The sequence below is a fragment of the Hippoglossus hippoglossus genome, chromosome 20 (genome assembly GCF_009819705.1).
Source record: "Hippoglossus hippoglossus isolate fHipHip1 chromosome 20, fHipHip1.pri, whole genome shotgun sequence".
In the NCBI taxonomy this organism is placed as follows: domain Eukaryota; kingdom Metazoa; phylum Chordata; class Actinopteri; order Pleuronectiformes; family Pleuronectidae; genus Hippoglossus; species Hippoglossus hippoglossus.
The window spans coordinates 16,290,696-16,360,083 of record NC_047170.1 but is presented as its reverse complement, the minus strand read 5'-3'; the positions used below and the strand labels follow the sequence as shown (position 1 = coordinate 16,360,083).

At 43.4% G+C, this 69,388-nt stretch overlaps 5 protein-coding genes across 15 annotated transcripts; 2 read left to right on the top strand and 3 right to left on the bottom strand.

The window, feature by feature from the left end:
* Positions 1-17,639: 17,639 nt before the first annotated feature.
* Positions 17,640-25,693, bottom strand: cdk13 (cyclin-dependent kinase 13). Of its 2 annotated transcripts, none has more exons than XM_034571921.1 (14): positions 23,573-25,693; positions 22,618-23,178; positions 22,341-22,499; positions 22,117-22,256; positions 21,856-22,026; positions 21,574-21,763; positions 21,398-21,454; positions 21,207-21,308; positions 21,014-21,091; positions 20,687-20,803; positions 20,472-20,603; positions 20,189-20,385; positions 19,478-19,975; positions 17,640-19,102 (listed from the first exon to the last, which is right to left on the bottom strand). In XM_034571921.1, the coding sequence occupies exons 1-14, from the start codon at positions 24,706-24,708 to the stop codon at positions 18,423-18,425; spliced, it is 4,218 nt and encodes a 1,405-aa protein (XP_034427812.1). In that variant the 5' UTR covers positions 24,709-25,693; the 3' UTR covers positions 17,640-18,422. The 2 variants fall into 2 exon arrangements, with proteins under 2 accessions (XP_034427812.1, XP_034427813.1); XM_034571922.1 differs by having other exon boundaries at positions 22,341-22,487; positions 23,573-25,617.
* A 2,023-nt stretch (positions 25,694-27,716) lies between these two features.
* Positions 27,717-33,461, bottom strand: ralaa (v-ral simian leukemia viral oncogene homolog Aa (ras related)). Its single transcript, XM_034571931.1, has 5 exons — positions 33,023-33,461; positions 30,706-30,945; positions 30,399-30,607; positions 29,900-30,074; positions 27,717-29,803 (listed from the first exon to the last, which is right to left on the bottom strand). The coding sequence occupies exons 2-5, from the start codon at positions 30,817-30,819 to the stop codon at positions 29,681-29,683; spliced, it is 621 nt and encodes a 206-aa protein (XP_034427822.1). The 5' UTR covers positions 30,820-30,945; positions 33,023-33,461; the 3' UTR covers positions 27,717-29,680.
* Positions 32,310-39,351, top strand: zgc:111976 (uncharacterized protein LOC553663 homolog). Of its 8 annotated transcripts, none has more exons than XM_034571925.1 (18): positions 32,310-32,970; positions 33,404-33,425; positions 33,572-33,663; positions 35,045-35,120; positions 35,205-35,259; positions 35,744-35,870; positions 35,950-35,978; positions 36,078-36,149; positions 36,235-36,309; positions 36,516-36,592; positions 36,672-36,731; positions 36,840-36,975; positions 37,090-37,214; positions 37,323-37,444; positions 37,695-37,893; positions 38,004-38,099; positions 38,211-38,313; positions 38,515-39,351. In XM_034571925.1, exons 3-18 carry the CDS (start codon positions 33,574-33,576, stop codon positions 38,873-38,875), a joined length of 1,803 nt encoding a protein of 600 aa, XP_034427816.1. In that variant the 5' UTR covers positions 32,310-32,970; positions 33,404-33,425; positions 33,572-33,573; the 3' UTR covers positions 38,876-39,351. The 8 variants fall into 8 exon arrangements, with proteins under 8 accessions (XP_034427816.1, XP_034427818.1, XP_034427815.1 ...); XM_034571924.1 differs by having other exon boundaries at positions 32,311-32,966; positions 33,379-33,425; XM_034571927.1 differs by having other exon boundaries at positions 32,310-33,425; positions 36,855-36,975.
* A 1,629-nt stretch (positions 39,352-40,980) lies between these two features.
* LOC117753605 (F-box/LRR-repeat protein 7-like) lies at positions 40,981-63,191 on the top strand. The gene is made up of 4 exons (XM_034571775.1): positions 40,981-41,401; positions 46,129-46,218; positions 60,013-60,630; positions 61,537-63,191. The coding sequence occupies exons 1-4, from the start codon at positions 41,365-41,367 to the stop codon at positions 62,271-62,273; spliced, it is 1,482 nt and encodes a 493-aa protein (XP_034427666.1). The 5' UTR covers positions 40,981-41,364; the 3' UTR covers positions 62,274-63,191.
* A 1,270-nt stretch (positions 63,192-64,461) lies between these two features.
* On the bottom strand, positions 64,462-68,230 carry LOC117753606 (TNFAIP3-interacting protein 1-like). Of its 3 annotated transcripts, none has more exons than XM_034571778.1 (10): positions 68,132-68,230; positions 67,210-67,295; positions 67,044-67,119; positions 66,736-66,810; positions 66,573-66,638; positions 65,932-66,066; positions 65,712-65,843; positions 65,517-65,594; positions 64,877-65,004; positions 64,462-64,750 (listed from the first exon to the last, which is right to left on the bottom strand). In XM_034571778.1, the coding sequence occupies exons 1-10, from the start codon at positions 68,132-68,134 to the stop codon at positions 64,648-64,650; spliced, it is 882 nt and encodes a 293-aa protein (XP_034427669.1). In that variant the 5' UTR covers positions 68,135-68,230; the 3' UTR covers positions 64,462-64,647. The 3 variants fall into 3 exon arrangements, with proteins under 3 accessions (XP_034427669.1, XP_034427667.1, XP_034427670.1); XM_034571776.1 differs by having other exon boundaries at positions 64,462-64,767; positions 64,879-65,004; XM_034571779.1 differs by having other exon boundaries at positions 64,462-64,767; positions 64,879-65,004; positions 65,712-65,845; positions 65,961-66,066.
* Positions 68,231-69,388: the final 1,158 nt, after the last annotated feature.

Here is a 69,388-nt window from a genome sequence, read left to right as displayed (position 1 = left end):
GTTTATTTCAGGTTACAGCTTTCTCCCTCCTCCTGTTTTACTGCAGTTTTACCTGTTACAGTACATTGCGTCCCCGTGCGTTCTGTAGGAATGTGCATCAAGGACACACACACACATCCTACTTTGCTTTAAATTGCTGCAAGTGATAAAAAACTCCACAGGCTAAGTTATCCTTCTGAATATGGAGCATTGTATTTAATACACCACTGAGGTTTTATTATTATCTGTAACATCCCAGGCCATGAACTCACAATGCACCACAGTTTAATATCAGCGAGAATCAGACTGCTGTGAATATATTTAACAAAGATTTTTCAAAGCTTCGTAACAAACAAAAATCATAAATCACAGAAAATGAACTCTATAACAGAGAAGAAATCAGAATAATGATAATCAAAGCTTCCACTTTTTTTCAAAATGACACAATTAAAATAGACTGCACATGTATTTTTTGGGCCACCGATTAGAACAACGTTTTTACATCATAAGTTTTCACAATGAGTGTCTATGTAAAATGTTTCTGCTGAAAATATAGACCAGCTCACATTTTAACCTTCATCCGAGCACGGAACATTTCCCAGCGTTATTTCTGCAGTCGCACACGGCTCCTGTCTCAGTGCCACCACGGTCTTATCTGCCAGATTTTGCTTCTGTGGCAATTTACTGCGTCGTTTTTCATAGGTCACATTTAATCGAAAGTGTGTTATGTATCGTGAATATTGATAACTGTGTTCAAACGGTTTATTGCTCTCATAAACATTATTGACCACATGTCTAATGTTTAATATAACGTTCAGAAACAATCGGAGGGTTGTCCTTGATGTGTAACTGAAAAGTTGGAACATACTTCCACACTTGTTTTAGATCAATTGAATATTGGAATTTGTGAAGTACACTTAAACAAGTCAGTTTAACGGTCAAAGGTCAAGATCGCTGTGACATCACAAAACACATTTTTTGCCGTGTAATCTGGTACAAATATTCATTTGAACTCAAAGATGAACTAATTTGATTTTCGCTGACCAAGGTCAAAGGATAAGGTCATGATGACCTCACCATCTTGACAAAGTAATAGATCAGGAACACTTGTCTGGAACAAACATTCACTTGGACTCAAGGAAGAAAGACCTGATTAGAATGTTGTGGTCGAAGGTCAAGGTCACTGTGACCTCACAAAACCCTTATCTGGCTCATGATTATCTCATCTTAAGATGCTTTGAGAGAATCTATTTGAATTTAGTGCAAATGTTCAGTTAAACTCACAGATTGAATTATTAGATTTGAGTGGTCAAAGGTCAAGGTCACGTTAAGCTGTTGGCCAAATGTTTCCATGTGATTTTTAGGGTTTAAATATTAGTCTCATGAACATTTATTGATTTCTAAACAGAAACAGACAGAAACTCAAAAATAAGCTAATAGAAAAAGAACATTTTCATATCTCATTGAGTTTTCAATTGCAAACTATTGTAATCTTTCGAATTGTATTCGAATGAAAAGCTCCGTGGATTAATCTAAAATAATTCTTCTGAGATTCATATCTGTTTCCACAACGGTTCACAGAGCCCAGTGGCTCATGCTGGAACATTTCGTAGACACCATGTTTGCGAGAGGAGCACAGTGCATTTGGCGTAATTAGGGTTTTGTTTGGCAAGGTCTCCAAAGCTTGTTGCCTCTGTAGATAATCCTAACAGGCTACACAGTGTATTTGTCTGAGCTATGGGAGAACTGTGAACTCAAGCCTGAGCTTGTAAGCTGCCGCGGAAGAAAATGAATGAACACCCGCATTCACAACAAAGCAGAGTTTAAGAGAGAGAGAGGCGACGGGAGAAAACCGAGACAGAGAGGTGGCGCTCAAGTGATGACACAAAGCGTGGCTCCGTGCTGCTGCAGAGAAATTACTTCAGTGAATGTTTGTGCTGAAAGTTTTGTGTCGGCGCTGCTTTTGTCCAGAGCGCACGGTGATGCAGTGTTTAGCGCTGATTGAAAGAAGGTTGAACCTGATGGTCGTCCACTTCTGTGTTGTGTGTTCTCCCTGCGTCTCTATCAGTTTCCTTCGGGTACTCCAGCATCCTCCTGCAGGTTCGGATCATTTGAGACTCTACAAAAACAACATATTGTCGTCTAGAAAGACATAACACCCAGGAACTTAAAACTTCTTTTTATACCTAGTTTTCATTTATTAATACATTTTCTATTGGGCTGCGAGGCCAAGCGAACAGGATATTGGCTGTAGCTTTATACTTAACAGGAAAATGTGGTATTCATATTCTACTAAACGTATTTTCCAACATGTCAAATGTCCATTTTTATGTCAAGAACTCAAAATGCATGTTGGATTTATAAAGTGAATGATGTGAAATATCAATAATACATCTTACCTCTGAAAATGTGTTGATATTCATCGAGCCCGTAGCAGCTCGGAGGCAGCCGTACCCCGAGAAGGTGACTGGAATTCAGATGAACCCATTGATTTTCTATTTGAATTGTTGATGAATCTGAGCGTGGGGCTCATTAAAAACAACGGCGTGATGCAGATGCAAAGCTTAGCACCGGCCAACCCGCGTCCCTGACCTCCAAGGACCACTGCGTTTAATAGGGAACTGCCTCTCGTTACTTATCCTTTATCTGCTGTCTCATTATACCCCTCTGTTTTTTGAATTTTTCTATTACTGTTTTTGCAATGCAAATCTGCTGCTTAAATCAGCAGATCTGTGTGTATACAAAGGGAGGGGGGGGACTCCTCCTATTAGTGAGAGTGTAAAAACAGGGAAAGAATCTAAAAAAGACTATTTCCATCATCGTAAATGCTGCTTTCTACACCAAAGTATGATTTCCTGTATGTGAAGGAGAGAGAGAGAGAGAGAGACTTCCCTATAATCTTTGCAGTGCAGCATCAGGTCTGCACTAAACTAATGTGCATGCGCTGATATGCCTTCCTGGATGGTGGATGATAGCTCATGTGTCAGGGCTGCAGGCCTATCGCTCGCTGCGCTCCCCCCGCAGTGTGAGCCAATATGTTCAGTAGACATAGATGTGGGCATTGCCTAATGGAATCCAGTCAGTACGGCTGATACCATCACCAAGTCACACTGCCAAGCCTCGATAACGCCGGCCCCTCTCCCTCTCCGGAGCCGTGGCAAGTGTCTTGGAGAGCCCTGCAGGATGTTACATATTAATACTTCTCGACATTTGCTGGGTGATAAGCAGCCCGGGTATAAATATTTCTTTTTTATGAAACCACTTCAGCACAGCTTCCTCACAGAGAAGACAATCTCTGGCTCTTCTCCCCTCACAGACTCATATCTGAGAACAAATGCTCTATCCTCGGTAACCTGTGCTTCTTAAAGATGTATCACCACGGCGACGGAAGATAATGCAAAATGGAAGGTCTGTCAGAAGAATAGCAGGATTCATAGGGTCACTGTGTTGTATTGTGTGACACGAGAGGGATAGTTTGATATCTTGGGAAATATTCTTATTCGCAGAGTTAGTAAGATTGATACCACCCTAAAGATGAACGACATGATGGCTCCTCAATAGTGAAGCTAAAGCATCCCCCTGGTGGCTGGCTGCGGTATAGCTCCTAACCACAACCTCCTCCGTGTTAGTAGACATGGACCAAACTAAAAACCTCAAAGTAAATGTCAAATATATTTTTCTGAAAGATGGATTCTGTCATTTTTCCGTAGTTCTTATCGCGCTGATGCTCGTTCTGGTTTTCATTTGTTATTTGATGATGTAAAAACAAGGCAACACATGATTGACAGCTGAAACTGACTTGCGATTGGTTAGATCGACCCTGGCGAGAGGAAGTGGATGATTTCCAGACACAGTTGATGCCACCATTTTCCAGCTCCTCAGCGCCATAAGCCCTTTTAAATGTTGAGCTTTAAGTGCAGGTAGGCTTATTGTTTTACTTCGACATAACCTGGCGAGCCGCCGCCCCCTCTCTGCAGGCTAAGCCGAGCTGCTGACTCAGGCTACTTATTCGCTGAGAGAGAGACATTAGACTTTTATCAGTCTCCTCATCCAACTCCTCGCAAGAAAGTCAGTTGAGTGTAATTCCCAAAATGTCAAACTATCCCTTTAATGGGGAGAGAAGATGCTTATACAGCGAGTATGAGCCACATCGCCACCAGGCATGAGCGCGCACGTGTGTGTGTGTGTGTGTGTACACCTGTGTGTGTGTGTGTGTGGGTGCCACTGAGCCTTGAAATCCAAATGTGAAATGCGGCAACAAATTCAATCCACACGGACTCCCCCTCGCACTCCCCCTGTGCCCGAGTGAAAAATTCATGTTCTATTACCCCATCAAATTTGAATTGCAGTTTATAAGATCACATTTGAAATTCCAGGTCACAGCTCATGCATTTCCAAAATACTGTCGGCAACATCGCCGGGGTCTATTCCTGGAGTCTGGGCCGGGCTGCAGAAACGAGCTCCTTCACGTGGAGGTGAAGTCGACTGACAAACTAAGTTATCACAGTTTTTAAATGTGAAATAATGACACGGAGCTGCTGTGTATGGAGATGTACTTAGACGTGTGCATGAGCCGCCGCGGCCAATGCATGAGTTATGAGATTGCCTGATCACTTGTCATGGGCTGGCATAAGTGAATGAGGCATGTGTCATATCTGGTTTAGGCAGCCTGATGCGGTGTGTTGTGGTGGATGGTTCCCAGCTACTCCTCAGCCCCTCGTCGGTGCTGAGCGGTTCCTCCCCTCCGGCTGTTAGCTCGACGGGGGGGAAGTTTCCCGCCGGATACCATGGCGACGGCTGGCATCCGCGCGCTCTGCACCGCGGCAAATGGAGGTCATCTGAAGAGACGGCACCCCTTACCTCTCAACCGTTATCGTCGCCGCTGCCATGGCTACGCCAGCTGGTACGCTCTCTCAGCCCTCAGCCGTCCCAGCATGCAGTTCACCCCCTCAGTCGGCTGCAGCCAGGCATCCACGCCGACCTACATATGCTCATGCTGAGGAATTCAGGTGCCAAGAGATGAGCGCAGCACGTGCTCCCGTCTCTCACACGTTCGAGTCCTTGGGGTTTTGCATCCCCAGCAGCTCAGTGTGAAAAAAAAAAGAAGAGGAACATAAGAAGCTGCAGCAACAACCCTGAGCAGGATCTGTCTTTGCAAGTAGCCCTCAGAGATTCCATATCTCTGATGTATGTGCATCCACCGGATATCTCAAGATTAAGTTTCTTCTCCTGATCAAAATCCACAAAGTTACTGGAAGGATTCGAGGAGTTTTTCTGTTTGTGTTTTTTGTTTAATCCATTCTTGGATTTTCTCAGGTCGTCCAGTGTATCATCAATAATATGATCAAGATTGAAATGAATCTGTTTGTATCTGTTCAGCATTAGTTCGAAGCAGGATCTGCATCTTCTCAATATCCAAAATTGACCGTAACATTATTATTTCAAATGATTTATCTTACTATAGAAGTGAAGCCTCCTCCATGTTAGCAAATGTGACATGGACCAAACCAAAAAGTCCAAGTGCACGTTTAATTTAGTTCAAATATGGTATTTAAGGTACTTCCCTTATGCAAGATATATTTACAAACAGTTGGGGGAAGCGTTGACACGTCACCCATCTTTATTTACAGTCACTGAGAAACCAAATCAAAATGTGTACATGATGAACTGTATATTGAAGTTATGACAGGTTTTATTGTGTATTTCCAATTTATTGCTTAATAAGCCAAAAATAATTTATTCTTTTGAGTATCAAGATACATGCAGATGCAAACATAACAAAATAAACTGATTCACATGCAGACCCTTCTCAGAAAAAGACCCGATCTTCAACACTGTTCCCAGTTGATGACAGCGAGGACAACACATGATGAATTGACGGTGACAATGGAGCCAAATGGCATCGAGGAGGCTTCACATCGGGAGCATAAATAACAAACTGAATCTAATATTAAATTCGTTGTAAATGGGACAACAGCGGCGGTGACAGTGTAATCAATCCACATTTCTGCTCTGATCAATTGTGAAACGACTCCGACAAAAGAGCACAAGTGGAGAAAGAAGTTGATTTCTCCTCTGCTGCGAAAACCCATCATCCTTCCACTCTCCAACGTCTACTTCCTCTTTCCCCCTTCCTCTTCCTCCAGATCACTTAGGGTCCATTTTTTCCAACTTCAGTATATTACAGTTGTGTTGCGACAACACGTGCTGGCTTCACGTTTCACAGTTATTTGCTGTGGTATCGCCACAGCGGAGAGTCGGCCCCCGCAATTTCTTTCGTCGTGACAGATTTCATCCTCCGAGTATCCATCTTTCTTACCAGCTTGGGCCACATTGCTTCTGAAATGGGAAGAAAAGGTCAGGGCGTTAATGCACAAAGTGACAGCAGATACATCACCTAAATCTATGGTGACTTTTGGCAATACATCCCACACATGGACACTCAATTCTCATCAGGAGAAAACAGGAGTGATGGGAGACATTCCAGAATCTGGGAAAAGAACAAAAGTTTCTTGGCTTGAATTAACGGCTTTGATTAAATCCAATCTCTGCTCCTCAAATTTACATTTTGAGTAAAAGTTTTTTTAATGATGAAGAAAATCCCTTCATGCCCTTAATATGGCCTGAATGGAACTTTACACCTTTGCTTCTTTAGTATCGGCAGAATTATGAATATGAAAAGTAGCCCCTCAGCTCTTCAGACACAGAAACCTCTGCTGCTGTTCTAGCGACTGTGACACAAGTGATAGCACAGAATAGCAGTAACTTATATTAAGTTACATAACGGTATAACATAAGTTTTCAGCTTGACTACTTTATCCAATAACCATCAATGTTTCGCTGATGTTAAATAAACATTTGTCCCATCGCCAGTTCTGATTTAGCTACGTTGGAGAGTTTACAGTGAAACAAGAGGCATCAGATGTATGTTAGGGTGAAACAACGTAAAGCCCCCAAGCTGTAAATTTAAGGGTTTCTTAGGTTTGTGTTGTTTGAAACCTCAGTTTGTCATGTTGTGATTTTTGGATTCTGATTTCAGGACGTTGAACTTCATGTTGAATGCTCCAGTGTGATTGTCCTGATGCGTCTCACCTGTGCTCAGTTGTCCCTCCCTCCCTCCTTCGTCTATTTAGTCTCTGTGCTCCCTCTGCTCGTCTTCGTCAGTTCATCTCGTTCCTTCCTTGTTCTCTGATGTTTTCTCTCCTCTGGCTTCTTTGGTCCTGTTTTTCAGTTTTTCCCTGTTTGCTACCTGAGTTGTGTTTTGTTTGGACCCCTGCTTTACTTTGTACCTGCAGTTTAGGCCTTTATCTCCATTTGGGTCCTGTTGACACTAAACAGACTTCAAGAAAAGAAAAGAAAAACTTTGTTCACTCTAACAAGGTTAAAAACCTGATATTTATCAGAGGGGATCTTTAATGTTTTTGAATGAGATGAATGGAGAAGAGAGAATTTAATACAACCTGTAAAAGCCTTTGAATTAGTCTTAAAATTGAAGATATAAAAAACAGATGATGACAAATGCATTTTATAATAGAAGCACATCACAAGAATGAATTTGAATCATTAGGAGACACAACTTGGTGCATTTTCTTAAATAATGCATTTTCATTTTAGCTCTTACGGATTTCTCTCAGATGTAAACGTCCACATCACTGATAGACAATTAGAAACGTTCGTACTGGACTGTTGGTGTTTCTGTCCTTGATGAGATCATTTCCTGCAGGACTGGAGTTTTCTTTCCTCTTCATTTTAAACCCCTTCATCCTGATATACGAGTGCTTTCATCACAACAACAATCTTCACGGTAAATATTTAGAAATAAGAGTTTCTGACTGCAGCTAAGAGGGAATGCACTTTGACTTGATTCCACACACTCAGGCTTTTCTTTTTGCATTTATCTCTTTTCTTTAACTGGGTTGTGACTGACAGATGAATATTTATCTCCGGAGCAAAAATTAGGGACTGGAAGAAAGATGCATTTGTGCCGTCGCTGTGTTCCTAAAAGTGCACGTTAATTTGAAGAAATGTTCAAATGCCCAGACTGACAATTCTGCGGCTTTGCAAAATGTGATTGATGGCAGTTCTTGGTGTTTATAGTGATAGTGAATGAGGCATAGAAGCAGACCTGACTGGTGTAGCAGCACTGATTTGAAAATACTGCAGCAGTAAAGTCTGCATATATAAAAAGCAATCATAATAATTAACAAAATAATCCATCAGACAATTCTGCATCTTCCCACAACACTATAGAGTTTATGTTTATCAGCTTTTGCTTTTATTCCCCTTATTTCCAGCCCCGACAGGAAGCTGTGCTCGGTGAAAGATCTCTGATTAACCAAATAGCTGCCAAGCATCAAGCAGCACAGACACAGTTAGTCACCAGCTGGTGGACATGTTGAGGCATTTAACAGACACATATTTCTCTCAAGAGCTGGAGAGCAAAACAACTCTTGAATATTGGAGTTGAATATTTGGATATTTGGTTTGACAACTCCAATATCAGGTGGATGTATGAAGGGGGAACTGTTCACTGGCCCAAAGTGGACAAATAACTAAATTAAAGCAAGTAAATAATGTCAATATAAAGTACATATACTTAAAAATGTAAAATCATAATTTTAGTGTAGATGTTACATAAACAATGAAAGAAAGATGGAAAAGCAAAAACTTAAAAACAGGAAAACCCTCAACTCAATGTCCGCTTTAGCTTTATTGAGGATTTCAGGGCCGTCACATGATCGTAAACATGCTTCGTCACTCAGCCACATATGAAGACTACATTACAGCTCAATGCTCTTTCGTACCTTGTCACACAAACATTTCCAAGGTGACTCACGAGGAGCAGCATCACATCACAGATAGAAATAAAAAACAAAATAAGAACACAGTGGTAATCATGTTAGATTTGTCCTGGAACAGACCAAGGCCGTATCTGATTATGGTTTTATAGACTCCGGCGTGGCTTCATCCTGCCCATCTGCTTATTTGAAGACAACATACACTGAACGGTCCAAGGGCAGATTATGAACTAATTGTGTGGTTTGTCGTGTGTAATGTTAATGCTCATTAGTGTGGATTCCCCGTCACAGATTCCCGTACATTTCCTGTAGATTCCAGGCTGTTGGGGCCATTAGTAAGGACGGTGGTTGTTTTTCTTCACACTCTCTGTCTCCCTCGATCACTCTTTGTCCTTGTGGGTGATTAGAATGCGCCCTGGTTGTCTGTCTGCTCGCTCATTAATCACACTGCGAGAGACCAGGCTGAACACTAAGCATACAGTTTGTCCTCGTCTCAGCACTCCACACACAAAGTGCTATTACAGCACAAAACCACACAGGGTCATGAAGGACTCGCCGGCAGGGCTACAGGTCGACTTGTGCTCGTTACAGTAAACCTACCAAAGCTCGAGGTGTAGCATCCAGGAGACTGGAGGCAGCACATAGTTCTGCAAAGGAATCCTGTATATTTCCATTATTATACAATGTTTTAAAAGTTCCTATAAGAATATAAACGGCTGTGAGATATAGAAAAGAGTAGAAATTATGATATTTGTCTTTAGATAGAATATTTTTTCGTGAAGCCAGTGAGATGGACTGTAAATCTCTTGGCAGTAAATAATAAGAATGACGAGTTTTTGAGCAAATTCCTAAGACACATCATAAAAATCAGTAAACAACAATATCAACATATCATTGTTAGCCTCCGAGTTTTACCCGTGAGTGGAAGATACTACGACTGTCGGACAGCTACAATATCTCGCACTTGTTTAATTATACCAATTATGCCATAATTTTATAGCATCAAAGAGGCAGCTTTTGTAATAAAGGCAGACATTGATTTCCCCTCTAGCCTCAGCTCTACCAATAACTTTTGACAGTTCCAAAGACAAAGGAGGACATTTGTGATTCAGAGGAGAATATTCAGTTAACAGCCAACACAGAAACTCATCGAAAAGCTGACACTATGCCCGATGTACTTAATTCAAATGAAAAACTCCAAAAGCACCCGGAAGAAACATTCCAGACGTTCTGTAACTTCAAGGATATGATTAAAAAAACAACAAGGACGCTGTGATAAGCAATCCTCCTCTTTTATCATCCTCCTTTCTCTAATTATTCTGCTTTACATGGGCGTCCACCTTCAAAGACCAACCCGAGGGCAGTCGTTTACCAGCAACCTGAACTCATAAGCCATTATCGCTGCATGATTCACAGGCAAACATAATGAGGTTGGAGCAGTCGTTTCTCTAATGGCGCACAAACAAACACTCTCTTTCACATTTTGTTTCCTGGATTTAGCAGCTGAGTGAGAGAGAGAGAGTGTGTTTTGCATCTTAAGCAACAAATGTGCGCTTTTTTCTTTACAAATCCAAAGAAATTGCAATATGTCTACACAACATTGATCGTCTCGCTAACAAATGTGTCCTGGAGGAAAAGAAAGTTTGATTTCTGCTGAGAAGATTTTTCATTTCAACTTACTCGACATGTGTTCACAGCCTCCAGCTATGTCCCCCCCCCCCTCCAAAAACCCAAAACACTACAACAAATTAAAAAACTAGAATGATAAACGAGTGGATGCCTCCACCAGGACCCAACAGTCGCCTTCAATGCAATCAAGCTGCACCAACTTACACAAAGTTTTTAAATGTTGCTGACGTTAAATATTCCCTGAGAAAACATGAAAAGAATTCTTGCATCCGCCCTTCTCCCATTCAAGATTCATGGAAAAACAATAGGACACATATCTAGTGGAAATTATAAAAGGAAATACAAAGTTGTGTTGCATTATGGGAAGTGTAGATTGGGTATTTTTATTTGATTCATTTTAGAAAATCTATTTAACAATTAAACCTTATTATCATGCAGGGTTATTATAAAACTCCAATGCATTTCTGCATAAATCTTTCTTCAGGCAGTAAACAGTAATTAGATATACATATACTGCATTAATGGAATTGATCTCGAAGATAATAAGTAAGAACATTTCCAAAACTACACATAATCAGACCTCAAACAAAATAAGTTTTTATCTTTTCTGCAGTCTAGTTTGTTAAACCTTGTTAAACCTCTGTTCAGTGGATTTCACACTTTCCTCATTGAGACCTCAAATATGTATATTTATCCCATCTGATATGAAATGTTGTTTTATTCCCACCTTCTTTTTCTCATGTTCTAGCTGTTGATTGAATTTACATTAGCTCTATTATCACCTTGACACATACGATTAAAACATATGTATGTGTTTTATTTATTTCCTTCCAGCAGCATGATGGAATATTCCCTGAACAGTTTGCTGGTGTATTTCACGTTTCCTTTTTCGTGGTAAACAGCATCGCACAAGCACTTTTTATTTCTTTATTCCGACAGGTTCAAGAGTCTGTGGGGTGAGTTTTCCCTGCAGGTAGATCTGAGCCCCTGGGTGCGAGCTGTATGTTTTCTCCTCTGACAGGTTGTTTGCCGGGGAAGATGTCAGCGGTTCGTCTGTGGCATATTCACTTTGAAACAACGCTTACGATTCAACGTGGGAACAGTATGTTTCAACTGGAGCTGCTGGAAAAAACAAGCCGCAGAACAAGATGTGAGCTGAACGCGAGCTGGATGAATCTCTGCCACATCCTCCAAGAGCCGTGTCAAGGCAGAGAGAAGTGCTGAGCTCTGACCGTGCAGTATTTGGCTACGGCTTAATCTACACAACAAGCAATGAATCATAAACAAGATGTCTTATTGACTTATCGACCTTTACGCACGTCAAAGTGGTTGCCAGTTCTGCATCCACCTACCCCCCCAGCCCCCCTTTATGCCGTTTCAATTTGAGCCACAATAATTCTCTCCGCATTGCAACTCTCACATTTCACGCTTGATTCCCTGTTTCTCTCCACATTTATGGAAAAGCAGTTATGTTTTTTTTTTGCCGTGCAATTTACGCTAATGGCCGTGGAGATTGTTTTTGCTACGCCTTGGACGGCCGTAATGTGGAGGAAGTTGCTTTATAAAAACATTTGCACCCTGTGTCACAGATCATCTAGTTCTGCCTCTCCTTGGAGACGTGAGGCACAAAGCAAAGGATTAATTGACACGACAACATTCCACTGTCCACTGTATGAACATTATTCACCATAATCCTTAATAATGATGATTGAAAACAAGGACTTTTTTAAAAACTGTTACTGTTGCTTCTCTCCGTCCTCAGCAGCCTCGTATTGATCTGGAGCCTCCTACAGTAAATACAGTCGCAGATACAAGTATTACAACAAATCATCTGCAGATACAACAGCTCCTCAACAAGTGGCAGAATAAAAACTATGATTGACTCCTTCTGTTCACTGGGATGTCGAGATGACGGAATAACAGACATCAGAATATCTACGTTTGATTGAGGTCACAGTTTTACTCTGTGGGATATGACCAGTAGCTTATTGTGTTGTTGTTGTTGTGTAGCTGACATATTGAGCATCAACACTTCTTCTCGGACACAGCCGCCATTTTTCACGCAGTGATCACGATGTAGAGCCGTGGTATCAAAGTCCCGCCCATACACACGCTCAACCAATCGCAAGTCAGCCTCAGCCATCAATCATGAAGTTTCTCCGTGTTTTTCTCACATCAAACTAACTAAATAAACCCAAGTTTACTAGAAACACTCGAACAAACATCATTCTGATAAGAACTAACTAAAATGACAGAAGCCGTCCTAAAGAAATTTGTTTGATGTGAACTTTGACTTTTTATTTTGGTCCATGTCCCATCCGCTAACATGGATGAGACCGGGTTTATACTGCAGCCAGCCACTAGGGGGCGATCAAGATGATTTAGCTTCACTTTCAGGGAGGCGTCATGTCGTCCATCTTTATGTGCAAATATTTTACGCAATATATGACAAAATAATGTGAAAATGGATTCCAGGAGTTAAACGTTTGAGAAAAAAATTTTAATTTCCAAGATTAAAGTGAAAGATTTGTGCAAAATCTCTCAGAAAAAATCTCTTAATTATATTGACTTTCTTTGTACCATTTCACAGGAGCAGATACTATGGTGATTCTGGGCTAAAATCACAAGCTTCTCCTAATCTACAAATCTGATTGTAATTACATCTTTTCCTTGTAAATTTATGACTTGAATCTCAGAAATTCAGAGTTTTTCTCTCCCTGGAATCAAACCCTCTGTCCCTGGGCCCTAATATGCTGCTGAACATAAATGAACAGACTGCGTTTAACAACATCCCACACAGAAGATCAACAAGACCGTCCTGCTCGTTCATTAATATTCCTCACATGCTCCCGTGAAGCGCAAACAGCTCTCCAGTGCAAACATGCAAACGCTGGGTCCAAGCACAACTATTTGCTCTTTACAAGTTTGATGCGGACAAACTTTATTTTTGAATTAATGCTCTGATGTTCTAATTCTAAAACAAGCCTGCAAGCTGTGGTGCTTGGTGCCGATTCGTTTTTTATAATAACTTAACTGAAGCCGTGACCTTACGTGTCAGAGGTGAAGTGTGACGTGAGGTGGAGCAGGACGTTCACGGGTCATATCTGCTCTTAATGAGTGGAGCGCTCTTTGGCTTCGTGGTTAATGGGGATGTCGGGGGAGAAGGTGAGGCCTCATCTGACAGTGAAGGAGAGAGAACATGGAGAAGAATATGAGAAACACGTGATCTCCGTGGCGGACTTTATACGTCATGTCCTGCTCCTGCGTTCTGCGAACACCCCGGAGATTTTTCTGTTGTGACGTGTTTGACCAGAGAATGTCCTGCTGCGACGTGAACTCTGCGACGGAAACAGCTTCTGACTCCAGAGCTGCAGATCTGATACTACTCAACTATTATTAGTATTATTGTGATTGCTATTATTATGATGAATGAAACTACAATCAGGACATGTTCATCCATTCCAAATCAGAAGAGAACATATGTTAAGAAAATAAAAGAAGGCGTTAAAATGACATTTAAAAGAAAAATGCATAAAAAATGCATAAAAACAAGGAAATAAAGAGTCTGAAGAAATATAAGAGCACAGAAGTGGGAACAAGTGCGAGATCTAGTTAGAGGCTGAAACATAGAGAAATGTTTGAAATGTTCTTATAGTGGAAGTTTTGTTCCACAGGTTTGGAGCGTCATTTACAAAAGCTGTATCTCCGGCTGTTGTTGGGGACTTCTAATAGACTTGCTGCAGATGATCTGTGTTCTAGAGGGAACAGAGTTAACTAGAATGTCAGCTATGTAATAAAATTCAATCGATAATGTGAGAGTTATACATTTTTGTGAACTTCAGCACGTAAACGTTGGAAAAAGCCTCGGAAAGGCCTGAAATAGGTGAATCAGCAGTTTTCCGTGTGTCTATCGATAGTCACATTGGCAGCTGTGGGGATCTAACCCCACGACCTTTTCAGAGTGTGATGGTTTCACAAACCACCGGTTGTCACCGCCCGCCGCGTGTGACAACCGCCCAATAAAGGTCAGAGTAGCGTAACCTTTGAGCTGAGTGTCACCTTGCTGCTGAGCACACAGACCTGATCTCCAGGACGGAGAACCTGCCCTTTACCACCCCGTCGTGATTGATCGGCCGCGAAGGGCTTCACCCTCCTCATTCAGGGAATGTCCAGTAAATCACTCTCTCCCTCTGAAATAACACTTAATGTGATGTCTTTTAGAAAAAGGAGAAACCACCCATTAGGAGGGATTAACTCCCTGTAATGTGGCCACGTTAAAGCTCGGCTTTCCACCTACATATGCAGCAGGAGTAATTACTCAGGCCGTGGAAGTTTTGCTGTGCATGCATGTGGAAGAGCGCGCCGCCATTGTTTCACTGTCAGGAATTTTTAGATTTCACATTTTAATTAAAATCTGCACAAAGCCCCAGGAGGGGACGACTCCCAAAAAACCAAAAGTAAACAAAACATTATCTTTAAAATGTCCTCTTTTAAAATATACACACAAAAATAAAATAAGTGGAGGTTTGGCCATTAAAGAGAATTAACTTCCGCTGAGTCACCTCTTCAAGGAGCAGCATGGCCCGAGGCCGCGTGATGCACGGTGGGTCACATCGCGGTTCAGCTCCTGCAAAATCTCAAAGGTTAATTCAATGTCAGCACATTCATTCTTCTATAAATCATCCTTAACGCCTAATTATTTTCCCTCCCTCTCCCTCCCCCCATCGCTGTCAACAGTTAGGTCCTGCAGCCGCCTCGGAACAGTCATGAGTTAACAAGCTCCGGTCTGTGATTAGCTCCCATACGATGAAGCTTGTGGATCATAATGGAATTGGCCACGTTCCACGTTCAACAGGAGCCAGCAGGTGACAAAAGTTGAGGTTGTTCCTCGGGCCTGTGCCAGCTCCTCCACACATTAGAGCCACTGGAGGAGGAATGAATTAATTCCATCGGCTCCACTCGTCACACATCACTATTAATGTGCACGTCTCCGTATTTATAGGCTGTGGTTCAAAGATGACAGGTATATCTCGGTCATAATTTTCAGTTTTGCAGGGTTTATGAAATCCAGTTGATGGATTGTGATCCTGCTGATTTCCAGCTTTCTTTCCAGTCCTTTAGCGCCACGCTGTGGATCAAGCGGGCAGTGCAATCGGGTTGGATTGCCCAACAACCCTTGTGCATGTGGCAGTTCGCTGATTCTCTCCTTTTTCAGAGGCTCATGAAAAGATTTGAATTATTTAAAGCAACACTATGCAACTTATCTTAAAATGTCAGCTTCAATATGAGTTTGAAGTTTGAGTGAGTGTGAATATGGAGAATCTTTCCTCTTTCACTCCCTGAACGTCTGTTCTATGTAACTTTGGTGAGTGGGTTCGAGTGTGGAACTGACTATTAGTCTCAGAATCAGGTCCAGCAGGTTGAAGAGTGAAACTGAACTGTAGATCAGTTAAAAAGACTCAGAAGTTATTCAAAACCAGAGTTTATCTCCAATATTCAGGAGGAAACTTTTAAAATATGAAGAATTCGAAACAGAGTTTGGTGGATTTGTTACCGCGGCAGCTCTTCTGGTTCAGGAAGCCGGGGATCATGGGTAATATCCACCTTTCAGAGGGGTGGATTGTGATCATGGTTACATAGTGTTGCTTTAAGGTTCCCTTGTGTTGTAGAAAGGTTTGTTATTTGTCTTTTGTATTTATCTTCTGTGATGCGACATAGTTTTATCATAGTGGCTGGTGTTTAGAATTAGAAGAGTTATTAGGAATAACCAAATCTTGTAAGATTTAATGTCTTTATTCATCAAGTTACCACAAAAACTAAGAGAAGAAGAGTCTATGTGCAGGTGAAACGTTCAAAATCACTGTCAGGCCTCTGGATGGGTTTTTACAGCCCTGTTTAAATAAACCTACCAAACTGATACTTTAGTTAAAGTCTCTCCTTCACACTGTACCTGCCTCATCTCCTCCTTAAATCTGCCACGACTGTTGTTTCAATCAATCACACGCAGTATAAATATGATGCCGCCAGTCCCACTGAAGCTGCTGTAAATCTCCAGCAATCCATCATCCACAGCGAATTAATCACAGACAAGGTGGCGTCGACGTTCTGTAGCTCCACAGAACAGGGACCCCTCTGAGATAATCACTTTTTCATTACCAGCAAAGTGATGTGTGACAGATTCAGATGTGGATGTGACGGTTTAAGACCAGAGACAGATGCGTGTGGAGCTCCACTTTGGTTTGTGCGTCTTTACAAATCCACTGCCTGATGCAGTTTGTTGGGTTGAAGGACAGAAAGGCCTCGAACGACTAATTAGATGGATAATAGTGAAGTGTTGACCCTCTTTAAATACTGATTCAATTAAACCTGAGAACTATTTTAATTTCCAATCTTATTATGGATTCTTTGACATCTGACAAAATGGTGCTGATCCAAATAAGCGAGCAACAGCATTTTAGAAAATCTTTAATTTAAACAGGTTAGAGTTTAGGTTTAGAGTTACTCATTTTTAAAGGGTAAAAGGGTAAATACAAATCATAGCAGTAGCATTGAAGACTGATTTGTGATCTATGAGAAACTGTGTGGCTGGAAACGTTCATTTATTGGATCGTTTTCTTTCTCCCTGACAGTTAAACTGCTGAATCTACATGAGACGATGTGGTTTACGTTTTGCTTTACGTTTGCTTCCATCTCCCTTGAGACTCAGTGACGCCGGCCTGGCTGAGTTTTCATGCTGCAGCAAAAATTACGTCTGTTTGCATTAAACAGACTAAACTCAAGGAGCCCCCCCCCCCCTTCATGAATCATGTATGTTGGGTTAAGTGTCGAGATTTAACGCCGGTGAAGTCGCTGGCTGAGATCTGTTGTTTTTGAGTAATGGACTTTAAATCAACTGTGTTTATACAGCACTTCACCTCTCAAAGTGTTTTATTGTACAAGTCGCAGTCACACACACATTTATACAGTGCTTATATACAGTGACCATTCATACGCAATTAGGAGTTAGGTATTTTGCACTTTGGAGGAGCCAGGAATCGAACCACCGACCCTCTAGTTAGTTGACGACCCACCCTACCTCTAGAACCACATTAGCCCCAGTTGTCTTTTTGAATAACGCTGACAGAGCATGTGAAGTTTGACCTGACACTGCCATCTAGTGGTGTGATCTATGCCGTCGACATGTTCAATGACAAAGCAAACTTCAGTAACAATCAATGAAATTAAAGACGATGATACATCCGGCATTTCTTTAATAAACATTTGCCAAAGAAGGAAGGAGGGGGAGGGGGGGAGAATCGTTTTAGTACAAAAAAAAAAAGAAAAAGAAGACAGTTTCCTTGTTGAACTCTGGTTACGTTTGTGTGTTCTGCTCATGATTTTACAACTACTGGCAAAAAGGCAAGTGGAATTTAAAGTGAAAACAGCCTTTCTCCGTTAGGTCTGATTCGCTGCAGTAGTCCCAAGTGCTTCCAGTCTCTCTGGATCTAACAGTCCTGCCCCTCAAACTGCTCCCCCCCCCCACCCCATCAGCTGAGCCACCACCGCGTCAACGTAATAATGGTCATTAAGAGAGGACACTACGTTACTGGTCATATTCCTAATTGTTCAGGGAGAGCAGATGATCCATTTCATAGCTAAAATAGTTTCCGCCTACTTCAGTCAGTAGTGCAAAACATTAATACTAGTCTGCCCTGGAGTAATTACAGACAGGCCATGGTAGAGATTTAAAATTCACCCGCCTGATCTTAAATGTACACTCAAAATAGGTAAAAGTTTAATTTAAAAGACAGCAGAATAGATTACAAAACAATATGAAAATGGTATGAGCAAGAAAAGCTCCTCGGGTGTCGTTCAACTGTCCTCCTGCAACGTACTCCACACTGGGGAGGAATACAATGCCTAACACAGACTTTAAGTTATTACAAACTGAGTGTGCATGTCCAGGTCTGGCCTGAGACATAGTCATAGAGCCTTTTGTCCACTGTCACTAATCTGCCATTTCACATTTCCAGTCATTCAGTACGGCAGTCCTCGTCCTCTGATAGTTGCTGTTGAGTTCACATGTGGGACGTAGCCATGGGGTAGTGGTGGAGCCCCGAGCTGAGAAGGGGAGCCCCAGGCTTGTCCCGGCACTGGGATGGGTGGAGGAGGTACGCCGTCCTTTCTAGCCATGGCGTGGTTGTACATGTGGATGGCTCCGGGGTTGGGTTGACCCTCCACAGACAAGGGGCTGTGATTGTACTCGAAGCGGTGGTCCTTGTCCCCGGTGAAGACCATGCTGCTGGCTCTGCCACCTGGGGGGAAGGGGTCTGGGTGGGCCGGGGCTAGAACCCCCACAGCAGACGAGCCCCCGGCCTGGCCAGGTCCACTGAACACATCTCTCAGAGCGTGAGGGGGCATGCCCCCGCCCATCATGTGACCCATAAAGCTGTCCCCAAACCCTGCAGGCGTGAAGGATGGAGGTGGTGGGTGGCTGTACTCGCCCCCATATCCAGGTCCTTCTGCAGGAGGGAGAGGGGGGTAGTCCTGCTCTGGAGGTCTCCCACCATCACCTCCACCTGCGATGGGGGGAGCGTGGCCGATCTTGGGCTCAGGTGGCGGCTGCCGGTAGTCCAGGTCAGCATGTGGAGGTGGTTCTGGAGGCTCAGGTGGTCTCTGGTCCGGGGGCAGGATGGACATCCCACCAACCTCAGACACTAGAGAACAAAATTAGAATATCAGATATTGCAATGTCAATTCTTTGATTTATATCTTCTTCCTTAAGCTTGTGTTCCTGCAATTGAATTTCTCTGATTCTTATAATAAATCATTTGGAAAAAGTCAATTTCCACAATAATTTTAACTGACAAGATCCTTCTGGTGATGTATTTTACTGGTTTCATTCTTACTTGACGTACTCCATCTGTCAACCATCTGCTTTCATTATACATGATTTCATCTGGTTTATCTGTGTCCAGTCATGGACATGTGGTTAAAAACTTCTTAAAATGGCTTTCAGGACCCAGAGCAGAAAGAAAAGTTGCACTTTGCATTCAGCTGTCTCACTGAACATGTTTAACAGATGAGGTTACCTGGAGAGACCGGGCTGGGCTCTGGAGGTTGTTTGACCTCTGGAGGTAGCGGAACTCCTCCCTGTGCAGCTCCTGCAGAGTTTGTGATCTCTGCTCCTTCTCCGGCATCCCCTGCCTCCTGCCTTTGAGCCTGCTGGACTTTGAGGAGTTGAGTCAGCAGCATCGTCATGGCCGTCTGGGTGGCGGCCGAAGCTTCTCCTTCTGGAATGCCAGACGGTGCGGTCATGGGGGGTGAAGGGGGCTTGGGCATCGGGGGTGTGCGGGGCACTCCTGCAGGAGCAGCGGGCTGGGGAGGCTTAACAGGTGTAGATTGAGCAGGAGGCTCCGCGGGGTCGGTGGGGCCCAGGGCTTTGGAGAGCTGATGTAACGTCTCCTGGTTGACCTTTGTGCTCATGGACTGGACAAACTGGGCCGTGTTCGTGCTCTTGGGATGGCCGAGGAAGTTCAGGAGGACCGCCAGTTGCTCCTGCGTCAACTGGGAGGTTGGACCCTTTGGATCTGTAAGAAAAAATAAACACTAAGGTTCATTCTTAACCTTTGGGACAAATACTGCAAATCCAGGGTTCATTTCTTGAGCTTTCAATTTTAACTGGGATTTGACGGAAAACTTTACCTCAAACATACTTAAATGTTTATTCCCAAGCACCCTTCATACAGGTTAGTGTGACTCAAAGCTATAATAAGACAAATATAAATGATAGTCAGACTCACCAAGCAGAGCAGAAGCAGCTGCAATGGGAGGTTTGGCGCCGCCGGGAGGAGGGAAGCCCTGGGGGGTGTTGCTGCGGCTGTCGTCAAGGCCAAGCTCTTTGCGTGGCGCCTTAGGGGCCGCCAGTTCCTCCGGCATCTGCTTCTGTCGCCGACGTTTCTTACTCCACAGCTCATGACAGTCCTGCCACAGTGGAAGGCTGCAGAAATGGAGATGTTAACATGGTGAGATCATGTGAAGCATTTTGTCATCTTGGTTGTAGAATTAACATGAACAGAAACATACTCTGGCGGGGGCATCTTATCTGGGTCGACGTCCTTGAGGAATTCGCTGCCCAAAGCTTGTTCGGCCGTGCAGCGTCTGCTGGGGTCCAGGTTTAACATGTGGTCGAACAGATCCAGGGCAGACATCGGGATGCTGAACAACAGAAGCACAAGGTCACAGTCAGACGCGCTGCTGGAAGGCTCAAGCCATAAATATGATCATGGACAGTGACTTACAAAGCAAACTCCTCTCGTAGCCGCCGCCTGTACTGTTTCTTTGGTTTCATGGTGTTGAAGAAGGGAAGCTTTATTACATCGGGCCACACTGCAGGACAGGGGCTGCCACATATCCGACTGGAAGAAGAAGAAACACGAAATTACAAGAAATTAACTGGTTACAGCAGAATACAACGTGTGGACACAGCATCAAAGAATAACTGGCAACACCCAGAGAACTGGAAACACTTGATTCATTGTGGTTCCGTTTGGTGCGTCACTATATGGGAACGAGCCAAAGTCAAAACTAAAGTGTTAACATTTTTACCAGTTTCACCACAAACTTACCTGATAAGCTCCAACTGGGCGAGCTCCTGGTTCGCTTGGAAAATGGGCTTCTTTGTGAACAGTTCTCCCAGAATGCATCTGTGACAGACAAAACCAGATAACTCATGATTATGAGAACAAAACCCTATGACACTCTGACAGAGATAAGCGAGTCACATATGTAAACTGAAGTCCTTATCAGTCCTGCCCTTACCCGCAGCTCCAAACATCAATGGCAGGCGTGTACCTCTCTTCTCCCAGGAGCAGCTCTGGGGGTCGGTACCATAGTGTGATCACTTTGTTCGTGTAAGGTCGACTGAAAAGGAGAATATGGTTTATTATTCATTCACATACAAGGACAAGAACGTTTGATGAGTGCATCTAATAAGAATATCAGAGGCTCACCTTTCTTCAGAGTTATACAGCCGAGCGAGACCAAAGTCTGCGAGCTTTATTTGACCTCTGATTAGGGAGAGAGCGGAAAAAACACTTGTTAAATCCAGCTGAAAAAACACATTTGAAAATATAACCAAGCTTAGAAAGGATGTTCATTGAGTTTAAGTGAGATCCCAAAGACCTACTTGTTGTTGAGCAGAATATTGGAGCACTTGATGTCTCTGTGCAGGAAGTTCTTCTTGTGGCAGTAATCGAGACCCTCCAGCAACTGTCTCATGAAAGACTTGATGTGGCTCTCGTTGAAATGAACCAGGCCCGACTCAAGCAAACCCATCAGGTCGTGGTCCATGTATTCGAAAACAAGATAGAAAGCCCCTGAGGTGGCAGGGAAAAGAAGATTTAGTCATTAAAAGAGAACACAGAGAAATCTGTTGTGTGGCAGAATCAGCTACTACACGGAAGTTTACCTTTATCATTTTTGAAATCTAGAGCGTCCTCCTTGTCTGTGACGATCTCCTTCATGTTTATGATGCTCTTGTGGTTGAGTTGTCGCAGAATTTTAATCTCTCTGATGGCCGTGATTGGGAAGCCCTCTTTCTCATTGTCCAGTCGAACTTTCTTCAAAGCCACCATCTCAGCTGTAAAACAGAGGAAAGAACGGCCCTTCAAAACTAGATCATGAGCTAATCGCCACTTGCAACAGTTTGTTGAAGTTCCAACACACTTACCAGTGTCTTTGTCTTTAGCTTTGTACACCTGTCCATAGGTGCCTTCCCCTGTGATTCCGATGATCTCAAACTTGTCCACGCAGCGTTTGCCCCAATCTATCTCTGTCTCCTTAATCTCACCGTATCTTGGGCCGCAAATTCTGTGAAGTTCAGGAAAATACACGCAACAGTGAATACAGTAGCAAAGGAAAAGCGGATCGAGCACTAAATGCAACCTAACGTACTTAGGTCTTCGGCGAAGTGTTAGAGACTTTTTGTCATCGAATGGGCTGTGAGGGGAGGACGTGCCACCGGGAAGTTCAGGGGGGAGAGGCAAGTCGGTCAGAAGTGGGCGAGCCTTTCTCTCCGACTTTTTCTTCCCTGAGAGCAAGCTGTCCTTCAAGCTGATAAAGAGAGAATAAAGAAGAAACAGAGAGATTAGGTCTACGCAATTAAATGTGTAAACATTCAGACAGATTCAAGGTCAATCGACCCAACACACACATACACATATATACATACCCCTCTCCTTTGACAATATGCTCAAGAACTGTTGGGGGCAGCGGTAGTGACGACAGAGTAGAGATGAGTGGACCCGGGGCTCGTTCCTTGTCTTTGCTCTGTCCAGGTGCTGGTGCTTTCCTCTTGTCCCGATGTACAGAGTCATCCTTCCCCTTTCCTTCTCTGTCCCTGCTGAGGTCGCCGGTCTTCCTGGCTGACCTGTCAGCGGGAGACTGCGGCTGGTTGGTCGTTGGCGTCCTGGGGCCCTTCTCTGGTTGAGGTGGAGAGGGAGGGCGGCCCTTCCTGGAAGCGTGATTCAACTTCGGACTCGGTTGGTGAGCAGATGAGGGAACCTTGGTTGGAGTAGATGTGTTGCTGGAGTTCTTGGCTTTGGCAGCAGCTTCAGCAGCCTTCACCTTTTTCTGCTTACTGAGTTCAGCAGCGAGACTGGTTTTGAAGGTGATCGTGCTTGGCGACAGGCTGGAGGGGCGGCTGCGGGAGCGGGAGTGGCGGTGGCGGCTGCGGGAACGTGAATGCCTTGTGGATGAATATGGACTTCTGCTACGTGACCGTGCAGATCGCCTGGGGAAAAAGGACATGGACATAGTTTTTTGCATATTCTGCTTCTACATTACAAACATTTCTACATGACTAACTTATCTAGTTGATTGAAAGTTTAGATATAAGTTATTCTAGCCAGTTACGTAAGTTTTTTTATCTCACTTAATGGACTGGATGGTCAATGGCTTTGGGAATGGCTTTGGGAGTGCAAATATTGAAAGAAAACGAGAGTTTAATGTATAACTATGGTTCTTTCCATTGTACAACAATTTCAAACAAAATTTACTACTGCTGCTTCACAGGAATGACACAGCCAATCGTCCAGTATATAGAACACCACGTCTTTGCTGAATGTGGTAGAGCCAAGAAGTCACTAAACCAGAAGAACACGAACAACAAACTTTGAAGAACTCACCTGACATCTGGACTTGGGCTCCTGGACTTCCTGTACGGACTTCTTGATCTCCTGCGGTTTCCATAAGGACTTGAACCAAACTCTCCTTGTTCATACGGACTGTGTCGGCCATAACTTGGTGACCTTCGCCAGTTCGCTGGGCTCGCGGGGGATCGCTTCTTTTTGTTGCTGGAGTATGAACTGGGTGACTTCTGTATCCCATAAGCCCCATACGCATCTGAGTCCCGGTTGTAATATGTTGAACTGGGAGAGACTCTCTTGCTCCCATAAGTTGGACTTCTTCTAGACGTCGGCTGGTTGTAACCACCAGGAGACTGGTAGCTATACGGGTTTGACGTCCCATAGGAACTTTCAGTTTTAAAACCAGGACTTCTCCTGTACGGCCTGAGGTCTTCACGGTCATCTCTGTAAGATTGTGGAGCTTCTCTGTACGCAGACGGCGGCTCTTTATCGGATCTTGTTTTACTTCTCTGCCTCTTTGAATCCTTTTTCTCTGCAGACTGTGAGGGCTGAGGTGCAGATGTCCTTTTACCGTTTCTGTCACTGCTCCTCGTCGTGTCTCTGAGGTTCTTGGTGCCGCTGAGGCCAGCTCCACTCCGAGCCTTGGAGGAGTCTCTCTCCCGGCTCGGGCGGTCTTTTTTCTTCCCTGACTCCTTCTCCTGCTTGCTCCTCTCGGATGCTCCTCTCGTCGGTTCGTCCTTGCTGAGGGTCACCGCCTCCCGGTTCCTCGCCTTTCTCCTGTTCGGGGAAGCCGGTCCGTTGCTCTCGCCGAAGTCGCTGAGTCGGTCCACGGAGAGCCGGTCTGCGCGGGGGTCAAGTTTGGGAGAGGGGCTCCCGGAGAACCGCTCGGACTGGGAGCTCACGTCATCGTACTCCACCAGTGTCCGTAGTTCAACCTCTTTGTCGAACGTGCCTTTCCGGTCGTTGCCCTCGGTTGTACCGGTGCTGGACGAGTCTCTGCCCTTGGCCTGCCTGCGTTTCTTTCTCCTGGAAGCCGACGAGCGCCTCTTCTCACGGTGCTTGTCTCGCGGAGCCGCACCGCTCCCCGGTTTGCTCCGCCTGTCCTGCCTGTTAGCATTTCTCTGCGCGGAGGGGCTCCGTCCCCGACCCTCCCGAAGCACGTCCGAGTTAGGCATTAGTCTCCAAAAATAATAAACGTCACGCGGAGAATAATCTTTAAATTAAGTACTTTCCCCTAAACTATGTCTCTCGTTGCGTCGCGGAACAAAACATTGGGCTAGCTCCGTAACAGGCTAGTTAGCTGAAGCTACAGCTATTTCACAATTAAGACAGCCAGCCAGCTAGCTTAGTCACAGGCTTATCATTAGCATTACGAAGCTAGCAGGGGCTAGGGTCCAAATAAAGTGAGTAACTCCAGACGGTAGTTAACGACACTCGGTGCCGACGGGTCCCGTCACACGCAGTCCACGACACGAAGCTTACTTATGGAGCCAGTCGACACTCAGCCATTGTGCTCCAGGACGGACATCTCCCAGATACGCTAGCTAATGCTAGTCGGTTTAGCCAGCTAGCCTCCACTAGCTTGTGTCCAGCTACACATTCCAATCCGCGGTGAAAGCGCAGAGCTGCGGCACACTTAGGATCCGCTTGCCCTGGAAGTGTCGCGGTGCATGAACGCGGGCGAATCCGTCCACGGCGCGGAGTTAGCGGGGGAGGAACAAACTCCTGCTCTCAAACTTCTGGTCGCCTTCCATCACACTGAGCAACGAGGAAGTGGACAACACGCGAGTTGAAGCCGCCGCCGCTAGCCCCGCTAGCGACCTAGCACCGTTAGCTTTCTTTTCTCCTTGCGTGGAGTTCGAGGCGACTACAACAACGTCATTCAAAAAAACACGTCCGCCTCCCCGCGCGTCCCGCCGAGTCTCAGCCCGCTGCGACAAGCGCATAGTCCGGGAGCCGCGCTCGTCTCTCCGCGTGGAACCGCTCGACAATCGCCGGAGTTTATTCCCACAAATGAAAAGTGTGTTCGCAGTGAAGCTAACAGCGCAGCTCGCAGGCCCGCACCGCGTTAAAACTACAAGTCCCGTGAGTCCCCGCGAGCCAATCACACGCGGCTGCGTCATCGGCGCCGGGCCCACGTCACCGCCAACGGAAACCCCTTCCTCCTACACGTCAGTTCCACCAGTTTATGGTTCATAACGTTTATATCATGGAATTTTATATATGGTTTATAAACAGGAATTACATTTAAATAATAATATAGAAATTAATGTTTGTGTTTCAAGTTTTACTGATGTTTACAAGGAACCAAATTACATCTCAAATTCTTTTAATATTAAAATAAAATTAGCTTTTTACCACAAACTAAAGACTGACAATATGAAGTGATTGAAAAAATAAATCTAAAAAAATTGTGTTTTTGTTTTTTGTTTAAGGATTTGCTGATGTTGATTTTCTTTTAGAAAAGTAGCCAAATTAAACCTTACATTTAAAAAAAAAAGTAAAACTGTTGATAGTAAGTCAAAGTAAGTTTGGAAAAATAAGCTTCAATAATTATGTTTATGTTTCAGGATTTGTTGATGTTGACATCAACTTTATGTAAAAAAGAAACCACTCCTCAATTTTTCTAAATAAATCTTGAGTTGTCATTTCTAACATTATCAACATAAATTTGAAGCTTTCTGTGAAAGATGTCTTGATAAATTTTAGTTTTATATACCCAAAATCATCAAGCCTTCAGAGGACCTTGTACATGGAGAACAAAGACTCGGTGTGGATGTGGGCTGTGAAAACATATCATGGTGCAACAAGGTCAATTTAGCAATGTCATGTTCTGCATTAATTAACTAATGAAAATAACAGTGCAATGATTCACGACAAATCTTCGCACAAAAAAAGAAGAGACGTATGGAAAATGTTATTAGTAATATCCACTTTATTTGCCATTTCCAAATAACTCACAAAAAATGAATTGAAATGTAAGCGTCACCTCTTGCATTCACAAACAGCTACATTAGTGGTTATGTTTAAAATAAGTAAACATGAAGGAAACATTTCACCGATGGCATACGTACAACCATCCAATCAAAAATACATAGATATCCATTTATTTTGAACCCCAAGGGTATTTATATAAAAGGCAAAAGCAAGTTGTTTGAATACCCGGTCGGCCAATCTGCTCGTAGCTTTCACACAAACATCTGTTTCAGGATCCAGTTGGAAATATTTGGGCCATCAAGCCTATTAAAGTATTCATGAAGAGAAACGAATAAAGAAGGATGATGAATCATGTTTGCGTCTGAAGAAAAACAATAAAACGGATGAGATGCCGTTGAAGCCAATGTTGGAGTAAGCGAGCACTATGGTGGTTACTTTGAGTGAAGTAGCTTCTTAACGATGTAGACACACAGCACTTAAATGTAATGGGCATAAGCTCAGCAAGGAACGTCACAACAGGCTGTGATCCTGACATTGTGTGTTTGTTTTTTGTGCCTGTTACATTAACTATCAGGGGTGATTCGGTCATGGTACTGGGGGGTTAGCCCTTAAAATATCTTAAACGACTTTCCAAACATTCTGGTGCCACGGGTTCCGGATATTTTGGGCTCAGGTTGGTCTCACGTATCCAGTCTCAGCCTCTAAAACTCTTTCAACGGTGTGCTTTTCAGTAAGTATGAAACCCCAGACATTCCTGCACATCTATCTTTTTACACAACTAACACACAGACATATATTATAAAAACAAAGCCTTCAATCTTTAGCGTTAGACTCTTTAGCGTTCATCTACTGCCTCATGAAATCATTTGAAACAGTTTTCTGCTTCACATTCTTCTGCACGCGTCACAACTTTTGGAGGATTTTTTCCTCAGCCAAGGACGTTGTGTGTTCAACCCTGTTTGTCGGGTTTGTTCGTCAGCAGGATTACACAACTTAACAGATTTCTATAAAACTCAATGAAGGGGATGAAACATGGGTCAAAAAGGACTCATAACATTTTGGGGGCAGATCCATATTGAACATTGTGAGATCAGGCATATTTAGGGGCCTGATATGCATGAGTGTGTGCAATTTGGTGCAGCTCTACCGAGTGCCAACTTCTAAGCTGTGGTCACACCTAACAGCATTCAAGTGCTTCTACTGCACCCAGTCTCACTAAAAGCAGTTTGCAGACACAGATCTTCTCTTTATCCACTTGGAAATCACAACAATATTTTTTTGCATAGACTCTAGTGTTGGGCATCCTACTGATTGCCAAAGTCATTAAATGAAAATGTACAGCTCTTGCTGCCGGCTATGAACACACACACACACACACACACACACACAAAAACACACATTCTACTCTTGCGTTAATGACCCTGAAATGGATCAGAGTGAAATGCGGAGGGAAATAAAAATCTGAAAAGTGGTTGGACTTTCATAAAGTATTAAAAAGAGTAAAATAAGTTACTTTAAATAAGTCAGAAGAAAACAAAGCATGGCTCAGTAATAAAAGAATTAAGGGGCAGATTTCATGGTGTGATTTGGTCTCTGTAATTTCAATGTAAAACCTGCATCGTGTTCTCATTTGGCCAATTCTTACACTGCATTCACCTGCACCTTCTTCTATACGAGCAAGAACATCAGGTATCTCTCTAAGATGTCACAACAGCATTGTAACACAGGGGAGACTTGCACAAAAGGTAAACAAAACAGAGCTTCGATGAACTCTGCACATCATCGGCAGCCTAAGATTTACAGGCAAACAGGATGAGCATGTTGGGATTATTCACATTCACAATGGACAGAGAGGCAACAGTGATGCACTGTACATGAATTACTAAAGCCCTCGCAACCTCACATTTCTTTCCCTGGTCACTTCCACTGAAACTCCTTTAACCTTTGCCTGTCTGATTCACAAAGATGTTTTTTTTTGCAGAAACACTGCAGTGCTTACTTCTGATGCTCTCCACAGCAAGCTGTCGTTCACTTCAATTAAAAAGTGGGCACTTGTTTGTACTATCGAGCGTATTTCTTTGGTGACTGAAAGGACATGTACCACTTTCCTTCCATCATGCCTGCATTCTGTTTTGACATTAATTTATTCCCACTTTAGTCCCAATTACAATAAATACATTTAGATTAACATGCAGGGAATTAAAAGTCGGAGCCAGGAAGCTGTAAAAATGTATCTTAACGTGTCTGAAGGCCATTTCTTTTCCTGAACATGTGTTGAAGACGGCATGTTAAAGGATGTAGTGTTATGGAGTCACCGTTTATCAGAGCACCAGGGATTCCGTAAATGCTAAGAAAGGCGATGAACGCCATTAGCCACGTGAGGTAAAACATTTTGAAATGTTAGAATTGAAGAAATTTCAAGTGTTGTAAAATCCCTCACAGATTGTAGGGTTACGATGATGTTTGTGCATTTTTATAAGACTCAAAGTGACTGGGCGGGGGGGGGGACATTAGTGCGCTTGTCTTACATTGGTTGATAAGAAAGAAAAACTTTAGACTTTAAAAAAATAAGTGTTGGCAACTAAACCACAGAGTAAAACTGAAGTGTGAAAACCACAAATGGGAACGGCATGAAATTTCAGAAATGATCTTTCAATTAAAACGCTTCCAGGATTTCCCAGTGCAATGTACATTTCCTAAGTGGCACTTGAACTTCGGTTAACACTTCCTACCAAAGACTGTGGACTAGTTATATGAAGTGGGATTTTCCAGTAGAGCTCCAGTTATATTTTCCCCTCATTTAAACCTCAGCTCTGACACTTTTCATTTAATCTTTCCACCTGAACCCGCACTGCACAGCTGTCTGAATATATTATACACATCAAACTTTACAATGAAAGGTTGTGTAACATTTCAGAGCTTAGCCTCCTGTCAAACGTAGGCCTAAATTAAAACACCATCCATTTATAACACTCTGTTATGTGGTCAGAGTAAGAGAGAGAGAGAGTACATAAGTTATTTGTAGTGTCAGCACATAAAAAGTTAGAGCTATAAATGGTGTATGACGTGCCACCTTACTACTCCCTGACACACGGTCAGATGTCCTGTTAGCCAGGAACGGAAAGTCATGGTCAGGTATGGGCACAAAGTAAATGTAAAAGTCTGAGAAATGTGTATGTACACAAGCAGTGACCCTGCTCTCTTTTACCACTATAAAATACAGCATCTCTCTCGAATTCTCTTGGCCAAACTTTTACTTTTCTTCTTCCCGTTCTTCTCTTTGCTGTCCTCCATTTTCCTCGCCCGGATCTCTCTCATCAGGTCAAAGAACACCTATAAAGAAAAGTAAAGGGCTCATATTTCTCTGCTGCGTATGAACCAAGTCAAGTTTTGCCAAGTCAAGTCTTATCTTTTGCTGATCGGACTAACCTTGTCCACATTGGCACGGGTTTTGGCAGAAGTCTCCACGTAGCACACGCCCCACTGCTCGGCACGTGCCTTCGCCTCGTCTGCACTAACCTGCCGTCGGTCGTCCAAGTCGGATTTATTACCAACCAAGAGAAAGGGCACGTTCTCGTCCTCTTTCACTCGCAGAATCTGCTCTCTGTAAAACAGGAAATGCCATTCAGCCGTGAATTATGCAAATAAACAAACTACTGACTTACAGCATTATGTCTGTCACGGAAGGAAAGGTTCCAGATTTTACCCGTCTGCTGCTTTGTTTATGTATTTGTCAGCAGGATTACGCAAAAAACTACTGGAGGGATTTCCACGTAACTTGGAAGAATTGGATATGGGACAAGAAAGAGCCCAGTAAATTTGGGGATAGATCCAGGAATGTATTTCACTTTCATTAGGATTGTGAGATATGGTATTTTCTGGCGTTTTCATAAATTACCCAGGTCATAATTCTGGGATTTTTTTTTACCTGAAATCTACTGTTGCTGCGAACGATTCCAGTTCTGTGATGGAAAATACACAGAGGAAACCCTCCCCGCTGCGGAAGTAGTTATCCCTGATGGCTGCGTAGTCCTCTTGCCCAGCTGTGTCAAGGATGTCAATCTGTACCTCCTCCCCGTCCAGCACCACTTTCTTCCTGTAACTGTCGGCTTTGGTCGGCTCGTAGTCTTCAACAAACTAGGAGGCAGGGGAGAAAGGGATCATTACACAACAACGTTTGCACCTCAAAAACCTTGATGAATTTTAGCTTGACAGCTGTGGTTTAAGTTGCTCACCTCATCATACATGAACTGGAGGGTTAGGGCCGATTTCCCCACTCCTCCGCTGCCCACCATAATCACTTTGTGGAGGGCTAGAGAGTTCTGCCCCTTCGGCTTAGCAGCTGCCATGGCTCTGTGTGCGGAGAGGTCTGACTGTGGAAGGGAGAGAGCTAAGGTGGAGGGAAGGATTGTGAAATGAAGAGGGGGAAAATCAGTCTGGACGGCAGCTGCAACAAAGAGCTGAATGATAAAGTCCTGGGGAGACAGAAAAGGGAAAAGAGAGAAAATATTCACAACATGTTTCATCATCACCTCTGGGGCTTTAGATCCCAGTTCTGCAGTTAGAATGCAAAGTCATCACTGTGTCTCAAAGCAATAAATCCCAAAGCAATAAAATGTTTAATCAGGAGAAACAGTCATTACACTGCAAATGTAGAGCAGGGGATTGTTCTCTGTGCCTTTTTTATGACAAATACTGAAGGATAATGATACAATTTAAACTGCTTTATAATCTGTATTTTCCATTATCATTCCTTCCCTGCAGAATCATTACAACATGTCCCATAAAGCTGCTTTAAGACAAGCACTGAAGTCCAGACATTTTCCAGAGGGGCCGTATGTGAGAAAGCAAATGTCCGAGGCACTCAACGTTTTCTGGAACTTTTCACAACAGTCCCCTAATAAATTGTGTGTAAAACGTGCAAACCCATGTGAGAATACAGCAAGAAAATGGCTGGAAAATTCAGCGTGAGCAAGTGGGCGTGTCAATAACATTTCGAACATGCGATGGACACACGAATAAAACGTAGAAGACAAAGATGTCAGCTTGGAAAGACGATGAGATTCAAGAGCTTTAAGTGATAAAAGGTCCTACGCAGTGTTGATGTGCTGGAAACAGAAACACATTTATACGTCATGTCCTGTCTCCTGCTGCTCAAACCAGGCGCCACCCCTGAATGTTAGGGACCTTTTCCTGTTGTTGTGAATGCGTCTGACTTCATATGTGAAAGACAAACTCCAGAAAATGTCCAGAGTTCATGTCTGAAAACGGCTTTAATGTAATAGTAGTGAACACTGTTCCTCTCCTTTGTTCTAAGATGGCAAGGTGTGGGACATCTTTTGAGGAAACCTAATAAGATGGAACAGATCAGCAAAAACTACAAATTCCACCAAGCCGAAGGGGAACCTGTGGAGGCCATTTAGCAAAGAAATAAACCTTTTCTGGCTGGTTTTCCAAACTCTTTGTGTATAAAATCTGACATGTGCCACATGGATTTAGTGATCCAGACAATAACATGATGTCCAGACATGTGTGTGTTCATGTCTTTCTACAATCACAAATGTAGGTTTACAGCCAACAGGGTCTGGACACTGAAAGTCAATGTTATGATTTAGCACGGAAGTAATGTTCTTTTAATTTAACCAATGAAACGTCCACAGTATGTACGTCTGTTAATAAATAATAGAATCAGAATCAGGTTTTATTGCCAAGCAAGTTTACACATAGATGGGATTTGCTGTAGTGTATTTGTGCAAGTATAGATATAAAAAAAAATGAAATATAAATCAATACTTTAAGCACCAGAGGAGGGATAAACACAAGAGACTGGATTGTGCAAAGTATGTAATAGTATGTTTACCCGTATTTACCCATGTGTGACAAGTGCAAGAACGTGTACAAATAATACATTTCTATACGAAGTTGCATGATTGAGATAATAAAATAACATCAATATCAATAACAGGAATTTAGTAGAAAATAAACTGTGTCATCATCATCATCATCATCACAACCTGAACACACTCATCAGCGGATCGTTATCTGGCAACTCACTGCTAACTAATGCTAATGAAACACAACGTCGAGGCAGCAGTGAGATGGGGAACAGACATAAAAACATAAAACATAAATATCAAGGCACACAACCATTTAAATAACCACCCGTTAGCCGCCGGTTTGACAGGTTAGCCACCTCGGGCGCTGCTAGCCAACAAGCTAACTAACTCACTAACCCACCGGGCAGGTTTTAGCATCTGCGGAAGTTCCCCGTGAAGGAAGCGACTCGTTAAATATAAATACATAAATCCCTCTTGCTCCACAGGAGGAAACTCAGCTGAGCTCCTTCTTAGCTAGCCGGCTAGCTGGGGTGCACACACACACACACACACAAACACACACACACATACATATACATACATACGCATAAGCGTGAAAAGGAGCTAACAAGCAGCTAATAACAACTAAACGATGCGGACGTGACCCAACAACAACATATGTGAGTCTGTGCATGTGTGTGTGTCTGTGTGTGTGAGTGTGTGTATCATCACGTACCGGTAAATGTGACCGCGTTCACCTCCACCAAGCGTCTGACGAGGGCTGAACCACGGTGGCGAACTGGGGAGACTCCGGCTAGTGGCTCGTTAGCTCATGGTTAGCTCCCGTGCTACCTGAGTTAGCAGCAGACTGGGCAGCCCCGCACGTCCTGCGGGCTCGGATCCGGTCGGTGGCAACGCCCGCCCGCATGGGAGAACCGCACCTTGGCTGTCTGTGTGACTGCATCATGGCTTTTTATTGTTATTCAAACTCGGCGGCAGATTGTTGTTTGAATCATCGCTGCACAAAACAATAGAGATTACGAGCAGATTGTGGAAGGAGATAATTGATTAATTGGTTAATCTGCGTTTAAGTGTTGTCACGTTTGTTCAGGTGGAGAGTCTCTGTCCAGACGAGCCAGGTAATGTTGGTTTGCTCCATCACAAACACGATAAACACATCAAAACTCAGAAGTGACTGTTTGGTTTAATTTGAACACATGTTCTCCAACAGTAAAAGTGTCCCTTGATTAAAGAAATGAGTGTTGAACATGTTTGTTTTCTACAGAGATGAAAGGAAAATCCATGATTTCTAAACTGCGATTGAAGTTTGCAGGGAGGTCCTGGAATGACACATTCCAGCTGGTTCGAAGATGCATGGTGAGACAAACATTTCACTCATGGTCTCTAATACTTCACTCATATCATTTTAGAGATCACCCCAAATCCTCATCTACACGATTATATCCCCCCTAATCTGGAGGAAATGGTGATAATCCCAGTTATTGGACTGGTTTCTGGGTGACTTCAGTGATGATGTGCTGTGAGTCAGGGACTGGTGTGTGAGTGTGTGTGTGTGGTGAATGAGATCATCTGTCCTGGAACACACGCCTCTTTGTCGTTTGATCAGCAGTCAATTCACTTCTTGTCAACCTCATGACACATAAACGTGCAGGAAACCTGTAGAAACAAGAAACCATACAAAGTTACTTGACTGGTTTGAAGTCTCATTTATGAAATGAAGCTTATTTATGGCCTAAGCCTGATGTGGCCTCTTGTTCAGAATGACGTTTATTATTTGTTGGTTTCAGTCTCCTCCTTTTTACAATATTGACATTGAGCTCCACTGGTTATCTCTGTCAAAGGGATTGTTTGTCATTAGGTTTATGCAAAAACTACCTAGATTTCCATGAAACTTGAGACATGGGCCAACAAAGAACCCATTCAAATGTAATGGTTCCAGTATTTTGGGATCTTGATGAAAATAATCACACATATTTAGAGGACTGATATGTAGAAGTGCTTGATTGCATTTAATGGGACTGTTGTGGTGGTGGAATGAGCTCTACTGAGTGCTAGTCTAGTTGGAATATGCTCCACTCGTTCGAAGCATAGCTTTAAGAGTCCAAACATGCAAAGCTTCACAGATCCCAGTGTGTTTCCACCCAACAGAAAGTCTGCCAGTTGTTCTTGTAACTTGTTACGTGTGTGCTGAGGCTGTGGAGGAGAGGGTGGGTCAGTTTTCTTTAGATTTGTCTCGGGTGGAGCAGCAGTGTAGATAATACTTTTGGATTAAAACCGAGTGGAGCTTGGCAGAGGTCAGTCTCTGGAGTCTGGTAAAGACACCTGAATATTTGATGCACTGAGGAGATGTGTGGTTCAAAGGTTTAATACATCTGTTGGGTTTTCATTCAGTATCCTGCCTGAACCGTGTGGTGTCTCTCTCTCTCTATAAAGTCTTGATTATACTCTGTAAAGTGGAGCTGTATAAATACAGTTTAATGCTGTTGTAGGACCGGTTTTGCCTCAAACTAATCGCCGAGGGCAGTGCACGTTGTATTGGGACATGCAGGTACACAGACATCGCCGCCTCCCAAAGTGCAAAGCATCCAAATGTCAACACTCCCCTTTGCCACCATGCAGCTTGTGTGTAACGTCATGGCGGGATGGGACCAAAGTCTGTTTACACCAGCATCACATTGACGCACAACTGGTCCATTGTTGTTGTTGTTTTTCTCTTCTTGCCTTTGTCCCCTCATAGGAGAAATCCAGAGATGAATCCAAACCCTGTGAGCCGCTGGTTCGATCGCTGGAACGGCTCCAGGACGAGTTTAACGGTAAATAAACAGAACACTGATTATGCTTTAGTGTCAATATTTCACTTTACCTGAGAGTAAGTCAGGCTCCGTGTGTGTTTTCAGTGTCATCTATGAATACCATGAGGCATCGCCTGGAAATAATAGCCAAACAACAAGGGTAAAGATCTGACTTATCAATATTTGTCTTTTCTCTTATGATATTTGACTTCACGGCACAAACAGATTTATCTCTACTGCTCTTAAAACAACACTATGCAACTTTCTTACCTTAAAATAGTGTGGAACTGACCGATAGTCGTATTGAAATCATTGAAACCAGCGTTTATCTCCAATATTCAGCCACGAAACTTAAAATATCTAAACCGATTTTGGTGGATTTGTTACTCCGCTGGTTCAGGAAACCGGGGATCATTGGTGACATCCACCGTTCAGTTGTGTTTCGGTTTAGTACTCAACACATTTAAACACATTGTTAGTTTGTTTTTTCTCTACATGAAAACCACTTAATCGCTCAGGACACGAAGCCCAACAGAATGAATCGCCACGTGTGGCTGCAGAGTGCGCTGTTGCTCAGCAGAACTTACATGGAGGTCAGCTACAGATTTCATTGATTATCTTCCATACTCCTGCTTCCTGTCTAGAATGGGCTTCCACATCACTGACGCCACGTGCTACCTCACAGCCGACTTATTCTACCTGGAGGTGGTGTTGGTGGCGTGTGGGGGAGTGGAGGAGGTGAAGGTGGCCCCTCAGGGAGCACCCCCTGCTGTAAGTGCTGTGTCCAACAAGCAATTAACATCACTCCCCCTGTTACTCTGTGGGTTAATTAAAGTAAATTGTTTTACAGTCCAGTGAGTCTCTCCTGCAGCTGCTGAGGTAAGAGGCAGAGCGACGGTAAAGTTCAGTCTTGTCTCTAAACTACAGAGATTAATTTGACACAAGCTATTTAAATGAAATGCTTGAATATCCATGCAGGTCAAAGAACTTTGCTGAATTCTCCATGAAGTTATCAAGCCTCTTCACCCAGTACAACATCCCAGGAGACAAGTACGCACTCATCAAACATTTCTATCCTGCATCATTTTGAGCCTCTTGCCACCAAATCCATTTCAATATTTATTTTTTCTTCCAGTGAAACCAAATTAAAACTGTTTGCATCTCTTCAACACCTCGGGAAAGACTTGCAGCAATTATCACATCTGCCAAGGTGAGCAACGTGAAACACAACGGCCTTAAAAACTTCTGCAAATCAGAGCTCTTACTCTGATGGGGGGGGGGAGGCAATTTAAAGACATCAATTTAAATTTTTGCAAGTTGTGATGGGTGTTTTCTCATAAACTTGATGAGTGGTTGAAAAATAATTAGTCAGATTGATCAATAACAAAGTGTAATCATAAGTTTTTTTGTTTTCAGGACACAAAAGGACTGTGACCCCCAGATGGACATGATTAACAATGGAAGGATCGGGTGTCTAATAGCCGGAAAAGATGGTACAGATGCAAAGTATAGAAGTTATCAACACATATGGTATTTACTTATTTGTTCATATTATACATTTTCTCGCTCTAGATTACCCCCTGACCATCGAGTTCTTCATGATGCCGACTGATTTGAAGAAAACTGATTCACGTAAGATGCCAACAAAGCCGACTTTGGTGATAAACGAAATTGTTACCTATAGACCTGAGGCCCATTCCTATGTGAGAGGCTTTTAACAAACAGATTTCCCTATCAAAGCTCTTGTTTTTACAGAAGTAACAGATCCAACCTCAGCTGTCCAGGTCGCCCAGGTGACTGTGGGTGTCAGCGACCTCACTCACAAGCTTCAGATGGCGTCTGTGATCCCGGAGCCTCCACAGCTGGATCCGCAGGGGTAACGTGTCACCGCTTCATCTCCCGCTCGTCAGGATTTCTGTTGGTTTCCCATCCCACAGTGAACGTGAATGTCACTGTCAGTAGTGTTAATGTAGTGAAATGCCTGTGGCAGTTACCCTGTGTTCCTGCCGCTGGATGAGGGGCCACATGAGACGCTGCCTGCCTGCTTCCTCCTCAAGCTGCAGCCGCCCGTACCAATGCTGACATCTTTTGTGAAGAAGCTGAGCCAAATCACAGGTGAGGGATCTTTATTTGAACATGTGATATTAGGCTTTTAGAAGGAGTGGCTCTTATGCAACCCCCCCCCCCCCTTCTCTCCTCTTCTTCCTCTGTGATATTTCCTAGATGTGACTGTGGCAGATGTTGACCTGCAGTGGGCACCATTACCCCAGCATCTGATGAGAGGTTCAGCAAGTGCAAACCACCATGAAGAGACGTTAGATGAGCAGGATACTATTTTTACAGTGGTATGTAGGTTTTGTTCGAGAGATCTACACACTTGTGTAAAGTTAAATGATGACACAAGACTTAGATTTAATACATGACACAATAGAATGTAACTCAGTAGAGCGCACACCTCCAACAGTCCCCTTAGATTCAAAAGCCACACAGAATTTACTCACATTAATAGATCTCCATTAAAAAAATACACTGTGCAGTTTAAAAGTCAATTGTGTGACTCTGTGAAGATGGTAAGGGATCAATGCTTTTTTTCAGCCTCTTCCTGGTGGTGTGATGCACAGTTATATTGTCCCTGGAGCTGCATGGCAGGCGCCCGCACAGAGAGCGACAGTGATGGACAGTGTTCCCTTCACCCACCCCGCCCACGTCCCGGCTACACTGGAGCTGCTGCGTCATCAGTGTGTGATCAACGCCCTGCTGAGGAGCTGTGTCACGTCTCAGAGCGCCCGTCCAGGTAGGAGGAGCTTTACATCATACAGTTGCAGGTACATGTGGAGACGTCGTCCCTGCAAAGTGAGCAGTGAACTTCACTGTTGATGTTTCATTGTTGAATCTTGTTATCAGGTTCAGTTTGTGACCTGCGCTTTGAAGTCCTTCCGGAGTCTGACACCAGCTTTTCTGTGACCTTCCACCCGCCCGGCACTGACTCCCTCGCTGTTTGTGAGCATTTACCACCAAAACATCACCGATGCAAAGAGTCATACTGTGTAATACAAGTTCAAGCAAATGGCAAAGATGACATCATAATGTATTTTGACTCTCTCTCCACAGTGCTGGTGAACGTATGTGACTCTCATCAGATCAGCTGCAGGTTGTTTGGAGCAGGACCATGTGATCCATCCATGGATGAACATGTCACCACTGTAATGACGAGGTACCTTCCCTCCTTCTGCAGTTTGAAGAACAGACTGTAAATAAACATGGAGGATATGATCTTTTTTTCTGGGAAGTTTATCTTTAACGGTAGAAAGTGAAGACATGTCGTCCTTCTTTATTCACAGTCTATGATTAACACAAATCCTATATATTTATATGATGATCCGTTATCTGACGTCTCTGTGTGTTTTTGACTCAGGTGCATGTCCGTCCCTGTGACCCTGAGCTCATTATACACTAAGCTCGGGGAACGCCCCTCTGCCTCGCTTTCTCCCGACCGCCCGGCCGCCACAGAGGCTGCAAATGACCACTCATCTCCCTCGAGTGCCGCTGTGACGGACGCCAACGGCACCGTGACCGAGTCCCAGGGTGCAGCTGTGGCAGGGGACAGCTCCAGTGTTTCTGGCTCCGCCTGCTATGCCATGTCTGTCGCCAACGATGAGCTTCTCCCTGAAATAAACATGAGTCCTGCTGCCAACCTTTACACGTTCAGTGCTGAGGGTGTGGATGTGTTCTCACAGTGGATGAGCAGTAATGGTGAACTGTCAGAGCTCAGCTGAAACTGTCAGTGACGTCCAAAGTGTTTTATAATTTCTGATTATACATATTTTCTGATTTGATTTAATGTTTTTGTTAAGCAGCTTTTAAGTGGGCACATCAACTACAGAAAACAAATCATGGTAACTTCTATTTGTCTGTTTGCAGTTTGAACTTTCTCGGGTATGATCTCCTGAATCTCCTTCAAAGCGCTGAAGTGTTTCTTATGATGCATTCCAGTGTGGCAGAGATTGCTGCCTGTAAAGGTTTGAGGTTTGGCATTTGACCTCCCTCAGACAGCCAAGTTCCCAGTTGTGAGCCAATCAGACACTGTGGAAAATAAAGCACATTTTACACTCTTCATGGTAGAAGTCAACTCTCTGCTTATTAGAATTAAAAAGTAGAGAAGTGGTGATTGTTTGTGTCGACTGTGGATAAAAAGTCTGGAATTGTATTATAGCACTGAAGCATTTAAATAAAGTTTTGCACGATAAAGAAATGACGTCTGGTGTGAATGTGTGGGAGCTGAAAACCTCAGTGGAATGAAAACCTCCACGGTAACAAATCTCCTGATTACCGCTGAGCAAAGTTTTGCTTTTCCTGGGTGTCGGCCAAGACGGCTACCAATATAATATAACACAAATACCACCTGTCTGTATACGATCAAATATTTAGACATCTGAGGCAGTAAAGCAAAAATGTGCCCAAGGAGATCTCCATCATACGGAAGAGGAAAAGTTGCATCGACCCCTGTGTCTCGTATCAGGTCAGAATAGAACATTTATCCCTGTTGAACCTATAGATCTGTTGTCTGTGTCGATCACAAAGGAATTTAACACGTATCCAGGATTTAAAGTCGACTGTCAACAGCTGACAACTGCTTTTGTCCTGCGTTCACGTCGACGTATCCAATGACCTGTATGACGTCTAATTATAGAAACATTCCAGCATGTGTGGTTAAACTCCTCTTCTGTCACGGAGCCTTTATCCTTAGAATACAAGAGAGCTTATGTGTCTGTGAGCTGATTGGTGAAGACAGAATCTGGATAAAGATAACTGTGATGACTCAACTGGTTAAATATTAATGAGGTATAATGGTTAAAAAACTGAATTGGGATTGTGGTGACTTCCATTCTGAGCTGTAGACTGACAGCTGAAGAATACAAAGATTTGATATCTAAACTAAGCAAAAACCCCAAAATAATTCCTCTCCTTTTGTCTCATCAAAGCCAAAACAGCTGCTATTAGAGACATGGAGACAAACAATAGTCTGTGATTGAGCCTGTACGTTACATTTAGAAAATATACACTAAGATCGAACCTCTTATTTCACACAGAGACAGAGAGTCTGAGTTGTAACCTGTGTTTACACCCTGCTCTATTATTCATGAGGAGTAAGAGAGAGAGAGAGAAGGAACATGAGGCATTTACTTTAGTATCACCATGAGCCTGTTTGTGTGTATGTGTTCTGAGTAGTTTTAATACACATCACATTATTCATATCACATATAAAGTACATATACACATGTCAAATACTTTATGTGATATAATATACATATATCATATACTTGATATCACATATAAAGTATTTATAGACACATCCTTACTTATATATGTGATATAAAGTATATATATATTTATATACACATATCGGATCCTGTATTTGGATTTGTGTATACTTTATACTGTATACATACTTTAAATATGATATAAAGTAAATATATACAAATCACATACTTTATATCTATTAATGTACAGTATTATGCTTTCATAATTCTTTTGTATTCTCTTTTGTAAATGGAGTATCGGCTCCACACTATAATAGTCTGTATAATATTGTATGTATCTTATGTAAAATAATATAGTAATTATTATCTCTCTGTCTCAGTGAAACACATTTGAACCTAAAGAATAAAAGGTTTATTATGAAACTATTTGTATGTTTGTGTATTAATAGAACAGTGAGTCAGTGTGTTGTGTAGTGTTGTGTAGTGATTGTGTGTCTGTGGCACAGTCTCTGTCTCTGTCTTATCTTTTTTTAACCCTCCTCCTCCTTCTCCTCCTCCTCCTCCTCATCCTCTGTGTCTGCGGTCTCTTTAAATCCAGTGGAGGAGAAGCTGCGTCCTCTCTTCTCTTCTCTTCTCTCTGCCTGTTCGCTCCCTGCCCGAGAAACAGCTGCTCAACTCTCACGACACTTCTCAAACTTTTTCCTCTCACAACAAAAAAACTCCTCCATTCCCGGACTTTGCGCTTTTACGCACAGCTCCGGCCACAAACAGAAACTCTGCGCCGCTGGAGGCTCGAGTGAATCTGGGTTTTTCCTTTTTTCTCTGCGTAATGCTGAGGCGTCCTCTGCTCAACATCTGGATTAACTATTTGGAGTCGGAGCTCGCGGCCCTGCACAAACCTCCGGCTGTCTCGTCTGTCTTCATGGAAAGACTCTGGCTTTTCTCTGGAATTTAACTCCCTTTGACAAACCCGGGCTTTGCGCATAGATTATGTATCCTCTAACATGGGTGCGAACAATGGAAAACAGTATGGAAGCGAGGGTGAGTGCTCTAATTACCGCTTTAAAACACTATGCGACTCTGAGGCTCAATATACCAAAGAAAATGAGTTTTTTACATTTCCGTTACATGCCACAGTTTCTCATTTGTGCCCAGGAAAAGTAAAATAATAGAAAATAAAGTGCAGTTATTGTTCTGCAGCTTCACCTAAACTCTGGACATCAGTTAGCTGTAGCTCCAAACTAGCTCTATCCCCTCTATATCTGTGATTTTATCACTTTGACTCTTTACTTTTCTTATACAAAGATGAACTCGAACCAAACTCCATTCATAAACCGACTCATTTTAGAGCCTGTGTGCTGTTTCTGAGCTCAAAGCTGCTTCTGAGTGTTGATTTTGTCCCTTTGAAAAATGCTTTTTAAAGATGTGCAACGTTTATATTGTACCTATAAGATGTAGAGTGACATCTGGTGGTCATGTTGTATGCACGTGAAAAGAAATGAACAGATTCTGCATGCATAAAGGTAAAAGGAGCAATTAAAGCTGCTTTTAGTTCATGCACTTCCTTCTTTATTTTTTGTTTAGCCACATTTCCTCCAGAAATTTAACTTCCATTGTCAGTTTACCTGCAGCTGGAGGCTTTTTTATATATTGCTATGATTAATAAAACTGTATGTGGGTCACATGCACAGCTGTTGTCAGACATGCATGTATCCAGCTCCTGAGTTAGAGGCACAAGTGATGTTTTGAAAGTGTCAAGAAGTCAAATTAAAAATTCAAATATCATCACAGCAGCAGGTTCATCAGTCAACCTCCTGCAGAATGAATCATATCTGGCTTGTATTTGAAAGAAAAGGGGTTTTCCTCCAGGTTTAATGGCGGAGTGTGAAGTGTTTGGTTGTGTGTATGTGTGTGTGTGTGTGTGTGTGTGTGTGTGTGTGTGTGTGAGTGTGGGCACTCAGTCACTGCGATAACAACTAATTCCAGAGATTTTTCTCCACAATTCCTTATCCTGCTATTGTCTGATTTGGAGGCCATTTTGTGCATATACACAAACACTCAAACACACGGGGACATGTGATCACTGTGCATCTTATGCACAAAGAAGCTGTGATAACAACAACAAACCATAACAACTTGTCCTGAGATCGTTTCTTCCAGGAGACAAGTAACTGAGACATTTAGAGGGACAGGTGCTCGAAGGCATAAAGGGGAGCACAAGATTTTTAAACTGCAGACACACACCTCCATCATTTTCAGCACAAACTGTTGGATTAAAGCAACATATATTCAAACTGAATGAGACATGGAGTCTTAAAACCAAAGCACATCATACTAGACTGTGAAGTGAACCCTGTACTTCTTCCTCTCTCACTGATCATCATGCATGTGGAAGTTCATGATGTGACGGACTACTTCACAAAAAACAAAGAGGAACCACCTTGACTAAGTGGCACTGACGTGTTTGTGATGTTTAGTTTCTGTCCTGCAGTCGATTGTTGGATGTTGTCATTGGGCGCAGCGAAAGAAATGATTCTCACCATAATGGAAATGCTTTTCCTGTGTCACATTACGGATTAAAACCTCCAAACATGTCATAAATGATCCAGGACAATGAGTTTATTAGTGAAATGAAACTCCACCCCGCTGCTACAGACACAGAACAAAGTGTGTTCCCCTTTACGACTCCCCCTCATGTCCTCCCTCACCCGCTGTCTTTTTCATCTGAGATGTAATCCTCAACATTAGTCAGGAAAAGAAAAAACTCCATCGAACACATCGTTTCTGTGTCCGGAGCAGAGATGTTTGTATAAATAACATTCCAGTGTGCTCTCTTCCTAAGTCAACAAGTGCAGAGAAAAGATTGGAAGTCGTGATGTTAAAAAATAACACGTGGACCAGCTCCACCTAGAAATCCAGACTGTGAAGGTTCAAGAGCAGATTCTATCATTCCAGTGTGTTGAGGGCAGAAGTTTCAATAAAACCACTTTTCTTTTCACTTAATACATGAGAAAATCGCACTTTGCAGACTTTGCTGATGTTGCACCGTGGACTACTTCACTGTGCAGGTTCCTCAGCACGTAACACACATTAATCTCAGTAAAGCTTCTAGTGCAAACACAGTGTTTGGTCGTGTTGATGGGACGCGGCCAGATGTGAGCAGGATGATGTCAAACCTCCCAGATGAAACCCAGTGAGCTCGTGAGGTTTGGTTTTGATGAGCATCCAGCTGTAGGTCTCTGGCTGAAGCGCAGAGATGCATGGAGACATTTTGGAACGAGCTTTAAGGGCTTTAATATATTTTCTAATGAATAATTATCAGATAAAAGTGACACAGACCAAACAGGCTCTCATTGTTTTCAGTGCTGCAACGAATTACTGTATTATTAATTCCATTAGTGATTATTTGGCAGATGTGCCCCACCTCTGGGCTAATGTCAGCTGGGATTGGCTTTAGCCCCAACATGACCCTTAAAAGGATAAACAGCATCAATGAAAAATGTCATAATTGCCGTGCGCATGAGGTGATGTCTGAATATATCCAGTTTATAATTAAACTAGCAACCACTGACATTAGAGAAGAAGGAACAATCGATCAGCTTTAAAAATAGTTTAATGGTGATTGATTAATGAACTTATTGTGGCAGCTTTATTGGTTTTAGTAAAGAAGTCTTTTCCTTCCAACTATGAAAGAAAGAAATCCATCCAATTACTGAATAGTGACGTGATTAAATAAACACATGCTGAGCTCTAGAAATATCGACGGAATTCATCTTCAAAGTGTATAACTTTAATGTTCACACCATCATAACGTTCTTTAGAAGGAGATTGTGCTGCTCGTCCATTTGTTTGTTTGTCTGTTAGTTTACAGGATTACGTAAAAAACTACTGGACGGATTAACACAAAACTTGATAGAAGGTGTCTCCTCCTCTCAGTTTGGGACAAAAAACAATCCATTACATTTTGATTTGGATCCAGGATTTCTTATCATCTTTCTTATGATATATATGAGTGTGCAGCTCGATTGAATTTAAGGGGACTGTTGACCAACTGATATTCTAGTTGGTTTGATGATTGGTTTATCATTTTGTTTGTTTATCAGCAGGTTTATATAAAAATTACTGAATGGATTTCCATGAAGCCTGGTTGAAGGATGGGACATGAGACAAAGAAGAACCCAGTGTACTTTGCAATGGATGTGGACGGGAAGGGATCCATCACTTTCTTTAACATTTTCAAAGGGCGATTCTGGACAATTTCTTCAATTTCCAGGGAATAATTCATAGGTTTAGACTCATATCTATGAGTTTGTGCAGTTTGGTGCAGATCCCAATAAAAATGCTGCTGTAGAGGGGTATGCCCTCCAATTTGTGCCATTCTAGGTGAAAGTGTTGTCACCTCATAAAAGAAAACAGTGACTTTATTTGTAATTGCAGAACTCTGCCGTCCATCCCTCCACATCTGTTTTCAAGTGTGACTCCACAATTAAGTACATTCTGGTCACAACTATGCAGCAGCCCTCCACCAACACTTTATATAAGCTCAAGACAGGAAGCAGGAGCTTTCCTGAAAGTCGTTTTTCCACGAAAGCTCTGTATGTATGCGTCTACCGAACAGCCCTGCGGAGTTCCTCAGGGCCGAGGACAGAAACCCCGTAACCTGCCGAAGATGAGAATGTATTTGCTCCTCTCCACCCGGCCTCGTGCTCCCTGCTCGGCGTGGATATTAGAAAAAACGCTGACATCCGCAAACCCCTCATGAATATCTGAGTCATTTCTAGGAGCAATAGCAGATGTGCCTGCTCAGTGATGTCACCACAAAATGTCATTCATACCTAAACCATATGAGCTGCACTGGATTTATATTATTTTGTGTGTACGTGTGGGATCATGTGTTGGTGGTGTGGGAGCACAGGTTGGATTTTTTTTTTCACTCTCAGCGCAGGCGTTTGTATTTTCTGCTCGTTTCAGGAGCTGTCTCATCCGTTTAGGTGGCTGCTCTTGATGTGCATGTGGGTGTGACCGGTTTGAGAATACCTCTCCGGCCTGTCGTGCAGCGTGAAAGGCACATACTTAGTCTCAGGAAAGCCACAAAGCTGCATTTATGATCTGACAGAGGAATGAAGTGTCACAAACAACTGCAGTCACAGAGGGGGATGTTTAGAAAGTGTACGTCACTGAAATTTAGCTCGTAGAAAATCTTAAACCCTTAATCCAATATTGCAGCCATAGCTCATAAAGGAAGCGTTGGTGCATTAGATAGAGCGATGGCTTTTTTTCTTTCTTGTGCAGGAGTGTTTCCTCACTCGTCCTCTGGAAGTGAAGGCCGAACGGGGGATTTCAGGAGACTTTTATTCTTCTTCCAAAAAAAAAAAAGAAGCGGACGCTTACTCACACAAATCGGCAGAGACTTTGTGGATGTGCCAAGGCCCAACCATTCGTCAAAAAACCCAGGAACATAAATGTCATGAAAGCACAGAGCGATGGGCTTTATATTTCCTTACACTTCATACCTCCTCGCCTTATTAAATACATCACGAAAGTGCGATTCCGCCTTATCTCGGACAGACACGCTACGGGATCGCAGCATAAAGAGCCTGTTTTCATACGATAAGATTCATAGTTCTTAGTTCAGGAAAGAAAAATGTCAAATTTGGGTTAATATTTCGAAGTCATCGCACAATATCGGGTTTTAAAGCCTCATAAGTCGTCTTAAAGTTGTCGTATTCAACAGCAATCTTGTTTTTTCTTCCACGTTTCCCCTGCAGGTAAAGGGAGCTCAAGCATCTCCTCTGACATAAGTTCGAGCACAGATCCCACACCAACTAAAGCTCCAAAGAATGTGGCTACCAGCGAAGGTAAGGCATCTGGTGCTCATTAACCAAACTCCCCTCCCTCCCTTCTTCTTCTTCTTCTTTCCCTCCTCCTCCTCCTCCTCCTCCTCCTCCTGCACTTTCTCCACTGCCTATTTTGGGAGAGAAACCTGTGTGTTCCTGGGATAACCCTAGATTGAAAACAAACTCACAGCTGCCATCAGAGACCAGAAAGCAAAGGCATTTCGTGGGCTTTGTTTTAGAAGAAGGAGGAGAAAAAAAAAGAAAAACGCCTGGCTTCTCATTGTGGAAGAATGCTTATCTAAACTGTGGTCGTATCAGGCTCAAAGCACTGCGAAGGAGGGAGGGAGGGAGGGAGGGAGGGATGGAGGCCTGCAAGAGAGAGAGAGAGAGAGGGGGGGGGGGGGGGGGTTTGCTGGAGAAGGAGAAGGTGTGGGGAGTGAAAATGGGGGAACGAGAGCTTCACCTCCTGCTCAGACGCTCCTCGTCTCCTCGCAGCTCTCTGGCTCCCTCTCGCACTCCCCTCACTCCGGCAGGCGTCCAGCGCTGGCAGCGTCAGGCGCCGGCTCCTGCTCGCCTTTGTCAGGAGGGTCTGAGCTATGAATGTAAACTGTGTGCTCACTGTAATGGTTCAGGAAAAACGCTGCAGCTGACGGATGCCTCCTGAAGCCTCCTGTAAACAGCTGTCGCATTAGTGGATCAGTCTCGTGCAGTTTTTTAACAAATCTGTCAGTCGGAGCCGCAGTTTTCTGTCATTTCAACAGAAATCAACAAACTAGAGTATTATAATCTGATATTATCTTGAAATAATATTAATTATAACCCCAGTGTTTTGTAAAACCTTAAATCTGAGCTTCTAGTTGAATACTCATGAAATATCACAGTTTTTATAACAAACTAGAAATAAACAAGCTTAACTTATGATAAGTTTACCTTAACATGTAACCATTAAGGCCTCCAAGGTTTTTGTTATTCATTTACAGGAACAAGAGGCGTCCTTAACCCCTCATAGCAGTTTTCATTTGACAAATACACAAATGCAAATCTATATTACTCCCTAAAATGACAGAAACTAGCTTTTCTGAAACCAAAACAGTGAAGTTGTGGGGTTTAAAATCAAAACAGCATGATTAAAAAATCTGAAACGCTCCACTGAGCTCAGGTGGTTATCATCTGTGGTTCTGTTATTTTTAACATCACAGTGCAGCTGTAAGTATTTGCCCCTTTTCAATATGTCCTGTCACTAAAAAGGTCAAACATGATGATACGTAGCATCTTGACCACACATCTGGTGGCGGTTCACAGGCTAATGTCCACTGGGCAGGAAATGTTAAAAGAGAGAGAATCGAACCTCAGAAGTCAATGAATGAGTCACTGATTCACTGATTTGACCTTTAACCTTCTCACAACCCACCACAGACGCATGCTGGTCTCTCTCTCTGCCTTTGTGCCCTTGTCTCTTGTGTTTTGCACGCTCGTTCCTCACATGCATTGTCATCACCGATCTCAAATCTGCTCTGGCACGTCGAACGTGGTGTTCTCGTGGTTTGGCGCCGCCCACAAGAAAACAAATAGCAGCCAGGAGCCCGTGTTCAGAAGCGTCGCTCAGCCCGAGATTTCAAGGTGTTTCTCCTGGAGGAAAAACTCTCCTCACGAGACGCCCGGTGCTCGTTTGGTTTGAACACGTGCGCCAATTACTTTGTTTTAGTGAAGTTGTTGTACCGATCACACTCACTGGGATGGTGTGAGCAGTTTACACTTATCATAGTTATGTAATTTCACTGGGAAACGCTGACTCACGTGGATCTGACCATTGACGAGCTTGGAGGGAAATCGAACAACCTGTGCCGATAGAAATATAAAGACAAAAGTCTAGTTTATGACCAGTGGCTTCCAGACCATAATATCCCTCTGTGTTATGGCTGAAATTGTTATACTTTTTTCCTCCATGCTAAGTGGGAGTAATTACATGGTCTGGAACCACCACGGCCACAGTCAAATCCCCCCTCCTTAAAAAACAGCATGGACACACACACGTACACACACACACGTACACTGTGGCAGATCACACAGTCCTTGCCCACCTCGTCCTGTGGTCCAGTAAACTAATCAGGAAGCCGTCTGGGCTGTTTCCCCACCACACACTGGGAGTATTCATGTTCGGGCCTCCAGTCTCCTCATGCTGCAGTAATGTCACTGCAGTCGTACGGTCACTTATGATCTCCCACGGGGGGTTTGCTACAGGTAATTGGCGAATATAGATGTTTCCCACACAAAGAGCCGCACGTGTTTCTGTTTTTTACTTTGCGACATGATTTCCATCACAAATGACATTAGAAAACAGAATTAAACTTGTTTTCTTTCAGCGAGAAACAAATCCTGCAGCTTCGACTTCACTAATCTAAGAGGATGTAATTCTAATCTAAGTAAATGGACTTTTCTCAGATCAGACATGGGAGTTGGATGATGGGTGAAACAATATGTTCAAAAGATGTTTAGTTTCTCAATGTTGTTGAATTTAAGGGCATGCAATATCATTTTGAGTTACCAAACTTGTGTTTAATTCAATGTATGAATGCAATGTATCAAGTGTATCACTTATAAGATAAAATTAGCTGTCATATTACCCATTTTTATTCATATATAGTCTATGAATACAAACACACAAGTCGATGAGTGGAAGTAGGCTAGTTAAGGCTTTATCAGAGCATTTAACCCCTTATGAAGTCTTTTTTATTTTATTTCTGAGAGAGAAAGATTGTTTCCAAACCAGAGAAACTATCTGTAAAGTATTTCTGATGAGGAATGTTGTGTTTTTCTAAAGATATAAACAAATATCCCACCGGGAGAATCTGAAAAGAAACTACCCTCACCTCAGATTTCAAGACCGAGTGGCTTTAAAGTCCATAAAACAGAATAGTTATGATAGTACTTATTGTTCAGGTCTAATATCAGTATGCAGACAGAAACTAGGCCACTGCTTGTCTTCCTTCACTGCTCCAACGTCTATTCCAACAAAATCAACATGAGGAAGTTACGCTCATTCTGCTCCTGAAAACAAACGGTCATCTGGCAAGCCCCTGCAAAGTGTCTCTGTTTTCATTTATTATTTAGTCGGGCTTGTGGCGTCCTGACCCAGTTGAGTTGCTTATTAGCCGCAGACAGAAAGGCACAGTCCCTGCACAGTAAATCCCTCTTGTGGGATGAAATTGAGTATCTCCCAGCAGGGGTTACACTGTGACCCTCGTCTGGGCCTCAAGGGTTTGCTTTGGCACGGCCGAACTCGGAATGCAGCTCAGACGTGGAGCTGACAACACCCTGAGATGTTCGGCCTGCGCGCTGTAACTCCTGAAGACCCTTTTTGATCCTGATCGGTCGAAGCTGTAGCCACTGACGTAACGCAGGCTCACGGGGGGGGCGATCGTGTCAAAGCGGCGACGCTCTGCGGGTCGGCTCCATCACCCGTTTGTAATGGCACCAGGAAGGTGGGAACGGTGGGAACAATGAGCGCACCGCCTTCCTCCCTGTCTGCCAAGCACCAAAGAAACAGTGATAACGCTGACGGGAAAAGTTTACTCCGTCCTTCCATCCACCTCCGACGCTGTGCCGCAATATAACACCATGTAAACCTGTCAGGATTCAGTCAATTCTTTAGATTATACTTCTTTACCAAAGTCTGTTTCTCGCATTAAGTCTTTACGGCGTTCCCACATGAGTTAGGGATCGAGGGAGCAGCTATTTCCATTATAGATTCATCTGCTGATTATTTTATTTTATGTAAATTTAGTCCATACAATAAGCAGTGACGTCTTCAACTGTTCAAAAGCTTAATATCTTACAATTTATGACCCCATATGAAAAAGACAGAAAACCTTTGATATACGAGAATGAAACCAGAAAATTTGCTTGAAAACCAATCGACTGATGAATAATTCTTTACATCTGTTTTCCCCCGTACTCGTTAGCATAAATTAGCCTTTAGCCGAATCTATGCCAAATCACCGCAGGAATTAAAGGGACTGGATCTAAACCGGCCTAAATTATGTTTCTCTTACTGTCCAGTGTAAACAGCTCCACCACTAACGTCTCCACCGTGTTAATAACGTTCCCCTCTGAAGAGAAACAAACCCCTCGCACCTCATCTGTAAACCAACCTCACACACTCCTGTTTACTCTGCTGGATAGATCGTGTTTCGCTGTTGTGTTTTGACGCCGGCTGCAGTTCGGTGTTTATTCGTGTCGTTTTCTCTCGGGAGGGAAAATATTTGAGTTTGTTATTCTCCACTCGCGCTGTACATGTAACTTTTAATCTCTCATCTGAAGTCGTTACGGCAGCGATCAACCACCCTCTGTGACAAATCGGTCTTTTTTTGAAGTTTGGGTGAAACCTAATGCTGCATGTGTTTTTCTGCAGCTGCGTGGGGAGGCGGAGGAGTTTGTTTAGACGGGGAAGCATCTGTTTCTAGAGGGAAATGTTTGGCCGACGAACGACCGTCTTATAGTGTCGGATTGTTCTCGTTCAAATGTGCAGAAAGTCACAGCTTTAAGAAGTTTATGCTCATAAACAGGAGGCCGAGCTGGTGGGAAATTAATCTGTCCCTTTTCAGCACATTTGACTTTGGACATGAAGCAGCAGCCTGGAGTTATTATAAGGACATTTATCACGGCATCTGTGGTGATTGTGATGAGAAACATCGGTGATTTATCTCTAATCCTCATTGGAAATTGTCGGCGCAAAGAGAGAACACAGAGAGGCGAAGAATGCCAATGCTATTTCCCCCCAGATTTTCCCCATCAGCTGTCCTCGCTCCTCCCCCTTCCTCTCCGCCGCTCCTCCAGCCAGGAAACCTGAGCGAAAAAGCACAGAACAAGGCGGCGAAGGAAGGGAAAAAAAGAGAAAACGAGTGAAAGCAGTTTACCGTAGGAGGAAGAGGAGGAAGACGAGGAGGAGGAGGGGGAGGAGGGGGAGGAGGGGGAGGCAGCTCAGCAAGCAGAGCTCTCCATCTCATAACTCTTCTGTGATTACTGCTCGCTCCTCTCGTACTCGGCCTCAGAGAGGAAGCGCTCTCCTTGTTGTTTTCAATGCGTTTTGCCGTGTTCCTCAACAGGGGTCACATTTTTCAGGTCGACTGCAGCAGCGTGTTTGACAGGAGTTGGGACGGACGCCACCTGGCCGACTCGCACGCTTGCTTCCTGTACGATTTTTGGGCTGCATGCGATGTTTTCACTGTGATACACCTGGGTCTCTCTCTGGGTCTCTCTGCTTTTTATGTGGCGATACGACCACAGCCAAACTGACACATCGAACTTCCCCCTCCCCTCGTTTTCATACTGTGGTTTGTGTCATTACGTAAGCGGGGGAAGTGTCAGTCGGGGCTGAAGCTGCAATGGTACAAAAAATAAGAGGAAAGTTTCTCTCTGGTTAGTTTTCTTCAGGGAATTGATGAATTATGTTTCGTCGAACATTGTTGTCACAGAGCAACCGGAACAAATTATGAGTTCTTCTTTATCCAAAGCTTAATAAAAAGTGTGTATGTTAAAAAAAAGCAGCAGCTTAATACCGACATACTTACCTTGACATTTTGAGCAACATACAGCTGTTAGGAGTCCAGACTTAGCACTACGGCCATTTAGGAGGCAAAGGCTACAGTCCACTAATTAGCCAGTTAGCCATTTGAGGCTTAGCCATTTTAGGCTTAGCCGTACTAAGTGTAAAATGAATGTTTAAAAATAAAATGTGGGATTTTCCACCGGCTGACGTTGTTGTTGTTGCAGGTCAGAATCCGAGCAGTGTCCGAAATGTTCTTTTCCTTTGCCAATAAGCTCAATAACCAGCCCGGTGCGAGGAGGAGGTGCTAAGTAGCAATACCTCCAACACGTTGAGTCTGAGGTTGAGACACACAAACCTAAAAACAACAAGTCGTGGTATGAAACAAAAAAGATTAATAACGTGTATTTTCCATCCTGCAAGATGTGAACAGTCCTTCCAAGACTAAAATGTTCCAGTTCCATGAGGCAGCTGCTCAGGACTGTGATGTGTAGCCAGTGTGACAGTTCTACACAGTTAATTTTACATAAATATATACCGGCAGTGCAATGCATAGCTGCACTCTCTCGACTGTAAAGATTTATGTAAAGACGATGTTTTTCGTCGTGAACAAATCTCCGTCCCTGTAAAATAACCTCTCTCTGGTCGCCCTTTTGTCAGAAGTTTCTAACCACAAAAGTTCCAGCACTTCCCTTGTTCTGTTGCTTTAACCACATGAGATCATTACATTTGCTCCTCATCACAACCAAATCAACTGTTTGGGGCCAGCGCTCACTTTTCCATTCCCCTCTGATGTGCAGTTCCTCTGTGTGCGTGCCTGTGTGTGTGTGCGTGTGTGTGTAGTTACCCTCCTCAGTCATTTAACACGACTGTCACTCCACGCTAACCCTTCTCACGCACCAGCAGCAAAGAGCATGAACTGTACAGAAAGGCATCTCGTGCACATGAGAATCGAACTTCTTTGACATCTCGATTTAACAACCTGTAAAAAAAATAAAATAAACGACATCATCCTGAATTCAATGCGATTCGCAAAAGGCCAGATCAATTTTGAATGATGCCAAATTGCCTCTGGTGTCTCAACTGTCGTCTCCACTCTGGAAATGTGCTGTGATGATTGAGACGAACACAAAAGGCTCTTTTTTTTTTGAAGGAGCGACTTCTGCTGTCCTCCTCAGGATTTATAAAGTGATGGGTGCGGAGCGCGGAGACGTATGTCGTTTTAACAGACGGACAAGCTTTAAGAGGCGGAAAACTCCCCCGGAGGAAAGTTGTCGTGATGTGGGGAAAGAGTGTTGCAGCTCCTGGCGCTCGCATGAGCTTCGAAAACTGAACGTGGAGTGAGTGAGTGTGAGAAAACGCTGCAGTCCAGGAGTGGAGGAGCGATGGGGGTTGTGCGGAGCTGAGGAGTCTGTTTCCTGTCCGAGCGTGCACATTGTAAAGGAACCAGCAGGCCCTATTGTCTTTCACATTGTCCAGTGACGCAAGACCTTCCTGTAGTGAAGGCTCTGCTGATAGCCGAGCCGCCACACTGTACGCTAATATCAACTTCCATGTATTCAATAAAACCTGAGACAGACCCAGATGTTTTCTATCCCAGGACTTCTCCCTCCCTCACTCAGATGTTTCTCTTTAAGGAGCTTCAGTGCTGATGCATTAATTTGTGTTTTTCTCTTTCGGTCAAACTCCTGCTGCCTGGTTGTTTTTTATTATCTGAACTTTCTCTGTTTTAACACTTACCCTCGTTTTTTTTTGTTGATATGGATTTGATTTCCTCGCTCGTGAGAAGAAAACGATCCGTCTCTGATTCCCTCACATAGGATACATGCCTACTGCTGCTTTTTGTTTGGAAACTCATCAACTCTGCTACAGATACTTCTGGAGCTTTAAAGACTCTAAAACAGAGAAGTTAGGAAACGCTGCTGGACCCGTTTTAGTTTGAAAACTCCAGGGCTGCGTTTGAGTTTGGACGAGCAGAAACAGAGATGTTTGGACACTCACAACCTCTTGGGTCTTTTCTGATTCAACGGGCTCCTATCACATGACCCCCTACCGGAAGAAAACAACCGGCATTAGCCTCGGCTACCAGTGCAGAACACAACATGCATTCTGTCATCAATTACAAATGTCACTGACCCTGTCCTCTTTGCTAACAGCTGTTGTGCAGTTAAATCTGTGACATTTGTGTAAACTGGCACGTGCATGGCAAGTGTACATGAGGGTTCACGTGCGTTTTCAGCCATGTTGGTATGGACCGGGATTCAGACTTCTCGTGTGGACAGAGATCGTTTTAGTTTGAAAGTGCCGTCTTCATGACCGAAAAGACCCAATCAACAAGGGGTAGTGATTGTCCACGTCATCGTTTCCAAACATCTCAGTCTCTGCCTGTTCAAACTAAAAGTTTTCAGGCAGCAGAGGCCAGCAGCGTTTCCAAACTTCTGTTGTAGCGTCTCTAGCAGAGTTGATGCGCTTTCAAACTAATTCGTAGTCATATGGATGCGGCCTTATTCCACACCACCCCGTCTTGGCAGAGCAGGGCGCAGCACAGAGCAGGAACATGTCACAGGTCTAATGGCATTGAGGTAATGGATTGGTCCGTCCTGCCAGATGCAGCAGTAATAATCCTGCGAGCTCCAGACAGGGTCTTAGCGGAGCTTCACGGCACTGCGAGATCCTGAGTGGAATCCCTATAGCTTTGGTTTATGACCAGACTGCGTCAAAGTCTGGATTGACCCTGCCTGTGCACTTGTCTCCGTCTCTGGTAAAGTCAGCAGACTCCACTGCCAATTTATCTTCCCCCCCCCCCCCCCCCTTTCCTTTTCTTCTTGCTCCCATTTTCTTTTGCTTACCCTCAAAATCTGTTTTTCTGCACCACTCTGTCCCTTTTTTGGGGGGGGTAATTCGGCAGGTTTTTGTCATTAAGGCGACATCGCTCCCAACATGCAGCTGCGCCTCTTCGTCACGCAGTCATCCCGTCTTTTCACTGATCACTCCGATTGATTTACATTAAACCTCTGGTATCAAAGCACAGCCCAGATGTGTCTCAGAAGTCCATGTTAATGGGATCCTGCTGCGGCGCGGCTGCGGATCAGCTCACATTCGGGTATTAGTGGCAAATGATTTCAGCCAAGTATGCCTTGCTGTGGCTACATGCACATTCAAAATGCATGAGTTTCTCTTTCATTTCACCACCGCTCCGTTGTTCTTTGTCCGGGGTAAAGACCAGATGTTCCACTGTTTCTCCTCTGATTTCCTAAACCGAGCTGAGTCCTCCACCATCTGCACTCACAGTGGCTTCAAGAGGAGGTTAACAGCTGTACGGTATTTGTTCTGTTAATGATAGGTTTGTAGTGATGCAGGGATATAAAACACAGCACTTCTGGTTAAGAAAAGTTTATTTTTTCATGCTTAGCGTTCGGAGCTGCAGGTAAACGCAGATTAAATCCCAGCGATCTCACCCCAAAAGTCCATTTACTAGCTGTTTCTGCAGCTTTCAGTCACATCATGTGGTCCTTGTTAGTGGACACGGTTAGCTTATAGTTGCTATGGAGAAATCCAGGGTGGGTATCTGTTATGACTTTATTCATAGCACCTCTAGGACTCCTCATCCATGTTGGTTTGTAAATGAATCCCACAGTTCATTATTAATCTTTTTTGATGTTACGATTCCAACTTCAGGGCTTCGTACACGTGGCAGTTGAAAGATTCTTTAAAAGTTTGAAAATTGGACCTGGAGTGGGGATGGTTTTAAGGTCAAGAGGGAACTTTAACGTCTGTTTGATGTTTTAGGGGCAACTGTAGTCTTTGAAATATAAATATATAGGATGTATATCTGTATTATATCTTAATTATCTAGGGCGGATGTGAGGATTTTAACCATCTGAGCCAAAAATATACGTTTTGCATCTGATAAACTGTAATGATTCATGATCCCTTGATGAACGTATTAGAGACTTTTTGTTTAGGACTTCATTCTGTATTTCTATATCAATTAATGCTTTATTTTGAAGCCACAATCCTTGTGTCTCTTACTTGCTTTACTTCCTGTCTTTGTCCTGTTTCCCGTCTGCACTTGTCCTCATGTGATTCACCTGTGTTCAACTTGATTTATTCTCTCTGCTCCTTGTCCCGTGTCAGTTTGTCTGTTTATGTATGGCTTCACCATCATTTTGTCTGTGGGTTTTGAGGTTTTTGTTTCTTGGATTTCCTATTTGGATAATAACGCTTTTCTTAAATGTCGTAATACCACAGCTATTTAACTAGAAGGGTGCATAGTAGAGTGCATACCCTGCCAAGGCCCATAAATTCAATCAAGCTGCACCAAATTGGACAAACTAATAGATTTCAGTCCTCTTAATATGCCTGTTCGACAGATGCATAAACAATATGTTCATCTCATATCCAGAAGTAACAAAGTGTGAATATTTTGGTCATAAGATCATTGTCAACAACTTCGTCATCGGTGAATGAATAAACAGATGCAGTCAGAAAACATATAGACGACACCTGGACGTCATTAAAGTTCCTGTTGCTATCGATCCAAAACCTGGTGCAACGCAGCAACTGTAAATCTGTCTTCATTTAACTTTCCCCACCAGCTGTGTGAGAGTGTGTCTGGGTACAAACGGGGTGGATGCAGTTTGTCTGGTAGCGCTGTGTTGCCCCAGCCCTTTTCTGATCAGCGACACATGTGATCACGCAGTTTGGAAGTGGCTCCTTATTCGGTGGCAGAAGATTTTCGTCTTCCTGCACGCTGAATCCTTCATATTATCTCGGAAGTGCATAATGAAGCCGGGCCTCAAACATCCATCAAAACTAATGACTCGAGAAATGTCTCCATGGAAAATCTGATCTTCGGCTGCATAATGAGATTTTTGTGGAGACTTTTTGTTGTGATGCCACTGGATTGATCCCGGACTTTGATTTTTAGCCATAAATATGAACCCTTCATTAATTTTCTGTATGCTTGTAGTAGCTTGAAGCTTGGAGTTGTATGAGGTCATTGGGACCTTTGACCACTGAAATCTTATCAGTTCATCTTTGAGTCCAAGTGACAACTGGTCAGAATTTGACAAAATGTTCTAAAGGCAGAATTCAGATATCATGTTGAAGAGGCCCGTGAATTTCAAGGTCACTGTGACCTTGACCTTTGACCGTCAACCAGAAAGTTCTAATCAATTCACAAGTCCAAGTTAACATTTCTACCAAATTTGAAGAAATTCCCTCAAAGCATTCTTGACATATCGTGTTCACAAGGCAAGAAATTGCACTTTGTGAGGTCACAGCGATTTTTAACCTCATTGCGTTCCTGAGATATTTTGTTCACAAAAACAGGAGGAACAACCCGAAACATTCCAGCTTGGAGCCATAAAAATGGATTCAGGTTGACCAGATGTCTAAAATATACTGATTCTTACTTGTTTGTGTAGCTCTGTCCTGTCGACTGTGTGGTTCCAGTCATGTTGGATGAATCCACAAACACGAGGTATTAACTCAGGAATCTTGCAACATTCATAATGGACTTGAATAAACATAAAAGCCAGAGGAGCGCGACTGCCACGACATATTTGAACAGGTGTGTGAAGTCTGACATAGATGTGTTGGACCATTAAACTTGTATTGAGCTAAAAAAGAGAAATTGCATTATCATTGGAAAGATCCAGACGAGATGCCAAGATAAGCTTAGTAAGAAATAATCCAACACATCTATATAGACGGACCACCCACGAGAAAGTGATGCATTAAACCAAACTGACGTCCCATAGGAACGATAAACCTCGTGTTTGCTGCAGATTAATTTATTCTAGACGGTGCTACTCCTTATTTCTTGCTTGAGGTTGGATGCGAGTGAGACTTTTAAGGCACACAGGAGGCAGTTGTAAAGTAGCTGTGAATCGGAGGACATGTTCCCGAGAGAGAGGACGAGCCTGCGCATGTCATCAGTGGCGAGTCGGGAGGCGCACCGAGCTGACGGGTCTGGAATTGAGATCTGCGGCGCGGCCATAAGGACGGTGTCACCGTCTCGTCTCAGCACACAAATCCACATGACAGGCAGGATGCCGTTCATTTGTCATGCAGATGTTGACACACAGCGTGGAAGCAGCTGACTGTCGGTCCTGAAGCCTCCATTAGTCGACGTCTATCAGTTACGGTTCAGTCTGCACGACTAGAACTCGACATGTGGGTTAATGCAGGTAACCTGATAATTATGTCAACTTAAACTCATGGGAATTACAGGTAGAAAACCTCTAGCTGACATACGACTCAAAAATCAAGTTGACTCAACACACAGATGTTACAATTCCTCATTAAAATGTCTGAAAACAACTCACTTGCGTTATCTACAAAGCCGTGAGTGACGTCACAGTCGTGAGTCCTTGAAATGCTTTTAGTGACAAATCAAACTGGGGTCGTTGGGTATTAAGGAGTCAGATAGCATCAGAGGAGAGCACTCAGCGTCCCGGGGTGATGGGTCGAGTCCGATCCAACGCCTCAGCCGCCAGCGTCTCACGCCACAGTGATGGGATCCAGCCACCTCCTCTCACAGCTGCGTCTTCAGCTGCGGCGGCAATCAGCGCACATCTGTCAGGAGGGCCTCAGTGTTTACACAGGACGCACCGTACATTGTTAGCCCCTTGCTGCTGGCTTTGAAGAGGCCCCCGTCGCCGCTGCCCAAACGTTCCCGAGATAAACGTGACACATTTTCTCCCAAAACACGATAACGACACCGATGGAAACTCCTCTTCACTGATGATCAAAGCCAATCAAATCAAGACTTTTTGACGAATGTTGTGGCCTTTTGGTTTATTTTTCTCCAGCTGTCAATTATAAAGTGATACGGTGTCTTCTCTGGCACAGACACAGAGAAAGACTGAATTGCTCTCGAATAGCAATTGTCATATGTCTCCTTTAAGGCCCGAAGCTCGAGGATACGTTAGCCTCCACTAGCATAACAGCATTTTTGGCTCATTTACATTAATAGAGGTGCGAATTTTTTAAATGTCAGTTTCTGTTGCATTGATTTAGTTTCTTGAAAAGACGGAAGAATTGAGCAACCTGTGTTTTCTCTGTGGCTGTTTCTTGTGGGCTGTGGCTGTGTGGGAGCTCTGATGAGTCTCGATGATCTGATGAGACGATGCTGTAGCTTGTGTCACAGGAAGTTTTGCATCCTGTTTTTTTTCTGTGTGAGCGTGAGATTATTTATCGCACTCACGTGTCATCTGTTGGTAAATGCACTTTAATCTAAAGCATGTTGAGTAACTTTGCCTTATTTAGACGTCTGATTTACTTTTTCAGTCTGTCTCCAAAGTCCCCAAATGCAAACCTACTTCACCAGAGTGTCTCTTTCAGATGCTCAGCTTGTCTTTCTCCTTGCATGGAAACACTTAGTCTCTGGGTTTTTTTCGCTGGTCTCTCCACCGCAGGTTACAGTACAGTCACAGCGGGACTGTTTACAGTTGTCGCAAGTCGTTCTGAGAAGTGGAGGAAATTGCTTGTGGAAATATAAGTGCATGAGTCAGGCCTTGAGAAAAAAGAATGAGAAGAACGGGGTTAGATCGCTGTGGCCTGTTCTCTGTGAAATTTTTGTTGGAATGCACTAAATGTCACAGACTGATGATGTTATTTAATGTATGTGAGGGAGGATTTTTCCCTTTTAGCACAAGTGGAAATATGACGAGGTCGGCTTTTAATTTTCCAGATCTGGAAATTGATTTCTCAGTATTTGCACCGGTGATAAAGTATTAGACATCATAGTGAAAGTCTTGTTCCTCTGGTTTAATGCTGTTTAGAAATCATATTAGAAAAGGTCTGGCTAAAAATAACTGCATTTACATTTGTTAAACAAAGACAAAAAGACACTAGCGACTGTTTAAAACACATTATTAGATTTTCTATATTTTGTATGTTATGTCACATATGTACTTTTGCTTTATTTGGGTGAAGCAAAAGGAAAATATCCACCGATAAGAACAATTGAGTTAATCTATTCAATCTATTTTTTCTAAAAATGCCGTCCCTTTGTCCGGATTAGTCTTGGTTCATTTCCCATCCTTCCACAAAGTTCTGTGGAAATTCATTCAGCAGTTTTTGTGTAATCAAAAAAAGACACAAACAAATCAACAGACGGATGAAAACATAAAGTTCTTGGCAGAGGTAACAATTAGGAATCGCTGTTATATTCAAAACAAAGGGATTAATAGGACGAAACTCTCCAGACACTAACTCTCTTTGTCTCTTTGTCTCTTTGTCTCTTCATGTCTGTTGTTCAGGTCTAGACTCCAGCACGAGGACTCTGAGCACCCCCAGCCCGGGTCTGATTCTGCCGTCCAAGTCCTCCTCGCTCTCCTCGCCCGCCCTCTCCAGCAACGGCCATGAGACCAACTCCTCGTCCTCGTCCTCCGCCCCCGCAGACACGGTCGCCGTGGTCCACCCTCAGCCCGGCACCCACACTCGCTCCCGCCAGTCCAAAACCCACCACCACGCCCCCATCGACCTCCTCCCCGACCACGCCCTCCTGCAGATCTTCTCCCACCTCCCCACCAACCAGCTGTGTCGCTGTGCCCGCGTGTGCCGCCGCTGGTACAACCTGGCGTGGGACCCGAGGCTGTGGAGCACCGTGCGGCTGACGGGGGAGCTGCTCCACGCCGACCGCGCCATCAGGGTCCTGACCCGCCGGCTGTGCCAGGACACGCCCAACGTGTGTCTGACCCTGGAGACGGTGGTGGTGAGCGGCTGCAAGAGGCTCACTGACCGGGGGCTGCACGTGGTGGCCCATAGCTGCCCGGAGCTGCGCCGCCTGGAGGTTGCCGGGTGTTATAACATCTCTAATGACGCTGTGTTTGAGGTGGTGTCCCGCTGCCCCAACCTGGAACACCTGAACCTCTCAGGTAAAACTTTTCTGTCTGCTCATATTCAATAAGAGTGTATCTGCTGCGAGGTTTCTGGTATTTAAGTTACAATATGGAACCAAAACTAACCAGAACAAAGACGTGAGGCTTGGTTCAGACGTTCAGGTGAGAAAACGTCCTCAATCCAAACCATCTCACCTCGATTATCTGCTAGACTTGTTCATTTTGATTAAGGAGCGGCTGCTGCCTCACATCATGCACGTGTGGAGTTACCTCGAAGAATTCCTCCTCTCGGTCCTTCTCCGTCTTTTCTCCTGAAGCTGGTAAAATCATCAGAGGAGCAGGAGCAGCTCTGCCAACCTCCAGCTCCCATGTGGGAGAAGAAAGACTTTTCTTTAGCTCAACATGAGGGAAAGAGCCGGTTTCTGCTGCTTTCATTAGCGAAGTGACACAAATAACGTGGACCTGGACAGAACCGCGCTGGCACTTTGGCCCTTTGATGCTAAAAGTAGCCTTTTAAAAAGTTTGTGGTTTTAATTTGAAAAGCCAAAAGTGATTAAATCATACCGTAATATTTTTTGAGCAGCGAGGAGACGAGTGTTGATTTTCATCCAGAAAACTGATCAGTGTTTTTTAATGTTTTCATTCTTATAGTTACAGGCATGAGGCCAAATAAAGAAGGTTTTACTGTGGCGCCCTCTTGTGGTTACTCACTTAACTTAACCTCCTTAAGATGCTAATGAGGGTAAAGGGCAGAAGATCCACAGTCGTTCTCCTGTCACAGCAATGATACTGTATATCAGTGGTTTTGTGAGAATGAGCCATGAAATGTGAACATTATGAACAGAAGCAAATTTAAACTCTAAATAAATTTGAACTACATTGCAAAAATGATCTATAAATCATCCTGAGCTGACGACCTCTGCTTCCCTCCTCTTCCTCCAGGCTGCTCCAAGGTGACGTGCATCAGTCTTACCCAGGAGGCCTCGCTCCAGCTGTCCCCTCTGCACGGCCAGCAGATTTCCATCCACTACCTGGACATGACCGACTGCTTCTCCCTCGAGGACGAGGGCTTGCGAACTATCGCCTCCCACTGCCCCCGCCTGACGCATCTGTATCTGCGCCGCTGCACCAGACTGACGGATGAGGCCTTGCGCCACCTGGCTCTCCACTGCCCTTCGATACGGGAGCTCAGCCTCAGCGACTGCCGCTTGGTGGGGGACTTCGGCCTGCGCGAGGTCGCCCGACTGGAGGGCTGCCTGCGCTACCTGAGCGTAGCCCACTGTACCCGCATCACGGATGTGGGCATGCGCTACGTGGCTCGCTACTGCCCGAGACTGCGCTACTTGAACGCGAGGGGTTGTGAGGGGCTGACAGACCACGGCCTCAGCCACTTGTCCAGGAGCTGCCCCAAGCTCAAGTCCCTGGACGTGGGCAAATGCCCGCTGGTGTCAGACAGTGGGCTGGAGCAGCTGGCGATGTACTGCCAAGGCCTGAGGCGAGTGAGTCTCAGGGCCTGCGAGAGCGTCACGGGCCGAGGACTCAAAGCTCTGGCGGCCAACTGCTGCGAGCTGCAGCTCCTGAACGTGCAGGACTGCGAGGTGTCGCCGGAGGCCCTGCGGTTTGTCAGACGACACTGCCGCCGCTGTGTCATCGAGCACACAAACCCTGCTTTCTACTGAGGCAGGCGGCTCTTGGACGGCTCCTCTGACAAGTGGATGTTTTAATATTCCTGCTGTGGTGTTGGCAGAGTTCAGCGACTGACGTGTCAGAACTGGTGGAAAACTGGGGGTGCAATACTGGCCAGGAATTGTCTTTTTTTTTTAAATGCGCTTAGTGGCTGTTAATGCTGTTCTTTGAAAATACGTCATAGAATGTATTTAACATATTTATCTGTAAGAAAAAGGCAGAGACGTGCAGTATTTCAACATGTTACTTGTTTCTGTCTCCGTCACCATTTGCAATGTAACAACATGCAACACTGAGCACTGGGTACAGTCGTGTAACCTTTAAAAACATTGTAATATATTTTATTTTTAAAGCTCATCATCACCTTAAAAACCCTGAGTCATAATCATAAGCAAACATTACTGCATCTATTTATAAACTGCAAGTATCTGCAGACTAAACCACTAAGAATGTAGCAACAGAGCAGATCTGGGGCCTCATTTAGAACCGTCGCACAAAATGCAAAAGTTGGGATCTAGAAACACAAACTTGAGAAAGTGTGGCGACGCAGACGTGAGGTGGTGAATTGAAGCCAGATTATAGATTCTCTTTATCATAAACATAAACCAGCAGCGTTGCTTGTGCACGTGCAACAGCTTCATAAGAACCTACGCACTGTTGTGTAAATGAGGCCCCCGGTGATTTCACGTATACTCAGTGTCACTCTCTTTATGTTTTGTGCAGATGCACTTTACACGATCGCTCTGACAATCACTTCCACTGAGTCATATTTCATATTTCATCAATACTATTGCTATTAATCAAACTATCAGACAAATAACTGACTGTTATGGGACCATTGCTGAAAAAACAACAAGGACACGTTGCTGCTATAACTGTGCCAATAAAACTTTTCTGACAATCCGCCTCCACAACTGAGTTTTTATTCAGCCAATCATCTGTCGTCTTAAAGGATCTAAATTTGTAGATAAAGTACATAAAGATATTTTAGCTTTATTGTTGTTAAACGGGAGGAAGTGGAGACCCCTCGTCCATCTTCATTCACAGTCTGTGATCTGCACATGTTACAAAGCAGTATCTATGACAACCATGTGTGTCTTTGTTAAAGGTTGTGTTTCCCTTTAAGGACTCGAGTGTCAAAGGTCAGTGAGTCAAGGAGGGAAAATGTGCTTCCTGCTCTCATGCTGTCGGTGGAAAGTTTGTAATCTGACAGAGAAACAGAAACAGCTGCCCCCAACCGCTTTCCTCGCAGAGGGGAAACATTTTGTGCTCCTGCGATTCGGAGAACTCTGGTGTAGTGACATTAAAGACATCCACTGTGTGAGGACATTACAGAACAGTGGGGGTGCGGAGGAGTAGTTAGACATTCAGTTCGCTCATCCACCACTGGGGTCTTTACAGGGAGGGAGTGAAGTGAAACATGAAAAGTGCTGAAGATGTGAGTATTCACTTGCTCTCGTTGGAAACCTCATATTTCCTGTTAAGCAGCTGCAGCACTGTGCTGGTCACCAGTAGGGGTCACTAGAGGTCTTAACTTTCTACATGCAGATTTGAATTCAGGGGATGTGAAGAACCATCACACAGATATGTAAAACGTGTCTGGGACTTCATGGATCACACAAGATAGTCTTCCGTGGGTCTGTGACAATGTAGTTCAAGTTTAGTTTAATTGGCAAAAACTGTCAAATCTTCTGAAACTTGACATACAGACAGTGGGGGGGGGGGGGGGGGGGGGGATTTCAGAAAAGACTCAACACACATGTCGTTGAATGATTTATATTTGTGATAAATAGACAAGGAGACAGTAAAACATGTGACGACAAAAACAAAATCCATTCAAACGATCATAAATAAGTGTTACTGTTTATTCTTCTGATTTCCTTTCAGGTGCAAATCTACGAATACTGAATCAACACGGATTCACAGAAACTGGCTGAATACACCAACCAGGTGAATACACTGCAAATTAGGCAGAAAAACAGAACATGACTTTCACTTTAGTGAAAGTGTGTGTGTGCGGGTGTGTAAACATCCTTGTCAATAGTGTTTGGTTTGTGCAATAACTGATATCTCCCTGAGGACGTGTGTCACAAAGGAGGAGGAGGAGGAGGAGGAAGAGGAAACTGTAAATGCAGCAGGGTTCGTATCTTACACTTCTCACGCTCGGAGGGTTTTATTCCGCTCTTTGCTTCTTCTCTCCTCTTGGGGAAATGTTTATTTCATCCCTCGCCAAACAGGTCACGGAATGAGGCCCCGGACTGGTGCATAGGCGTCATTATGATGCCGGGTAAACTCCCACAGTCTCACCCATCCTCCTCCATAAAGTGCAGAAAAAACGCGATCACACAAAAAGAGTAAAGTTGTTTTTCAAGAGAGCTGTCCCCGCTGGACCTGCAGGTACTGCTGGTTCAGGGGCTGGTTTGGAAGTTTGACTCGATTTGAGCCGACACGCTCAAGCACGGGGTGCGGCGTCGGAGTCCAAGTCGCCTGTGAAACAATCAGAGAAACCAAATTAACATCTTTTTGCCTTTTGTCTATATTTGTAGTATCAAACATGGCAGAATACCAGCACATGAACTGAAAAGCAAAAGGTCGTACCTGAGATTTAAGGACACGCAGCTCAGAGCGAACGTTTTTAAACCGATTCTCCAGCTCCAGGTATTTTTCTTTCAGCTTCTCTCTGTCTTTGCGCTCTGTCAGAAAGTCTTCCCTGTAAACCTCCGCCTGAAAACGGACAACAAGAAAACGTGAGATAGGAACAGTGTGGAAGAGTGTTGCCCTCATTGGCTGTGTTGTTGGATGAGAAGATTGATTCCCCATTAAGTAGCAGCTTCAAATCTATTTTTAAAGGTACAGTATGTAACTTCAGCCACCAGGGGTCACTCAATCAAGACAACAACAAAAGACCTAGTTTGACAAAGTCTTAAAGCAGCGAGGGATCCTGGGAGTTGTTGTCTTTACCACCACTGAAAATATACTTCATGCAAAATCATGCTTATGGATTTATTTACGTTACGTAGTAAACGGCGGTGACTAATACAAACACAGAATTAATCACCATTTCAGGCTGCAGGGGGCGCTGTTTCCCAGTAAAAGTTACATAAGGTTTTGCTTTGTTAAATATGAAGCTACAGTCTCATATTTTACAAAGAGACATTAGTGGCATCGATCTTCTCATCCATCTCCAACATGTTAAATGATTCCTTAAAGAAAAGGTGAGCAGGAGGAAGTCTCACCTGATGTTTCCACAAGTCCTGGAGTGTTTCACTGCTTCCAACCAGAGGTGGAGACGTCAGAAAAGCCTCCTCTAGTGCCTGGACAAAACAAATTACAATACATCATAAATAAACACGTGAGTAATGAAAGTAAAACCAAACGTTAAAATCAGATTACATTAAAGCAGCCACTACTGTTACTGAAGAGTTCCTCACCTTGTTCAATCGCTTGATCTCCTCGCTCTGATGCTGCCCCCTCCTGGTCAGCGTGCTGTTCTGCCCTCGCAGCTCCCACGCCTCTTTTTCCACTTTCATCAGCTCAGAGTTGACGTCAGCATCATCGCACGTCTATGAGACATTTTCCATGAGTATCAAATTCACACAGTTGACGGGTTTAGCCTCATTGAAATCCTTGAAACGCGTTTGGTGCATTTACCTGTTTGTCGTCTTTGTTATCGGGCGTCTTGAGTTTTGGTTTTTTACATAGAGTGATGTGTTTCTCTCCTTCTTCACACAGGCCTTCTTCAACGTGACTGTGGTTTTGTTGCAGCGATGCTTTTAATTGTCGGACCTGAGTGTCGGGTAAAGAAAAATACTTTAATTAGATTTTAATACAAGAAGCAGGAAATTAAACAACACAACACAAACGACTAGAATGGCACCAAGAGCGCAAATCTCTGCCAAGGCCCCTAGATCTGAACTAAATTACAAACACTCTTAAATATCAGTCCCTTAAATGTGTTATGATTCAAGATCCATAAATTATTCTCTGAGAAATCAAAAGTAAATTACAATTTAAATCATGCAGTAAGTCCCTGAAAACACTTCTTTACTTCCTCCATATTTAATCTCAGAATCAGGACCCGAGAAAGACCATTGGTTAACTTTGCTCAGACACCTGATCCTAACTACCAGGCCTGTGCCAGTTCAGCCAGTTAAAAAGTATCAAAACCAATGCTTCTTAAAACCAATATAACTTTTAAGAACATCTCTAAAGCCCCATCACACTGACAACATCACAAAACATCACCTCCATTGCCGAGCAAACAAGACTGTGAATTAAATGTTTTTTCTCACCTTCTCTCTGTAGAACCGCACCATGGTCTGATATTCTTTTGCCCATTTGTCATTGATAGAAATAAGCTGAGAAAAAAAAGCAGAACATCGGTCTCATTAGTAATCAAAGTGCGTGCATGTCTTCTGAGGTGATGATGAATCTGAGTTTGTAAAATGTCCTCACCTCTTTCCTCTGCTCCACCAAGATCAGCATCTGAGCTTTCAGTCGGTGGTCGCCGTCGGCACCGCACGTGTCCGACTGAGGGAAAAAAGGAGGAACTGTTTAGATGGTGCACGCACTGGGCCCATCAGCAGCCAATTATGCAACACGACTGATGTCCACCGACTTCCTTTTACACACGCTTTGGGAAGTTTTGCTCTGGACAGTTTCCAGTAACGCAGAGAACATTTCCTCGTGGTCAGGGAATCGTCCCAGATAAACAAAGTTCTCTCAGACGTATCTTCCACTGTTGCATCTGTTTAGTTTTTTACCTGTTTGTTCTCCTGCAGCCTCTCAGGACGAAGCTCCGCTGCTGCTGGAAGCTTCTCACCAACACACCGGTCATAGCTGGAAACACAAGGGCGGCATTTAGTTTAACACCATTAACACCAAGACAGGAAAATCTTAACCAGAACACATGACGTAGATCTGCCTCACCTGTCTACGTTTGGCAGTGATGGATATAATCTGTGAGTCAGTCTGTCCATGGATGGTTTGTCCATTGTTGTGTTTTCCTGCAGCGGCTGTGAAACCACCAGAGACACAGACTTGAGTCATTTAAAAGTCCTGATACACAGCGTCAGCTCAAAAACATTAATAACACAAAGAATAACACTGTCAGAACGTTGATGAGTCACTCAACAGGAAATGTTCTTGAATATTTTAAGCTGTTTGTCAAGTGACTGAAATAACCTTCGCGTTTCGTTTAATTTATTTCAGATATTTAATCCAATACATTTTACAGCATAACTTTACACTCCACTGTTTAGTATTTAAAAATAGTTTGATTATTTAATAAATGGTGAATACTGCACTATAATGTAGCTGTGAGCTGACACATGTGTTTATAAATCTATGTGTAATGACTGTAACTCCTTCATAAGTGGAGGCTTCTGTATAAATATATTGAAAAATGAATGATAATATATTAAAAAGTATAGAAAACATAAGATATGTTTTCATAAAAAAGTTAAATAGCTTCCAGTTACATTGTAGTTATCAGCCTATACACCATTTATTAAACTTTACATATATATGGCTTATAAATTCTAAATAAGTGGACAAAAATACATCAATAAAAAGCATTGTTCATGAAAATAATCCTATTTCCTGTGACCCAGAGTCAGACAGTAACTAAGTACATTTACTCAGTTTCACCCGAATACTTCTACTCCACTGTATTCAAATTCTGAATTCAGACTTATTTATGGTGAAGCACTGGTACTTTAACTGAAGTAAACTATTAGTATTATCATTGTAAATAAAAGGTTTTATTTAAAAACTCAATAGTTAAACACAGACATGTTCTATTAATAACAAACGTGCGCAGATACACGTGAAACGAAGGAGTGGGACTCACCATGCTGTAAGTGTGAGGTGTGTTCTTTCCTGTGTGAAGCTGTGATGTGAATCAGTGACTCTCTCTGTCACTTATACTGACGGCCCCGTGTGACGTGGTAAAACCAGAACAGTCCAATCAGCTGCTGGGATTCCCTCGCCGGGCAGGACCGGTGCGAACACAGGAAAGTACAACCAGTTCATCAACCTGAGCGGTAATAAAGGATGTTTGTGGTCTGAATCATGACTCAGAAAAAAATCTCTGTCTACACTGCAAGAAATGTCAACAAGTAAACAGTCAAATTAACTATTTTATATCTATAGAGAAAAAAAAATACATATAAATTTAAATATTACGAATAAAAATAACTTTTATAGTCTTCAATTAGCACTCGTATCTACTGGATGTGTCGGTATAGATAATATATTTCCATTATAGGAAATAAACATTAAATGGATTATATATATGTTTTAAAACTAAATCATCAATCAATCAATGTGAATGAAATATGAAAAAAATTCTGTGAAACAAATTGTTAGATAAAATACAAAAAATTCATAATGTCATCAATTTGTACTAGTATATATTTGAAATAAACTCTTAACTGGACTATATTTTAAAATAAATTAGATCCTTATAATCCTACTGTATCTTTAAAAGAAAGTATTTTCATATTATTTTATGAAATATTAGATTAGACCTATATTCCTTATATTTTATTCTATATCTACAGAACCTGGTTTAAGTCTAAAGTCTTAAGTAGGGTTGTGTGTTTTTTTCCCAGTGTAGCTCTGTTTGTCATTTTTTACAGTGCAGTTTGACACAGTTTGTGAGCGTCTCCGTGTGTGAGTATGTTTGAGGCTGTGGGAAAATCACAGATCACGCAGACTTATCTTCTTTCGCAATCTACTGTTGTATAAATTGTTGAGTCAGAGGCCAAGTGTTTCAGGGAAGGAGGGGCAGAAGGGAAACCACGTCGCCGAGCCTCCTCCAGTAACTTATGGTCAATCATTTATTCTTCTTCACAGAGAACCTGGGATATTAAAGCCGGTTTCCTATATTTGTACATGTAATAAAAGCTGTTATACTGTAATACTGTTCTGTACTTTCACATTTTATTACTTTTTACAAGCTGCGTGTGGGGTTTTTCTTTTGAAGCAGAAACTTCCACTTCCATTAATATAAGTAGATGTTGGGAACATTTACAGACAAATATTCATATAATAAAATCAACCTATTCAAAGTTACTGAGACAAACAGCCATGGTCCAACACCCTG

Excerpts from the sequence above, each read along its gene's own strand:
- cdk13 (XM_034571921.1), bottom strand. The coding sequence starts at position 24,708 with ATGCCTAACTCGGACGTGCTTCGGGAGGGTCGGGGACGGAGCCCCTCC. Across the intron at positions 23,179-23,572 it reads AGCCCAAGTCCAGATGTCAG|GCGATCTGCACGGTCACGTA; the intron begins GTGAGTTCTTCA and ends CTTTTTCCCCAG. Across the intron at positions 20,804-21,013 it reads GCCCAGTTGGAGCTTATCAG|TCGGATATGTGGCAGCCCCT; the intron begins GTAAGTTTGTGG and ends TTCTTCTTCCAG.
- ralaa (XM_034571931.1), bottom strand. The coding sequence starts at position 30,819 with ATGGCAGCTGCTAAGCCGAAGGGGCAGAACTCTCTAGCCCTCCACAAA. Across the intron at positions 30,075-30,398 it reads GCAGCAACAGTAGATTTCAG|AGAGCAGATTCTGCGAGTGA; the intron begins GTAAAAAAAAAT and ends CCTGTTTTACAG. Across the intron at positions 29,804-29,899 it reads CCCGTGCCAATGTGGACAAG|GTGTTCTTTGACCTGATGAG; the intron begins GTTAGTCCGATC and ends TTTTCTTTATAG.
- zgc:111976 (XM_034571925.1), top strand. The coding sequence starts at position 33,574 with ATGAAAGGAAAATCCATGATTTCTAAACTGCGATTGAAGTTTGCAGGG. Across the intron at positions 36,150-36,234 it reads TACAACATCCCAGGAGACAA|TGAAACCAAATTAAAACTGT; the intron begins GTACGCACTCAT and ends TTTTTCTTCCAG. Across the intron at positions 37,894-38,003 it reads GTCTCAGAGCGCCCGTCCAG|GTTCAGTTTGTGACCTGCGC; the intron begins GTAGGAGGAGCT and ends TCTTGTTATCAG.
- LOC117753605 (XM_034571775.1), top strand. The coding sequence starts at position 41,365 with ATGGGTGCGAACAATGGAAAACAGTATGGAAGCGAGG. Across the intron at positions 41,402-46,128 it reads AAAACAGTATGGAAGCGAGG|GTAAAGGGAGCTCAAGCATC; the intron begins GTGAGTGCTCTA and ends TTTCCCCTGCAG. Across the intron at positions 46,219-60,012 it reads GAATGTGGCTACCAGCGAAG|GTCTAGACTCCAGCACGAGG; the intron begins GTAAGGCATCTG and ends TCTGTTGTTCAG.
- LOC117753606 (XM_034571776.1), bottom strand. Across the intron at positions 66,639-66,735 it reads TGGTGGAGCAGAGGAAAGAG|CTTATTTCTATCAATGACAA; the intron begins GTGAGGACATTT and ends TTTTTTTCTCAG. Across the intron at positions 64,768-64,878 it reads TGCGTGTCCTTAAATCTCAG|GCGACTTGGACTCCGACGCC; the intron begins GTACGACCTTTT and ends ATTGTTTCACAG.